Source organism: Heterocephalus glaber, unplaced genomic scaffold, assembly GCF_053883595.1.
Source record: "Heterocephalus glaber isolate CG9 unplaced genomic scaffold, H.glaber_assembly_v1.0 deba00001140, whole genome shotgun sequence".
Taxonomy (NCBI): Eukaryota; Metazoa; Chordata; class Mammalia; order Rodentia; family Bathyergidae; genus Heterocephalus; species Heterocephalus glaber.
The window spans coordinates 1351457-1412166 of record NW_028258200.1 but is presented as its reverse complement, the minus strand read 5'-3'; the positions used below and the strand labels follow the sequence as shown (position 1 = coordinate 1412166).

At 50.0% G+C, this 60710-nt stretch overlaps 2 protein-coding genes across 10 annotated transcripts; one reads left to right on the top strand and one right to left on the bottom strand.

The window, feature by feature from the left end:
- The first annotated feature begins 688 nt into the window (after positions 1-688).
- Positions 689-32120, top strand: Pstpip1 (proline-serine-threonine phosphatase interacting protein 1). 9 transcript variants are annotated; one of them, XM_013068245.3, is made up of 15 exons: positions 689-1133; positions 20070-20170; positions 20407-20481; positions 24816-24850; positions 25047-25153; positions 26627-26689; positions 27245-27352; positions 27983-28028; positions 28539-28618; positions 29009-29107; positions 29572-29668; positions 30029-30119; positions 30897-30952; positions 31134-31261; positions 31919-32120. In XM_013068245.3, exons 1-15 carry the CDS (start codon positions 1098-1100, stop codon positions 32048-32050), a joined length of 1254 nt encoding a protein of 417 aa, XP_012923699.1. In that variant the 5' UTR covers positions 689-1097; the 3' UTR covers positions 32051-32120. The 9 variants fall into 9 exon arrangements, with proteins under 9 accessions (XP_012923699.1, XP_087066399.1, XP_087066401.1 ...); XM_087210273.1 differs by having other exon boundaries at positions 731-1133; positions 25053-25153; XM_087210274.1 differs by lacking the exon at positions 689-1133 and adding an exon at positions 18310-18423.
- Positions 32121-38952: 6832 nt separating this feature from the next.
- On the bottom strand, positions 38953-60445 carry Tspan3 (tetraspanin 3). The gene is made up of 7 exons (XM_004872065.4): positions 60166-60445; positions 48961-49152; positions 48478-48552; positions 46964-47065; positions 45867-46019; positions 45511-45594; positions 38953-39820 (listed from the first exon to the last, which is right to left on the bottom strand). The coding sequence occupies exons 1-7, from the start codon at positions 60226-60228 to the stop codon at positions 39728-39730; spliced, it is 762 nt and encodes a 253-aa protein (XP_004872122.1). The 5' UTR covers positions 60229-60445; the 3' UTR covers positions 38953-39727.
- Positions 60446-60710: the final 265 nt, after the last annotated feature.

Here is a 60710-nt window from a genome sequence, read left to right as displayed (position 1 = left end):
GGGAGCAAGCCCTGTCTCTGCCCTACCAAACCAGAGGGTCTCCAAATGTTCCTGACACTATCTCATTTCCAAAAACCAGGGGTGCCAGCTGGAGAGGCTGAGGCTCAGTGAGCTGGAGGGTCACTTAGGGTCCCTCAGCCACTAAATGAAACCTGGGTCTCAATCTGGACCTCCCAGCTCCTGTCTCTGTACCTTTATGGTCCTGTCTCTTGAACCTGAATCCAGTCATTGAGCTTAAAGGCTCCAGAGGGTCTTGCAGAGGGGCAGGACAGTGCCCAGGAAGCCCAGGCACCTTGGCTCCTGACACCACCCTGGCCCCATCACCTCGTGCTCCAGAGCGCCAGGGCACAGCTGTGTCTGCCCCAGACCATCAGCTCTTTGGAGACAAGACCTGGAACACAGGCAGCAGGGTAGGAGGAAATAGATGCTGCAGGCCTGGGGGAGCCACGAGGATCCTGCCTCTCTAGGCCTGGCCTGGAGTGGGGCTGGGCAAATAAATGGCCGCCCCCGGGATCCTGGTCCCTAGTGTTCACATGATAGGTGGGCTGTGAGCATCCTGCATTTACAGCTCTGATTATAAACCAGGCTGGAGCAGGAGCAGGGGCAGGCAGGGACGTGGCAGGTAGCAGGCGGGGCCACACAGGGGAGCTCAGCAGCTCCACTTCCTGTGGGTGCGGGCCCTGGTGCTGGCCTGGGAAGTTGCACAAGTCTTCCTCACAGTCCCCAGGCTGCCTGCCTGCCTGGCCAGTGCACAGCCTGCCTCACCCAGCTGGCCCTGCCTCCCCTAGGGCTGGCATCCCACTCCCTTCCCTGGGGCCTGGCCTGTGTCCTCATCTCAAGAGCTGAAGGAGCCGCCTCTGCTCTCCCTCCCATCCCTGGGCACAGTTCCTTCCTCATTTGCTGCTGGTTCTAGCCCCAAACAAAACAGGTTGAGCCCTTTCCCTCCCTGCGGCAGTTGTGTCTGGCTTGTGGCTGAGTTCTAAGCACTGCAGACGGCGCCGGCTGGGACAGGAGGGGGCCTGGACAGTGCTCCTGGCGCCTGGCCACGGTCGGCCCTGCCTGGGCAGGAGTGCAAGCTTTGAGCAGCAGACGAAAGGATGATGCCTCAGCTGCAGTTCCGAGATGCTTTCTGGGTGAGTGAAGCCGCCAGGCCGTCTGGGCTGAAGTGTCCCAAGGTAGTGACGGGGAGGGGGTTGGTCTCATAAAATAGAGGCTGATTTTTGGTCCTGTCTTGGAGGTGGCCTAAGCCACCTTCTGAGCAGGAAACAAAGGGAGTCACTGGCTCGGGTACTTGGGTGCGGTATCTGCTCTATGCTCATGTGCTCCCCTCTCCTGCAGCGGGAGTTTCCAGGAGAACTCAACATGGGTAGGGCTTAAGAAGACCATGTTGGCAGGAAATGAAGGACAGGTCAGAGGTCTGGGGACAGACACACGGGTTCAGGTCTTGGCCTTGTGACTTAGAGGCTGGGAAAGTCATTTGATGTCTCTGTTCCTCAGTTTCTCTGTCTGTATAGAGATAAGGACAAATAAACACCCAGTTTCAGGTGCTGTAAGTGAAGACCCCGGCACCTTGCTGCACATCAAATGGTAGCTCTCTTCCCTTGCCCAACTCCTCTCATTCCCTGCAGACCTGAGGAGTCCTCAAAGGAAGCGGCCAGAGTGGGCAAAGCCTTGCTTGCTTTCTTAAATTCAGCACAGGTATAACCATGAAAGGTGCCCATGAAATAGGGCATCTGGCTGGGGTGGAGGTAAAGTGGCTTGTTGGGCCATATAGCCTGCAAGTGGCCATACAGCTGATCACTACCTCACACCATTTTCCACTTGTCCTTGGCCTATCCTCTGCTCCTGGGGACCAGCGGAGACCTCTCTGGAGAGGGAATGTGGTAATGCTGCTAGTTCAGCCTCCAATCTCTGAAGAAGTCTCCCTAGCCCTCTGCTCAGCTGGCTCAGCCCTGCCTGCCCCAGTGCCCTGTCCTGGGTGCAGCCAGGAAGATGGGGCAAAAGAGCCAGGCCTCCTTATCTTCTGAGCTAGCCTTCTGTGAGTGGCTTGCTTCCTCTGTACCACTGCTCAGAGGGCAGAACCCTCTCTTGGGCCTCAGTTTCCCTATCTTTACCCAGAGAGCTAAGACCCAGCCCAGCGAAGCTGACTGGGGCAGAGCCGGCTCCTCCCAGGCATACACCAGGCTCTGGCCCCAGTGGGTATGATGTGTAGGGTCGGGTGTGGCAGCTTCCTGAGTGGCATCCCAGCCACGCCTGTACTTGTTACACTCTGGGCTGTGGCAGCCTCATGGTCCCCAGGTGCCTCCTCATCCCTAGGGCTGGCCCCTGGTCTTGGATGAGGGGACAGCTTCCCTAGGGAGGGCCAGAGCAGGTCACTGTGGGCATCACCTGCCTCAGAGCCCTGGTCCTAGTGTCCTTCTCCTGTGTCCAGATGGCCCAGTGCAGGATAAAAATGCACATTTACCAAGCTCTAAAGATGTGGCAGGCGCGATGCTCAGGGCTAATGTATGTAATCACTCATTTAATCGCCACAGCAACCCATGAATTAGATGCTATTGTTATCCCTATCATCAGATGAGGAAACCAAGGCACAGAGAATGTAAGGGAATTACCCAAGGTCACAGAGCTGGAATTATACCTAGCAGGCTGTCTCCATGCCAGTGTCACCTAGGGTATTTTGTTATCCTCTATGGACCTTGACATACCACTGAGTCTTGAGCCTTGGGATCCACACTGGGGAAATGGAGGGGAATTCTGTCCTCTGACCTCCCAGAGGAGTGAGGAGATCAGGAGAGGTCGAGAGAACAGAATTCTGAAGCTCAGTTCCCAGAAGAATCTGTCCAGCAGCAGAAACTACCCCTTTGGGGCCTCTTCCTGCTTTCCCTCACCTCAGCCAAAGCCCAACCCAGAAGCCCTGCAGCCTGCAGAACCCAGCTGGGAATGACATCCCTACCTAGTGGAAGGAAACCCTGAACCTGAGGTCACCAGCACTCATGCACATTGCTCATGAGAGAAGCCCTGTGGCTCTGGGTCAGGGTATTGAATTATTGTGTTACCCACAATCTGAGCAAGCGGAGTCCAACACATGTAGCAATTAGCTGATGTCCACCTGGGATCTGGATACAGTTGGTGACAGATATATTGGTGGACCTGAGTGGTTAGAAGCAGCCTCAAAGACTGCTAGTAATCCAGTAGTTGAGATGGAGATAGAGATATTATAAAAAGCAGATAGAGTGTCTCAGAAGGGATCAGGTGGTTCAGCTTGGGAAGGGGTGCCCCATGTCTCTTGTTGGGCCTGTCTGCAGAGCTGTCCATGTGGCTGTATGGTGGCTTCAGCAGCCTGATGCAGCTGCAGTGGGGCAGGGATGCAGGCTGCTTGGGAGGAGGCTGAGGTGTGTGGGGGCCACAGAAGGGATAATTTTATTTCTGTTAGGCACACAAGACAAAGAGCATCACTGCTCTGCAGGAAGTTTGTGGCTGAGCCTCAGAGTGGGACCTGTCAGACGTGATTAAGCTGAGATCTCAGCCTCCCTTCAAGGAGGCCTTTGATCTCCTATAGCCTGCGCCTGCACTGAGTCAAAGGGCAGGAAAGCCAGGGAAGGCCAGGTCCTGCCCTGCTCCTCCACATCAAAGTGGATCACAGTAAATGGGGAGTGGGGTGCATGCCAGGTGAATGTTTGAAGAATAAATGAATGGGGAGTGAGCATCCCCAGGGTTCACCTGGTTTCCTGGACCCATCTCATCCTCTGTTTCTGCTTTGTTGGATTCTGCAGAAGTGTTTTGAGTAAGGTTCTTGTCTAGAAGATTCACCTAGACTCCTGAGCTCCATCCCACATCCAATCAGATGCATAGAAGTCTTGTCCCTAAGCAGGTCACAATGCTATGCCATGGGCCAGGGCAGGTGTGTGCAGTGTCCCAGGTCCCTGCACTGCCTGTCTGGCCCACAGCCTTTGCAGAGGATCACTGGGTGTTGCTCTAAGAAGGGAGGTGTAGTTCTGCACCAGGTATTACACAGACCCACACTGCTCCCTTTGGGGATGTTTAAAAGGAAGGTAAGGGCCAGAGAGCCCAGCCTCTCAGGGTGGCCCCCAGGGATCAGGGGCAGCAGGCTTGAGGGCTATTCTCTTTGTCTTTGGGACACAGCTTTACCTGGAAACTCCTTGCCCATAGAGCAGCTGAGGGCTCTGCCACTGGGTGGGGGTGACTCGCCAGGGACCCAGTGGGGCAAAACTGGGCCAGGCCCACCCCTTCCCTCTGTGTCCCTGGGTGTCCCTCGGCTGTGGTGCCTCTTCCTCTTCCTAGTCTCGAGACGCTGAGGTTCCCCATTTAGAGGTGACAGAGGCACTGAGGGCCCCACTTTGGCCTGTCCTGGAGCTGCCTGTCCCCTGCTCCAGGACCTTCCCTGTGCGGCTGAGGCTGACATTTCCTGGGCACCTCTTTTGTCCTAAGCTCTTAAAACTAAATAGATACCTTCTTTTTTTTTTTTCGTACTGGGAATCAATCTCGGGACATTGCACTTGCGCACCAGGCGCTGGAACAACTGAGCGAAATCACTGGCTCCTTCTTTTTTATTTTTATTTTTTATTTTTGGTGCCAAGGATCAAGCTCAGGACCCTGTGCTTTCGAGGCAGATGCACTGCCACTGAGCTAAATCCCCAGCCCTAAATAGATACCTCTTAAAGAAACAAACCAATCAATACAAGAAACTAAAAAGGACAGTGAGAAAATGGAGAAAAACAGAAGGGGGAAACTCTCACCCGTATTAGTTGCTTCTGGGTGATGAGACTATGTGGCTGTGCTTCTGTAAGATTATTCTACACAGGTACAAGAAGATTGTGTGCATAACTTTCTATCCTCTCCTCCTTTCTCTATTTAAATTTTTATTTTAAATTGTAGTAAAATAAACACAACCTAAAATGGATCAATGGAATAACTTATCTCTCAGGTATATTCAGCTGAAAAATTTGTCCCTGGTTATTTGTACTGAGACTTACTAGTCAAAGGGCAAAGCACTCATTAGTTGACAGGAAATTATTCTGGTAAATACAATAAAAGGGAATTAAAAGCATTTCCAAACCCATTGTGCCACATAATTCCACCAAAAGTGAGTCTCACGTATTGTTGTGAGCGCTTTCTCTGGTCTTGTACTTTGCTTTATGTTTGCTTCAATAAGACACGAAGAGGTGGCACTCATGGTGGTGCACAAGTGTAATCCTGGCTGCTTGAGAGGCTGGGGCAGGGAGGTTCATGTGTTTGAAGCCAGCTTGGGAAACATAGCAAAATAATCTCAAAACAAACAAAAAAACCCAGTAGTGACAAGGAGTAGATATTGGGATCACTCTGGTGAACCGGACCACACTGGAAACCAAGGAGAGACTGAATGTTACCCTATGCAGCACGTGAATTGAATGAACCCTTGAGCTAGGCTCAACTGTAAGTGCAAAACATCCCCCAAAGTTTGGGCAGAATGGTGGCCAGGAAGGTCCACATCACCTTGGCTGATTGTGGATTGTACCTAGATTACCAAACACCTTTGAGAATTTGACTGATGGGGCAGGGATGAACTGTTCAACAGTCCCCATAAGATTTCACCATCTTAACCATTTGTAAGTTCCCCAGTGTTCAGTGGCGGGCAACCCTCCTGCTTCTTGGTATGAAGGCTGTGAGTGTAGGTGTGGAGTCCTCATCTTCTGCAGCACCAGGCCTCATGGCTCCACTGCTCTCCAGCCTTAGAATTTGGTGGATGTGCTGTAATGTACTCATCCAATCCCAGGGGAGATCTCTGAACATAGAGTTTTCCCTGAGGATTATTCCCATGGGAAGCTTTTTAGGACAGGAGGCATTTGGGGATGGAAGAGGAGGGCTGCTGTCTTGTGTTCGACATAAACAGCTGATTGGGCCCCTCCTGTGGGCAGTACAGGAGGTAGCAGCCAAAGTCCTGGCAGTCAGGCCTTTGTGCCACCAGCTGCTGAGGTGGCAGGAGGAAGGAAAACATCTCAGAAGCTGTCCATGAGACACAGTGTTAGTGTAAAAGGTGCAGAGCTGAATCACAGGTCTCTCTGCAGCCTGAGGTGAAGGGGGGACAAGCATGGACCCTAGTGTGGGTTCACATCCTTGGGATCTCTGGACAGCCACAGGGACCCTCAGTGAAATGGCTGCTGTCAGGAGAATGAAAAACAGATAGAGGAGGAAAAAGGCTAGGTAGTTCTGAGTATTTTCATGTGAAGACTTCTTCACACTGTATAGTTTTTGAGCCATATTAAAAGTATTTGTTTATTCAAAAATTAAATCGAGATGATAAAGAGGGCATTTATTTCAAGTTTCATAAAGGTTTTCTTCTTTCAATTCCCACTACTTCAGTCAGCCCTAGAGGAGCAGCAACAGTGTCCGTTTGTTGGGTGCCTATCATATAGGAGGCACTGTGACAGCCACGCCACTTGTGTCACGAAACACTCCCTGTGAGGAAGGAGTCTTAGTGTCTTCCCATCTCCATGGCAGGAATGAAGGCACAGGCGGGTCAAGGGTGAGCCAAGGTCACACAGACTTCAACCTTGATCTGCCAGGCTCTTGCAGTGGAAGGAGGCCAGCTGGTTTGCTCTGGGCTCAGTTGTAACTCACGTAGGATGAAAGCCTGGTCCCTGCATGTGAGCACTGGTTTCTGCAGATTTGGAAGCATTTGATTTCCCCCCTTCTCCCACCACCCTGAGTTTCTGCAAGTAAACATAGGTTATGCATGTCTGAAAATATTTTAAAACAAAACCAAGCCATTCTCACCAGTAAGGCCACACTTGTGGTTTAACAGCTTCTTCACATCTTGCACGGGCTCTTTGATAACCTCTGTGCACTGAGCGAGGAGCTCAGGTTTCCCTGCTGCTCCTGCCCTATGCAGAGCTGGGTGGCCCTGGCCAGGAGTGGGGGTCATGCTTGGCCTGCAGATGGTGAGGGAGGACTTGGGAGGTGGCAAGAGGGCAAATGGTATCCAGGTGGAAAGTCTGGTGGGGCAAAGGAGAAGGGGGAATGGACCCAGCAGGTGTTGTGCAAAGTGACTGGTGGTCGGAGGCCCTGCTGGATTGTGAAAGGTCTTTCTGCACAAAGTGGCGGGGGCAGACTCTTTCTTCTGCCTTTTGTATCCTCCCTGGCAGGGGCTATTTCCTCTCATGTAAAAGGGCCTGGGATTCCTCCCTCCCCACCTGACACCTGGGTCAGAAACCAGAACTGCTTTGGCTTCAAGCAGGAGAAAGTGGTACCCATGCTCCTTGGCCGCCCACACCAGGGCTCTGCTCTGCACTGGTTCCACGAGGTCTCTTAGCTGACCCCTGGCCTCCAGGTTGCCAAGGAAACAGGTTGTTGTGAAGCCTCCCCTGGCCCCACTCTTACTTGATGGGTGGCCTGAGGGAGTCATTTCCCTTTCAGAACCTGAGTTTCCTCATTTGGGAGGAAGTGATAAGAGCTCACCTCACCTAGGTAAGGGCTTTGAGGAAGAGGAGGCTAGGGCAGGGCTAAAGGATCACTTTCTGCCCACCACAGTGAAGTGGACCCAGAACGGTCCCTGTGTGACTTCAAACGTGTGACCAAGCTCAAGAACCACTGACTTAACCCAACTTAACTGAGAGTGAATAGTCTGAGGTTTAGTTTTTGGTGGTGAACATGTGTAACAGAATTGACTGATCTTTTTTTTCCCCCCGTGCTGGGGAATGAACCCAAGGCCTCGTGCCTGCCAGGCAAGCATTCTACCACCCCCAGCCCCATTTTAACCATTTTTAAATGCATTCATTACCTATTTTAAATCCGTTCATTGCCCTGAACAGAATTGTCTGCATTACACACAGTTCCATGCCCCTTTCTGAGTCAGTCAGCTTTTCATTGCTGTGACAAAATACCTAAGGAAATCAGCTCAAACGGAAGAAAGATTTATTTTGGTACATGGTTTCAGAGGTTCTAGTCCATGGTCAGTTTGTCCTGTTACTCAGTGCCTATTGGGAGGCAGATCATCATGGTGGGGAGCAGAGCTACTCATTTCTGACCCAGAAGCAGAGAGACAGACAGAGGAAGAGACAGAGACAGAAAGGGAGAGAAAGATAAAAGAGAGCTGGGGTCTCTGCATTCCCTTCCAGGGCATGTTCCTCCCAATGACCCTCCCCCCTTCTACCGGGTCCCACCTCCTGAAGTTCCCCCACCTCTCCATAGTGCCACAGCCTGGCAACCAAGACTTCAACACATGGCATCCAAGCCATATTTAAGATGCAACCGTAGCATTCTCTCCCTATCCCCTATGTGACCTGAATTTTTTTTTGTCCCTGTGAATTTGGCTTTTCTCTGTATCTCATATAAGTAGAACCATACAATATTGATCCTTTTGTGTCTGGCTGAGTTAATTTAGAATAGTGTCTTCATTCATTCTGTAGCATCTATCAGAATTTCCATTCTCTAACACTTGTCAGAATTTCCTCCTTTTTTATAGAAAAATAATACATGTGCACACACACACACGCACACGCACGCACACGGACATTCCTCGGCTATGCGTTCCTCCATGGATGGAGACTTAGGCTATTTCTGCCTTTGAGCTACTGTGAATAATGCTGCTGTGAAAATCGGTGTACTGACATCTGTTTGACTCCCTGCTTTCATTTCTTTTGGGTGTAGACCTAGAAGTGAATTGCTGGATCATATGGTAATCACATGTTTGTTTATTTTTTCAGTGCTGGGAATCAAACCCAGGGCCTTGCACACGATAGGCAAGTACTCTACCACCAAGCTACACCCCAGCGCCACCATATTCAGCTTTTCGAACAGCTACCGAACGCACTTTCATAGTGGTTGCCTTATTTCACATTCTCATCAGTAATGCAAAAGGGTTCCGGTGTCTGCATATCTTTGCTAATGATTATTACTTTCTTTCTCTTACCATCATAGTCATTCTAGTGAGTGTGAAGTGGTGTTTCGCTGTAGCTTTGATGTGCATTTCCCTAATGATTAACTATTTGGGGCACCTTTTCACATGCTTGTTGGGCATTTGGATATCTTCTTTGGAGAACTCTATTGAAGGCCTCTGCCCATTATTTATTGTTGAGTTATAGGAGTTCTTTATGTATTCTGGATACTTATTCCTTATCAGGTATATGGTTTGCAAATATCTTCTCCCATTCTGTGAATTGTCCTTTTATTCTCTTGATGTTGCCTTTTGATGCACAAGTTTTCATTCTGCCGGTTCAATTTATCTAGTTTTTGTTTTGTTGTCTGTGCTTTAATATCATTTTCAAGAAATCACTGCTTTAGGTCTTTTAGGTCAATGATCCATTTTGAATTAATTTCTATGTATGGTATAAGGCAAAGTTTCTTTCTTTTGCCCATGGATATCCAGTTTTTCCACCCCATCCATTGACAAGTCTGATCTTTCCCCCACTGAATGGTCTTGACGCCCTTGTCAAATATTAGCTGATCATTTATGTATTTATTCCTAGGCTCTGTATTCCATGGTCCTATAAGTCTGACTTATGATGGCACACACTATTTTGATTACTGTAGCTTGTAGTAAGCTTTGGAATGAAGAAGAGCAAATCCTCCAACCTTGTTATTCTTTCCCAACATTGTTTTGGCCATTTGGGGTCCTGAATAGAATTACTCTTGTTCTTATTTTATAGGTGAGGAAACTGAGGCTTGGGCCCTCCTAAGGTGGCCAGGACTGGCCACCAGTCCATGACAAACCCCATCATACTCCCTCCTTGGAGCACTTAAGGACCTGCCCCACCATGGCTCCTTCTAGGGTAGTTTGCTCCCCGCTGTGGCTGCCCCACCTCTGGCTCCTCAAGCAGGCCCGAGACCCCCCAGCTCTCACTTTACTTCCTCTAGGAGGGTCTGGAGGGAAGACTGACTGCTGGCATCTCTGCCTTCATGCAGAGGTCTTTAAGGGACTGATGTCTACCCTGGCCTTGGCCTGCCTGGACCTGAGGGGCCTGTGGAAGTCAGGACTCAGGCCCTGCATTTGAGCACCATAGCCTCTGAAGCAACGGGCTCCCTTCTTGGTTCTTCTTGAACATCTGTCCTATAGTCAGGGCCAGCTCCAAGCCCATTCTTTCAGGCATGATGATTCTAGATAACAGGTGGCAGGTGGCCCAGGAGGTTGGCAAGTGACAGTCCAGGCTAGTGGGTTGGGGTGGTGGGCAGGGGAATCAGCAGGGAAGTGTGGCCTGATGTCCCTGGAACTAAAGAATATTAAAGACAGACAAGGGGGATGGGGGTCTGTGCAGCACATGCACGGCAGCTCAGGATGCAGGTGCTGTTCTTGGCTGTGTCGGCAGTGATCCTCACTGTGAGGCAGAATGGGATAGAAATGGACCCTGCAAGGTGACACAGGAATGGTGTGGCTGATGCCAGGGCCAGGGGAAGACCAGGAACCAAGACTGAGCCTCGGAGCGGGGCTGCCAGAGTTTTATCCCAGTCCTCAGATGGCTCCTAACCCTAGATGGAGGGAGCTTTCCCAGAGGCTCTGGAGGTGCTGGCCTGAGTCCTATCAAGAACATTAAACAGTGGGTGGTTCCAGGCACGGCTCCCCCAGGCAGCCCAGCTCCCCAGCCCAGGGGGCAGCTCTTATGCTGTTGGAGCCGTTGTTTCCCAATGGGTGACTCTGCACCTGCCACTGGCTGTGTCGGGCAGGACAAAGCCATTCCCGGGGTCTAAACCATAGAGCACCATCATCATCTCTTTTCTGGCCTTGGAACCCAGTGAATGTCCCCATTTGATTCTATTACCCTCCCACTGTCCCTGGTGAGTCCCTCAACTCTGTGAGCCTCTGGTTTCTTGTCTGCAAATGTAGCACACATTGTCCTCTGGTTAGGAGGTTGGGACTTGGAACCGACGTTAATGGCCTGGCCAGTGGGAGGAACCTTGCAGTTCACCCCACTCCAGGCCAGGAGGGAGCTCAGACAGAGTCCAGATCTACTGAGGCTGGCAGCAGAGGCCACTATGTCCTCCAGAGGCTGTGGGGTCTGTCCTTGCCCTCAAGGAAGGGGCTGGGGCAGGTGTGGGCCCCTGCAGCTCCATCTTGGCCCTGTGAGAAAGCCCCAAACCCTGCACAGGGTGGGCTCCCAGTCCTCACAGCCACAGAGCAGGGCACCCCCGTCAGGGCCCAGGGGACATGCACTCACCCTGGTTTATAGATGGGACCACTGAGGCCCAGAGGCAGGGAGCACCTCTTCAGCTGACTGTCACAGTGAGGACTCAACTGCAGTTCTGCTTTCTCACTTCCTTCCCTGTGGACTCTTGGTTGATGTGTACCCATTCTCATGGCCACCATTTCCAGGGCTCCTTAAGTGTCTAGGCCTTTGCTAGGCCCCTCCTGTCCTCCCTCTCTTCATCCTCAGAACCCGGGAGAGGGTGGCTTGTGCTTTTCTGCAACCCTCTCCAGGCTCCCACCCTGCTGGCTTCCTTGCTCTGAACTTGAACTGGGCCCCTGCTCCCCGCCCCCCGCCCCCATCCCCCATCCTAGCCCTCAGACTCCGCCTCTCTTCCTCCTAGCTGCTGCTGTAAGGGCTCCATCCACCCCTGGCCTCAGCCCCGCTGGGCTTCCCTCCCTGTGCTGTTCCTCATCTCTACCTTCTCTGCACATCTGGGTTTCATGAAGGAAGGAAAAGGTGGCACTAGCTGGGCCTTTGAGACCTCACAGCCTGGGCAGAAGTGTGGGCCTGGGTCCTCCATGTCTTCACAACTCAGGAGGCTGATGTAGAAGAGCAAAGCTTTCCAGGCAGGCAGACCTGGTCGTGCCCACCCTGTGCACGGTTTGTCATCCTGGGGCCAGATAGTCACTGCCCTGTGCCCAGTGTGACTGAGACAAAATGCCAAGTTGTCCCTTTGCCACTCGATGGGACTCTTGAGGACCCTGGAAGCTGCAGGACTCCCTCCGGCAGGGCCCGGGGACTGCAGAGTGACTGCCAGCCACAGGCCTGTGGCTCACAGGTGTGTTGGAGCCCAGCGTGGGCCCTGACATCTCCGGGGCTGGTGGCTTTGGTTGGAGGGATAGGCTGTGAGACTGGGGGAGCCTCAGTCTGGGGTTGGTGGGGGCTGGAGCACTCTAGAAATTCCTCATTCACCTTTCCTCTCTCTTTCTCTTCCCTCTTCTCCCCCTGCCCCCCATACTGGAGGTTGAACCAGGGCTTTCACACTGAGCTGTATCCCCAGCCTCCGCCTCCCTTTTTTAAAATAACTAGGTCTTTCAAAATTGCTGACTTTCCCAGGCTGCGCTCAATCTTATGCTCCTGCTGTCTCAGCCTCCAGAGTGCTGGGATGACAGAGGAGCACCACAATCCCCAGCTTCAAAACTTCTTTCTAACCTCAAGTTCCTGCTAGACCCAGAGTAGCTCATTTAAGTGCACGGATGTGCTGTGTTCTCTACAAAGTCGAGTCCGTCTTTGCACTCATGGCCCTCTCTCCCCAACCTCTAGCCTGGGCTGTCTCAGAACAGTTGCCAGACCCGCATCTGTCTGCTCCAACTGGGGCCCTTGCAGGCCTTGGGTAGGAGGCCCTTAGATACAAGCACCCAATCCCTGGTATCACCTGAGGCTCAGGTCCTCTCCGTGGAGCTCTGACCTGCTCTTGGGCCATAAGCAGCAGCCCAGCAGGTGATGTGGTGCCCTTTGGCCTGCGTCTGTGGCCCCTTGACTCTTGTTCTTCCCTCTCTCCCTTCCCTGCATGGACCTGGAGTTGGTCTCACTGGCTCTGCAGCTTGAGCCCTGGCTTGAGACTCTGGGGACACCAACCCCTCTACTCCTGAGGGCCCCTTGCAGATCTGAAGGTGAGACTTGGCTTTGCAACCTTCTCCCTGTTGTCTCTCCTCCGGGATTCTCTGGGTTACCTGTCCACGCACACACCCCTCCAGGGCACGGCCCCTCAGCCAGTTCTGTGGGGAGGAGCCCGACTGCACCCACTGCCTCAGCAGCCGCCACCCCAGCCTCCTTGTCCATGGCATGGGGACAACCAACCCACCTCAGAGGACTTTCGTCAGGGGAGTGGGGACATGACTGAAAGGCTGATTTAAAGGCACCGGGTAATGTGTCATTGAATCTACAGCAAGTAGTGTGGTCTCCTCGTGGAAGGAAACCTCAGAAAATAGTCAAAAGCCACATCCTCAGGGGCCTCCGTGGATGCTCTGCAGCACTCAGCCCGTGTTCCTGAGCTTGTGGTGCACAGATGCCAGGCCTGGGTCCCCAAGGAGGCCAGCCTCGGGGATCCTCCATCTTCTCATGAGCGTGATCCTTGCTGTCCCCTGACAGTCCCTGTGGTTGGCTTCCTCCATCTATGGGAGACAACAGCAACCGAGGAAGGTGGCAGCCAATGAGTATGGGGTGTGGGGGGGAGCAGGGCGGAAGCAGCCAGTGCCCTGTGCTTTTTGGCAGGTGTGAAGGAGCTGGCTGCAATCTTTAGGTGACAGGGAGAACATCTAGTTGCCCTGTTCTGTCTCTGCTCCTTCCATAAAGTGTGATTTTTAAAAAAAATTTTAAAAAGGTGAAGAGCCCTGAAACAGGTCAGACATTGGAGAAACGTGAAGGAATGTGGTATGGTAGGCGGGAAACTTCCTTTTCCCTTCTACCTTCCTGACCTCACCCCATCGCATCCCTGGGCGTCTCTCCTATAGTTTTCAGGTGTTGCCCAGGTCAGCCCAACCTGATACCCAAACCCCAGGCCTTTAGTACCTGGTCTTCCAGATGCACAAGAGTTCTTGGGTAGGGAGGGGAAGGGGCTGCCCTGTCAGTACCAGTGTCCCCTCTCCACCTTGTCAGCAGGTCTTGTGTCCCCATGTGCTGGACAAGGAGCAGGCAGCGCCTCTGAGGGAGTGAGAGGGCTCAGGTCCCTGGTGATGCTGTGGCTGGTGATGGCACCGCCAGGTGGCAGATTCCACGCCATACATCTGGGCTGGTTCTTCATGTGTTCACTTCCCATACTGTGGCCAAACCTGAGGACAACTTAGGAGAGGCTCCCACTTTCAGAAGTGGCTGGTTCCCTGGGTGTGGGGTGCAGGTGCAGTGAGGCAGACCCAGGGAACTGATACTGTCACCTAGGTCTCATTCCTATGGTCCACTCCCTTCAGCTAGGCCCACTTCTTGTTCCCATCACCACCCACAATGCTCTAAGTTATGGTCTCATAATGGATGAACCCACTGGTGAAGGCAGAGCCCTCACGATCCTGTCACCTTTGAACACAACAGACTTTGAGGGACATTTTAGATCTAAACCATAACATTTGCCCCCAACCCCTAGTGCCCACTGCTCCCTTCCTGCAGCTGTCCACTTCTGGTCCCTCCAGTGGCACCCAACAGTCTACTCCACATGGCTGCTTTTGGGGTTCCTCTCTCCCGGCCAGACAGCTCCCCAGACAGGGCTAGCAGGTGGCTTTCCCGGCTACCCCGAACACCCCCCATGTGGTTCCCAGGAACAACCTCGGTGCTGGTTGCTGTGTGTTATGCCTCCCTCATCCCTCCCTGCAGCAGCTGCAGTTCCCCCACCTGCCTTGCCAGATGAGATGCACCACTGGCCTAGGGCTCCCCAAACCTGCAGGCCCACCCCACCTTCCCCCTCCTTCGAGGAGTCACTTCCTCTCCCTGTGTCCATGGTCTGGAGGCACCGGGGGCACAACCACTTCACCCAGACCCCTGCTTCTTCCTGGCAGATGGGAGCTAGGGCCAAAGCCAAGCAGGCCTGTCCCTCCCTCCCAGGTTGTAGGTTTAGAAGTATTGGAATTGCATCTGAGGGAGCATTTGAAAAGGTTCTGCCCTCTTTAAATGCACCCTGGGGTGGGGACTGTGTCCCAGCAAGGCCTGGGCTGAGGGCAGATTCTGTCTAACCAAGCATAGCCTCCAGTAGGCAGGGCAGGACACAGACCACACTTCCTGCTTGCTCATCCTGAGCCTGGGCCTCTGCAAGGAAACAGGAATGGAGGGTAAGGGCCAAGATCCAAGTCCCAACTGTGCCTTGTAGGTCCCCAGCAGGTTGGGTGACCTTTGGTGGTCCTGTTGTCCTCTGCTGTAAGTGGGCTTGAAGCCCGTCCTGGCTGAGCTCCCTGTTCTCACTTGGCCCATTTTCTCAGGGGAGGAAGTTGATGCTGAGAAAGCCCAGGGTCCAAGTAGGTGTGAAACACATCTAGTGGGTCACACTCCTTCCTCAAACCTGTTCTCTCAAACCCGGTTGGATCTTCTGTGACCTGTATCTCCCACGGGGGCCGGGCCCTAAGGCACAGGCTGTCAGTGCTAGGAGAGGTGGCCTCTATCCTGTGTGCCCATGAGAGGCCAGGAAGGGAAGTGGCTTGCTTGAGGCCTAGTCTCTGTGGCCACCTCACAGCCACCAAGAGTGATACGTGCAGGAGAAGAGGAAGTGGTGGTGAATATGGGGGCGGCTCCACCCCACAGGGAAGGCACAGGAGGGCCAAGGCCTATGCAAAGCCTGGCAAGGGGGCATCCCGGGCCCCCAGGGGCAGGAGCAGTGGCCCCCCACAGGCATGAGAGGGCAGCAGAATTTGGTACCCACCTTTCACACTGAGTCTCTGTGACACGTCCTGGAGCCCTGGGGAGCTTGCTGGCCACACAGAAGGAGTGACAGGCTGGACCCACATCTCCCTTGTGGGGGCCTTCCGAAGGCATGTGGCACCCTTAGCCTAGGGTACCTTGTGTTGGTGCCATAGGGCTGTTTGCTGGTGCTCCTCTTCCAGGCAACGCTCCTGATCCAGCCTGGCACACAGTGAGCCCCTGAGAGCCTGAGCAACTGAAGTATATCCCAGAACACAGCTTTGCTTTGAGGTGGACGGAATCTGAGGAGTCATTTCCAAAGTCACTTTTTCAATCCAGGTGTGGTGGTGCATGCCTGTAATCCCAGCACTCAGCAGAGGCAGGAGGATCACTGAATGAGGCCAGCCTAAACTACATAGCCAGATCCTATCTCAAAAAAAAAATCACTTTTTCATATTTGACAATGAAAATCCCTTACTGAACTGGCTACTGAATGACTGATGTACGCAGATGGCTTGGGGGATGGGCCTCCCTGAGTTCCAATCCTATCTCTGTCCCTGTCCTTTATCAATGGGGTGGCTGTGGGCAGGCACCTCCCCTCTTTGGGCCTCCCTCGTTGCTGTCCCTACTTTCCCAGGTCTGTGGGACTTTCAAAGATAGCGGCCAGGGTGTTCTTGGTGTGGTGTGTGTGTGGCACAGGGATCTGGGCAGTGGGATTTTGTTACCAAGCCAGGGCTGTTTTGTACCCCCCACCCCTGCCCATCACTGAGATTAAGCCATGTGTTCCAGGATGGCCGAGCATAGAGCAAGAGCCCTGAGCCTCAAATCTGCCTCACAAGGGTGGAGTTCAGGACGGCTTATGGGGTGCAGATGCAGGGCTGCTAGGGTGAGAAACATGTCAAGTCACACTATTTCTATTCTCTCACACCTGGCTGGACATGCATAAATCTGTCTTCATGGCTCCTCACAGAGTGCATGTCCCAAAAATGGCCTTGAATGATCTGGGGATGGAGCTCCTGGGTCTTGATGTCAAACCCAAGGTTTGACCTGATCCAAATCCAGGTTGATTGGACACCTGCATTGGCCCGTAAGAACTGGTGGTTTTGGCAAAACTTCTGTCAAGTCCCTGAAAAATGACCTAGGCAACCATAATCATAAACCAGGCGTCAGAGGCGTTGTCTACAGCAGGGCTTGTGGGAGACTAATAATATGAGGTACAATGATGAGCTCTGCTGCTGAGTGCCACCCAACAGAAAGGCAAGATCCTCACTATGAAAGCCTGTGGAATAGTAGGGACACGGTATGACAAGTTCCAGCTTGTTCAGCACAGTCACTGGGTTGTGAGCTATGGCTGAGAGAGGGATATTTTACAGTGTGCCAAAAATCATGCATTAATGTGCAATTTTGTCCATTTCATTGGAATTGCTTGATCCACCTGCTTCAGAATCCAGCTTTTAAAGAAACGCCATCACAGGAGATGACAGTCAGGTCTATGGTTTAGATCTTGGGACCAAGTTCAGAGTTCCCAATGGAAATCACCCAGTTCTTGTGTGAAAAAGCACATCAATCAAGATCCAACATCAGGGTGATGTTGTGTGTGTGTGTTTTTTTACCCTTGGTAGAATTTTGTGAGCTGAGTTTGTAGCAGAAACACCACTATGAACTCTGAATATTATAAGGACTTATTAGAGCATTTAAGAAATGATGTGTGTAGAAAACAGCCTGGGACATGGGAAAATGGTTTTCTATTCCATCATTATGATGTGCCATGTCACATAGCTTCCGGTACAGCAATTTCCACCAAATAAAAACATGATGCCATGATGGTGTGTCCTCTCCCACCTTATGCACCAGATCTGGCACCATGTGACTTCTAGCGCTTTCCGAAAGTCAAAATAACCACAAAAGGGAAATGTTTTGAGTCAATTCAGGACATTCAGGCAGCCATGACAGCACAACTAATGACACTCATGAACAGGACTTCCAGAGCTGCTTCTGCAAGTGGCAAGAACAATGGGATGAGTGTGTTCAAAGTAAGGGGGAGGATTATGGGGGAATTGATGTAATGGGTCTTTTACTGTAATATATTGTTTAAAAATTTAAACATTCACCGCATTATTTCATGGCATGTATTGTCTGCAGCTCAGCTGTGTGACCTACACAATTAAGGGTTTTTAAAGCCAATTACAAGCAAGTAACAAGGGGAAGCAGGGGCTTGGCACAAGAGAGGTAAAACAGGAAGGGGTGTGACTCTGGGCTGGAGGTTATCAGAACTGGGACTTTGTCCTCCCATGGAGCCTCGGAGACTGAGGTCTTGTTCTTTTGATGGCTTCATTCTTAAGAATGGGTCTGGGGTCCCAGGGAGAAGCTTTAGCTGTGAAAGGCACATATCAACAACCTTAGACCTTTCTGTGGTCTGTACCCAGGAGACAATGTGACCCATGGAGCAAGGGCTCAGTTTTGAATTCACAGAAGGCAAGGCTATGGACAGGACACAGGGCTGAGGCCAGATGGAGGAAGTGGGGTGTGTAGGCTGGGGTTAGGACTCTGGGGGCGATTCTGGCACTGGGCCTTGGATGGGAGGTCTGCAATGGTGACTTTTTGGGTAGAAATGGTGGTTCCTTCTTTCCTCGACAACATATTGAGCCTCGCTCTTAGGCACTAAGCAGAACCCAGCCCTTGAGCAGGATCTAGCTGGTGGATAGAGGAGGAGGTACAGCACGGAAGAGGGCAGAGCTAGGAGGCAGCTGGGCAGCCCCAGGTCAGCCGCTTCTTCGGAACAGCCTAGTCACCAGTCACGGTGCCTGTGGCTCATGGTGCCGTGTGTGCTGGGGACAGAAGTCACCAGCCTCAGTACTGTGGGTACTGCGCTTCTGAGGACTCAGCCTGTGGGCCGGTGCTGCTTTCCTGTGCTTCTGGGATGGCCAATGTAGGTCTGCATGGCTTCTCTCCCACTCAGGGGCCTCAGGGAGGGCAGGCGAAGGGACCCCTGGGGAGGCCAGGACCTCTTCTCACCCTGATCCTGTCCTAACTGTGGCTCTAGCTGCTCCTTCCTTTCTCTCTGCATCTGGGGAACTGGGGACAGGATGCTTCCCAGCTAGGCCTGTGGTTTCCTGGCCTAAATGTGGTGCCCACTCAGAACAACCCCTCCTAGGGAGGGCAGGGGCAGAGGCTTCTGTTTTCCTCCCCTTCTGCCCAGGCTTCCGACCTAGGGTCCAGAAGGAGGGCAGAGGTGCAGGGAGGGGCAGCTGGATCTGCTGACAAGCCGGGGGCCTGGGCCACCAGACTAGGCCTGGGGCAGATGCCATGCCCATGACAGGCCCCCACAGGAGCTCCCAGGGCCACCTATGAACGGGGACAGGAGTGTGGGGACTTCCATGTACCCCAGTTGGCTGAGGCTGGGCAGAATTGCAGTGGGGCCCCGTCTACCTCTGTCCATGTCTGATTTTCTTTAGACCTTAAAGACCTCATGTCTCCTTAGAGCCTGGTTCAAATACCTCTTCCTGGGAGAAGTTCCCCCTGATTTTCACTCTGGTCTCTCCCCTCACGCCCATAATTTGAGGGGAGGCTGGGGAAGGAGGCTGGGCTTTGCCTGGAAGACAGGTTGTGTTGACCTTGGGTGGGGCCCGGGGACCTCTGAGCTCTGTGGGATGGGTCTGTGATGTGTGTGGTCCTTTCCCAGGCTCATGGGTGCCAGACTCCTGGAGATTGGCAGAGTCCCTGCCTTACGCCAGGACTCATCTCCTCCCGAGTCAGGAGGCCTGGGAGCAGGTGCCTGGCCCTGGACTGGGGGACGCTGTAGGAGCCCTGATCCCTGCACCCCTCCCCCCAGCTGCTGCACAGCAGCTCAGCCACATACCTGGAACCCAAGACACCCCAAGGTGCCCCTCGAACACTTGGGAGCCAGGGCTGGGATGGCTCAGAGGTTGGTGATGGCCTTGTGTGTGAGGCCCTGGGCTCCTTTCCCAGCACCAAAAGAAAAGGAACAAGAAGGGCCACGGAGGTGCTGGCCATGTCCTGGTGCCCACCTTGCAAGACAGGGGCTCTCCAGAGGACTGTCCCATCTGTGCAGGGGGCCAGCACCATAGTTGTCACAGAGGCCACTTGGGGGGTGATGCCAGCTGGACGGCCCGTGCTCAGTGCCACCCCACTACACCAAGCTGGGTCACCCCGCAGCCGTTCTCCCTTTAGACAGTGAGATGACAGGGTTACAGGCCGGGGGCACAGTAGCACCAGGCACCCGAGTGGATGTGAAGTGTAGGGCTGGCAGTGGTCCCAGAACTTCAGGGGCCCTGTCACCCACTGTCCTGTGTTGGTGTAGATGGGTCCTGGACTGTGAGCTCTGACACCAGGCACAGTAGCCCTGCCCAGTTGCCTGTCACCCCTGCCAGTGTGGGGCACCTCCTGGGTACAGTGGGAAGTCACAGCCAAATCCCGAGGAGCTCAACCTCGAGTGGGGAGGGGGTACAGGGCAGAGGCCATGCCAGGAGTGGCTGAGGGGCCCCCACTGGAACATGACCCACAGCCTGCACTGCCCCCACCCTGAGTCAAGTGTCTCTGTGCCCTGTGTTCCAGTGCAGGGACTTCACAGCCCACACAGGCTATGAGGCGCTGCTGCAGCGGCTGCTGGATGGCAGGAAGATGTGCAAGGATGTGGAAGACTTGCTGCGGCAGAGGTACGAGGTAGCCTGGGTGGACAGAGTGGGGCCCCATCTCTCTGGGCTGCTGCTGGGGCAACCTGCTCCAGGAAGCCAGAAGCCAACCCTGGTCCCCCAACCTGGAGCACCCAGGGCAGCTGTGGGGGGTCCCTGCAGATAGAGGGGCCGGGCCCCAACTTCTCCCAACAGCTGTCCTGCACCGAGGTTGGCAGAGTAGCCCTGGAGGAGACAGCAGTGCCCACTGTGCCTTGCAGGGCCCAGGCAGAGGAGCGGTACGGGAAGGAGCTGGTGCAGATTGCGAGGAAGGCAGGCGGGCAGACGGAGATCAAGTAAGCACCAGGCACAGCTCCAGGCCCTCCTTGGCTGGGGCTTTGGGACTTTATCTCTTGGGTGTCCTGTCACGGGGTAGCCAGGCAGGGCTGGGGCATCCGGACTGGTCATGGCACGGGCCCTGTGTGGTAACTGGTGATCGAGTTTGGGTGCTGCTGGGCAGGACAGGCCAAAACTCTGGGTCCCTAGCTGCTCATACCCACGCCAGTGCCAGCCCAGGTGGCCCCCATCCAGTCTTGGAGGCCAGCAGTGGCCCGTCTGCCTGTCCCAGCTCCTGTAGTGACGTCTCAGCCTGGGCTTCTAGGATGGAGAGAGATCTGGGTGGGGACACATCTCGGGCCCAGGGCCTGCTCCTCTCCCACCAGATTGGGACCTAGGATGGCCGCTGTCTCCATCAGTGGCAGGATAAGAACATCCCCTTCCACAGCAGGTTAAATGGTCCAGGGATTGGTACAGGCCTGGCTAGGAGGGTGCCCTGGGGAATAGCCATGGTGGAGTCTGTGCCTGCCCAGGCAGGGGACAGAGAGGGTGGCTGAGGCTGGGCATTGGAGCCTGGGACACTCCCATATGGGGACAGAGGAGGCTGGGGTTCAGTGCTGTACTAAGTCCTGAACAGAGGCCCAAGGCCTGAGCCTACAGAGACACCTTGCCCTCTCCCTGAGCCAATTCCTGGAGGTGACACACGCTGCTCTGCCTGGGACAGTCCTTGAATGAACCATGCTTTCTAGGGTACCTGGCCCTTCCTGCCAGAGAAACCCTGGGGAGGCCAGAGGAAGCTTTAGGAGTGGCAGAGCTGGGGAGGCCCTGCTGGGGGTGGGGGGGTGGAGTGCCCAGCATGCACGGTCCCCTCACAGTTCCGTGATCTCTCTGAGCTCGTTTTCCATCTGCCACTGCTCTGGGCTGGGGTGCAGTGGCACTGAAGGGACAGCTGGGCAGCAGATGTGGGCTGTGCCCAGGGAGAGCTGAATTTTCCAAGAGATGACTGGGGCCCGGCCAAGAGGGCAGGAGGTGGCCGTGGCAAGTGGGTCCTGTGAGCCATGCTCAGGGAGCCGTGAGTCACTGGGACTGACAGCAGGAGAGGAGCTGATCCCTGGTAGCAGGGGTAAGCTGAACTGCGGCGTGGGAAGGCTGAGTGGGGTAGGTCTTAACTGACTTAGTTTCCCTTTCTGAGTCATGGGTCCCTGCAGAAGGTGGCAGTTGCCCCTGAGAAGTGCTCTGGGCCCTCATGATGACACAGGGTGTGCTCATGACACAGCAATGTCTACACTCTCCCTGGCCCCACTGCCTGCCCCTCCACCCAGCAGGTAGATTGAAGCACCTGCTTGGTTTGGCATGCAGAGGCCCTGCTGGGGGGCTTGAGTGTCTAAGGCCCCCCACACCCACACCCCTGCCAAGGCCCTGGGGACAGCACGAGAGCTGGAGGCCAGTGTGTGTGGGGGTGACCCAGAGTGGGGAGCAGAGGCCGAGGCTGCCCCTGTGGGAGCCAGTGCTGGGCTGGCAATGCCTAGGCAGAAGGAACCCTAGGCAGGGTGTGCTGGTGCACACCTGGGATCTCAGCACTCAGGAGACTGAGGCAAGAGGACTTCTGTAAGTTCCGGGCTAGCCTGGGCTACATAGCGACACCCTGCCTCAACCCCACCCCCCAAAAAAGAAGGAACCTCAGGGCCTGCTGCCCAGAACCTGGCCCCCAGGGCAGGCTGGGAGGGGAGTGGAAGAAGACAGCAGTGGCTGGGTGGGGCAGGGTGTGCAGTGGATGGGTATCGCCTATACATGGGGCTCCCTGGCAGGGTATATCCCACCAACCCCTCCCCCAGGGCCACCATGCAGTCCTGACATCTGCACACAGCTCACTCAGTGGTCCTGAGCACACGAGGGGGGTGAGGCCGCCTGTCACTCCTTTAATGCGCCAAGCAGCCATCACTGACCTGTTTGTCCTGCAAGCATTTATAGAGCACCTATTGTGTGCCACAGGCTGAGGCAGGTGAACTCAGGAATTAGAATAAGACAAAGCCCCCAGATCCCAGATCAAGGAGAGAGCACCTCCTCCTCCTCACTTCCGGGTGCCTCCTTCAGGAAGCCCTCCCATGATTGGGGCCTGGCATCCGCAGGCCAACCTCTCTGCACTAGCCTGGAACATCCTTGTAGGAGATGTGAGTAGGCACCATGGCACCTTGCTGGTCCCTGGCAAGGACACGTGTGAGGGAGGCCTGGCCCCAGGTGGGGGAAGCCCAGGTCTGTGGGGTGCCTCTCTTAGCCCCTGGACAGTAGCAAGCAGAGGGGGATGGGAAGGAAACCAGGGATCCCACAACCCCACCAGTGGCTAGAGAGCTGTGGCCCAGCACCAAAACATCCCTCAGCCTCAGGTGGGAGCCGCCACTAGACCCAGGGAGTGGAGGGTTGGAGACACCTCTGCCATCTAAGCGTGACTGTGGCACGAGCCTCTTTTGCAGGGTGTTAACTGAGGGACAACAGGGGACACAGCCAAGACCTGGTCCCTAAGCCCGCGGTGCCCAGCCCAACAGGAAGCTCACTCACCCACCTAGAGGGGGCCACCCTTTCCCCTCCACCCTCCATGTACCCCATAAGCTCAGGTATCTCCCCCTTGCCCTCTCTGGCCCTGACAAGAGGTGGGTGTCCCTGCTCCAGGAAGCTCTTTGGCTGGGGCCAGAGCACTGAGGCTGGAGACCTTCCTGTGAGCAAGGACAGCCCCCCAAAGGGTGGGGCTTGAACCCTCACCTTCTTTTGCAATAGACCTGAAGCACTGGTTTTTCTGCAAAATACTTTGTGATTGCTGTTCCCCTGAGCTCAGAGAGAATAAAGCTGTCCCTGAGGAGCTGGTGGGCAGCATGCCTGCCCCGATGCTAACTCACTGGGGGCACAGCCCTCTCTGCAGGGAGGTGCTGGTTGCGCTGTGTGAGCCAACAGGCTGTCAGGTAGAAGAGGGACAGGGATGCCAAAGCAGGGTTCTGAAGTGGCATAGCCTGCGTTGGGGGAGAGTATGTGAAGAGCCATTTACACTGGGACACTGGACTGTGTTTGAGGGCAGAATTTCAGGCTGAGCTTCCTGAGAGTCAAGAAGAAAGGGGCAATAGGATGAGCTGTACCTGTGAGCACTGGTGATGGCTGGCAGGAGGCAGAGGCTTGCACGGCGTCACAGCCCAGGAGTCATGGGAAGTGGGGTTGTCACAGCAACCACCCCTCCCTCCTCTGGCTGCAGGCTCTGCCTCCTCCCAGGCCAGCCTCATTTCCTGTTTGTGAGGTGTGGAGCGGAAAGGCCTCCTCTCCTCGGAGTTGAAGGTGAATCCTCTGGACTGGATGGAGCCACAGCAGCTCCTGAGTAGTGTGAGAGCAGAGGCTGGGCCCCACTTCATTTAGCTCATGGCCTAGGACTCTGCATTCCCACTCTTGCCAAAGGAGGCTCAGCTGCTGTCAGGGACCCCTGCGTGCAGGGCAGGGGCTGGGTGGCTGCTGGGACCCATAGTCTCCCTCAGACCTGGCCCCTGGGATCCTGCCAGGTCCCTGCAGCTCCTTGGCTGGGTTTCCCCATCTGTCCTAGAACTGGAAGCCAAGCTTCTTCCCAGAGAAAGCTGAGTCCTGGGTGTCATGTGGCCACCAGGGGGCAGGCGCGTCCCCACTCCTCGCTGTAGCCGTTTCCCAGGCTGGGGTTTGCAGGGGGCTCAGGCTGAGGCTGACCAGTGGGCACTTCTGTAGAGCCGACTGCACTGGGTCCTGCTGGGCGTGCTGTTTTCGCCTGTTTATCTGACGCCCAAGCAAATGGGCACCCTGTTTTCACCTGCTCACCCCAGCACTGTCCCTGCCCCCCAGGCCTGGCACCCCTCCTCCCCTCCGCCCCAGTGCCCACCTTGCCCCTCCCCGCAGCTGGCAGCACCCACAGCCATCCCCTCTTGCCACCTGGGGGCCCCAGCCTCTCACCAAGATCCCTCTGAGCACCCCCTGGCTGGGGAGGCCAGATCTAACCTTGGCCCTCTCCTGTTTCGGCCTCATCCTGGGTGCACCGGATGCTGAGAGGAGAGGATTTGAGGAGGGGGGACCCGGAGAGGTGCAGATGAGGGGCAGAGGTGAGGGGATCCCTGCTTCCCTCCTCTGCCACAGCGGACAGGTTGGATTACTCTGGAATTCCCACAGAGGGTTTCTCCTTCCAGAAATTCCAGGATGGGCTTTGTGTAGACAGCCATGATTCAGCTACTACCTAGGTCCCTTGCTTCCAAGGTGGCCCAGGGCCCCCCACCAAAATAAAAGTGCTCGGGGCCAGCCAGGATTTCAGGTTTGTACACATGGTCTTCCTGCCAACCCGGTCCTTTCTGTCTTACAGCACCCTGAGGGCCTCCTTTGACTCCCTGAAGCAGCGTAAGTCCCCACCATCCCCGCCTGGGCTGCAGGGTAATGGAGCGGGTGGATGCCGGTGAGGAGAGTGAGGCAGGCTGTCACTGGCTTTGTGCTAGGTTGCAAAGCTGAGGGAGGATGTAGGGGCAAAGAAGAGGAGAGGGTGCCAAGCAGGGATGGGCAGGGGAGCGGTGGTGGTCTGAGGCAGGCTTGCCCCCAGAGACAGAGAACGTGGGCAGCGCGCACCTCCAGCTGGCCCTGGCCCTGCGAGAAGAGCTGCGGAGCCTGGAGGAGTTCCGAGAGCGGCAGAAGGAGCAGAGGCGCAAGGTGAGGAGGGTGCGCCTCAGGCTTTGCACGGGGGCACTGGAGGAGGGCGGGGGCATGGCTAGGCAGGAGAGGAAGGCACTGGTTTCCAATTGTCCTGCCATAGGGACCGCAGGACTTGAGGACAGCGTGGCACGCCAGAGCCAGTCTGATTGAGGTGTCCCTGGACACCAGCCCTGAGCCCCAGGGTCAGAGTGGAGCAGACTGTGGGCGGGGACTGTGGGTCAGCTGAGTGTTCGGAGCCACTTCTCACCTGTGCAGGGATGGCTGGCCCTTGGGGTGACCACAAGGCAGGAGAGAGGCCCCCATGGTGGGAGGTGTGTGAGCTAAAGGCTGCAGGGCCAGGCGGGTTCAGAGCCTAGGCCATGAGCAGGGCAGAATGGAGGTACAGGGGCTCCGCCCGTGGGAAGGGGCTTGGGTGGGCAGGGTGATAGATGCTCATGGCACGGAGCAAAAGCGTCATTTACAGACTTATAACTGACATGCAAAAACTTGGATGCGGATGGAGGAAAGCTGCTTTCCCAGGCAGACCAGGCTGGGCCACTTCCCCACCCTCTGCCTCAGTTTCCCTTTGTAGCATGGGACTTTGCTCCAGCTGCCCCGAGTGTTGAGAACTCTGTTCAGACAGAGCCATGGCTCCAAGGGCAGGAATTCAGTGCAGCCACGTGTCTGCCCGCCAGGGGGTAGACAGTGTCCCCAGAGCTGCCAGCCCTGATGCCGGGCAGTGATCTGAGTGGGGACTTGAAGAGTACTTGCTGCTACTAGGAGCCGGGGCTGTCCGGTCACAGCTGGCTTTGTGTCCTGTGTCTGCACGGCAGGGGAGGGTGGCTGCACTGTGTCCTCACCTGGCCCTGGGCCCATGCGTGTCTCAGTGTGTGTGTGCACACGAGTGAGCCTGTGCCTCTGGAACCAGGCCACCTGACCAGATCTCCCAGCTGGCCCTACCCTGAGACCTGGGCACTGTGGCACCCAGGTGTCATTTCTAATCCCCCTCATTCCTGCCTCCTCCACCTGAACAGGGACTGCTGTGCTGCACGTAGACCAAGTACTGTGGTGCTTGCTGTGTGCAGGGTTTGGTCCGTGCTTGTGAGTTTGTGTGCAAGCATAAGCAGTTGAGTGTGGATGTGGCCCAGGTAGGGGTACCAGGGCATGTAGGCTGTGAGCGACTGTGATAAGAACAGAGGTTGTGAATGAGGAAACTAGGACTCTGTCTTGGTGTGTGTGCTTGTGCATTTCTGCAAGTCTTGGTGTGTGTCTGTGTGTGCATCCTTGTGTCTGTGTCTGTGTGTGTGTGTCCCTGTGCAGGGAGAACTCTGGTGGAGCCCAAGTCCTGACCACGAAGGAAGTGGCCCTCGGTGCCTGTCCCCTCCCAGAGCCAGCAGGCTGTCGTGCCTCATGGCAGAGATAGCCATCCTGTCAGTCTAGGGGAGCATCCGAGGCCATGGCCCCTGATCAGAGCCCCATGCCCCCCTCCAGTATGAGGCCGTAATGGACCGCATCCAGAAGAGCAAGCTGTCGCTCTACAAGAAGGCCATGGAGGTGAGGGGCTCTGGGGACACCAGGCCACACTTGCCTCCACCCAGAATCCAGCTCCATGCCCAGCTGGACACCAGGGTCCCTACTGCATTGATGGTGAACCTTTTAGGGCTTTCAATGACACGAACAGCTCACTGTAGCACATGTGTCACCACTGCCCTAGTGGATCAGCAAAGGGATATGGGGATCCTGAGGGAAGGACAGGGGCAGGTCCTACAGAGTGGCCACAGGGTGACCACACTGTTGGCTGGGGACCCTAGGACTGGTGGGGGAAGAGTCCCTGGGTGGTGTCCACAGGATCCCAGGTGGGAAGGCGAGAAGGGTTCCCCAGGTGTCTCCTTGGAGACTACACCCTGAAGTGGATGCACCACGGTCCCTGTGGGAAGGATCCTGCCCCTGCCTCCGCATCTCTGCCTCTGACTCCCAGATCTCTGTCACTGACGGAGATGCCCCATCACCACAGCCCTGCCAGGGACAGGGAGTCTGGGCTTGGGGCACGTGGCTCTGGGGGACCACAGCAGAACTGCCTAGCCCACTGTCCCCACCTCCACACCCCAGTCCAAGAGAACATATGAGCAGAAGTGCCGGGACGCGGATGATGCCGAGCAGGCCTGCGAGCGCATCAGTGCCAGTGGGAGCAGTGCCAGCCAGAAGCAAGTGGAGAAGGTGCTGGGGTTTGGGGGCTGTGCAGGTTGGGGGGGGGGTGCCAACAATCACCCCTCTCGGACCCCCAGTCTCCATCTGTGGAGTGGGTTTCTTAGAATCTTAGGGCCTGGAAAGAGGGTGACCTGGGTCCCCTCTGCCACCTCCAGCTCTACCCAGCATCCAGTCCTCAGGGCAGGCCCTGAGAACAGGGCCGAGAAAAATCCCAAACCTAGGCTGTTCAGGCCCAGCTCTTGACCACTTGGGATTTGGGGCCAGGGTGGAGGTGTCAGAGGCACCCAGGCCCCAAAACAATGTCACCTGGTGCACAGGCACACATGCCAAGGCCCCAAGGAGTAGGGCCTGTGAGTGGGTTGGGGCAAGACAGGCACCAGAGCCTGGGTCCCGCCACAGGCTCAGGGGCCACCACTCCACCATGAGTCTCAACGTCCATTGTGCACTGAGCCTGCGGGCTGCAGTCCTGGCTTGTTCCCTTTCCATGAACGTTCCACCACTGTTGGGGAGGCCCCAGCAAAGGATGGAAGGCAGTTTGCCCTGAGCATCCTCTGGGTGGCAGCAGTGTGAGAGTCACTCCTGAGTGGCTCGAGAGAGGGGGCTGGGCAGGAACTCAGCACAGCTCTCCTTGACCCCCAGAGCCAGAACAAGGCCAAACAGTGCAAGGATGCAGCCACCGAAGCAGGTAAGTAAGCTGGCCCCCCCACCCCACTAATCCCCCCTTTAACAGATGAGGAAACTGAGGCACAAGGAGGGTAAGCAACATACCCAAGTGACATCCTTCTGTCCTCCACCTGATGCCGGTCCCCACTAGCAAACCTCCTAGACACATGGCTCTCGCTTCCCAGGACAGTCCCCCATCTGCCCGCTCTCCCTGGCTGGGGACAGGGGACCACAGAGACCCAAGCCTGCCAGGCTCCCCACCCAGCAGCTCCAATCCCTCCCCACCCCAGGCATGGATGCCCTCCCTGAGACTCAGTCTCCCATTTGGAGAGGGAGTAGGATGCAGGAACAGCCAGCAGCCTGGACTCTGTGCTTGTGTCTGGGGCCCCAGGCCAGCCCTCGCACAGAGCTGGGGGTCCCCCTGAGCCCTGTGTCACACATGGGGCCCTGCAGGCAGGGAGCTCCTCTGGGGCTCTGAGGGATGGGGGATAGGGCCCGGGCGGCAGCCTCCCTGAGCTGCCTGTGCTTGCAGAGAGGGCCTACAGGCAGAGCATTGAGCAGCTGGAGAAGGTGCGGGCTGAGTGGGAGCAGGAGCACCGGACCACCTGTGAGGTGAGGCTGGGGTGAAGCCTCCGTTTCCCCACTGCATCCCTGACATAGTAGCTGTCTGGGGCCGGGCTATTACCATCCCGGGTGCCTGGCTCCTTATCTCGCACCCTTCACCCGGGTGCTGAAGCCAAAGCCTCGGTTCAGGCAAAGCCTAGGCTCCCCGGCCCTGCCACGGCCACCTGGGACCAGGGCTCAGGGCCAGGTCCTGTGTCCTCTTGCTGGCCTCCCTGGGAGCCCCCCAGGGCTCACACCCCTCCTGGCAGCCTGTAGGGGCACAGTAGTGGGCTGGGGACCCCAAGTCTCATCTTCAGTCTTGTCAGACTGTCGGGGCCGGTGCCTGGCTGGTCAGCCTCAACTGGCCCAGCCCACAGCCCCTCCTCCTGCCACCCACAGGCCTTCCAGCTTCAAGAGTTCGACCGGCTGGTCATCCTGCGCAATGCCCTGTGGGTGCACTGCAACCAGCTCTCCATGCAGTGTGTCAAGGACGACGAGGTGGGCAGGGGCAGGCGAGTGGGAGGGGTGTCCAGGGCTGGTCAGCAGCTTCCTGGCCCTCTGTGCTCCAGTCAGGAGTCTTAGACGCCAACCTTGCTCCCAGCATCCTAAGCATGGGGAGTCAGAATAGTGCTTGGTGCTGCCTGAGCTCTAGAGGAACCTGGACTCCTCTTACCTGTGGGCTCTGGGTTATTTTTTCTCAAATGACTTGAGGCCAGCTGCTGATGGCCTCCTGGGTCCCTGGACCCACTCAGCCTGCAGCACTGCTTGATTATGAGCTCATCCCTGCCCCTGAGCTTCCTACAAAACAAGGCAGACAGGGCCCCTGCACAGAAGTGCTCAGGAAGTAGGAAGAAGTCGGCTGGGGCTCTGACCCCATGAGGTCCCTCACTTCAGGCCCCTGGGTGGGGGCCTAGACACCAGGGTACAGCCTGGTCCACAGCCTCTGGTCTCTTCTACCCTAGCTCTACGAGGAGGTGCGGCTGACGTTGGAAGGCTGCAACGTGGATGCTGACATCAACAGCTTCATCCATGCCAAGGGCACAGGCTCTGAGCCCCCAGGTAAGGCCGGCCTGGCCTAGGAAGCCGAAGGGCTGTCTGAGCCTCGGGCTGGGGAAGACTGGGTGGCTCACAGATCTTCCAGAAGGATGGGCTGCTGACAGCACATTTCCCCAGCTGGTGGGTCCCTGGCCTGCTGCCTCCCGGAGGCGAAAGTCCCAGGGTGCTCAGAGAATGGGTGTGAGGCTGGGGCCCTCAGCCCCAGCCCAACCTGCTTGGTCCCAGCAAATCCATCTAGCACTGTCATGCCTGAAGTGTGGTCCCTCAGGCAAGCAGCAGGGGAAATAGGCCCAGGCTGGGGTGTTGGGTAGAGGTCCAGGTCTTGCTGCCCCCTCGGGGCTCACAGGCATGCCATCATCCCAGCCCCAGTGCCCTACCAGAACTACTATGACCGTGAGGTTACCCAGTCGACTGGCAGCCCTGGTGTGCAGCCCTCCTGTGGCATGATAAAGAGGTGAGCACTGGTAGGTGTCAGCAGGTGGGGATGGGGGCTCTGCCACTCTTTCCTGTCTCTGGACCAGTGAGTGCTGGACACTGGGGACAGGCTCAGGCCAGCTTTAGGGGGCCCATGGTCCAGGGGTCCAGGCACTGCACAATCACACCCCATTACTCACCCTGAGATCTCGTGCCAGCTTCTTGTCCCTTGGGTGCCACTGTGAGCCTGGTTGGGTCCTGGACATCAGGGTGCAGTGGCAGCACCCTCTGTACACAGGAGCCGGGGGGATGGGGGGATCAGAACCCGCATCCTTGGGAATTCCTCAGGTTTCCCCCAGCCCTTCCGGGGCAGGGCAGGCTTTGGCGAAGCACCATGGTCCTTGTGCTGTGCCTCTGTGGGACCACAGGAGGAGGGGGCGGGGGAGGGGGAGGGAGAGGGAGGGGACGGGGAGGGGACGGGGAGGGGGAGGAGGGCTGGCTTGGCCCAGGCTGGTGACAGCCCTGGCAGAGTGTTACAGCAGGTGCTCCTGCCCCACAGGAGAGGCCATAGCAGGAATGGGGACCTGAATGTTTTCAGATCCCACAGCGGCCAGCAGGGCACAGGGTTAGTTTGGGGTGTTGGAGAAGAGGCACAGGAAATACCCTTGGGGAGCCCTCTTGCCTTCAGGATACCCCATGTCACGTCCATGCGAGAGGCTGGGGCCAGCCCTGGCAGATGTCTCAGTGTTCTGCGCTTCCCCTGCCTCACCCCCTCCCTCCCAAGCAAAGGGACTCACCCTCTTCTGTCCCTGCCCAGGTTCTCTGGGCTGCTGCATGGAAGTCCAAAGACCGTATCATTGCAAGCTCCTGCTGGTAATGGGATGATTTGGGAGATGGGGGATGTCCCCAAACTCTGACTCCAGGGGGAAGGATACCCACGTGGCATTGGTACAACCCTGAGGGAAAGGTCTCCCAGCAGCAAGGGGATAGACAGGACCACGAGGGATGGTCCTGAGAAAGGGCCAGGCACAACCTTACCTCTGAGCTTCCACAGAGACCCTGATACCCACCCCCGAGCAAAAGGAGTGTGTCTACGCAGACATTGCCGTCCCTGTGCAGGAGGCACCTGCCCAGGACTGCCTGGCCCAGAACTACCGAGCACTGTACGACTACACAGCACAGGTGAGAGCCAGGCCTTCTCTGCACAGTCTGGTTTGAGGGTCAGGCTTTGCCCCTTGGCTCAGGGCCCCATCCTATGGCCATTGGCCAGAATGGGTTCTTTGGCCTTACTGGGACTGGTTTTCTAGGTCCCTAAGGACTGCTTGAGGCAGCTGAGGGTGGCTGGGCTGAGATTCAGGGTCCAGTCTGCTCCCTGGATGGAGGGGAGGGCTGCAGGACCCAGCAGGGCTCTAGCTATTGTCCCTGCGGCCAGAGGCTGGGTGTGGGCTTCGTTGACTAAGGCCATGCAAGGACACGGACCTCACGCCTGGTCTGTGGCAGGGCGCTAAGCTAGGACAATGACCAGATGCCCTTGTATCCGTGGCCAGCCAGGGACATCTGGGCCCCGCAGCAGAGGTGGCTGTGGTGAGCCTTAAGGAAGAGGGTGTCCTTGACTTGCGGGGCTGAGCACCCCTGACTCCCTTGTGCTCCAGTGGCTGCCACAGGTTGGGGAGGCTGCTGATGACACAGACAAGAAATACCCACGTCCTGTCTGTCTCCGCCTGGGCATGGCGCGGCTCAGCCAACTGCACCCCCAGCATGTACTTCCTGCTGAGGTGGGGTGCCAGGCCTGAGCCCCCACAGGTCCTCCAATCTCATACACTCACCATCTCTACCCAGAGTTCCGAGGAACTGGACATCTCTGCGGGGGACATCCTGACAGTCATCCTGGAGGGGGAGGATGGCTGGTGGACAGTGGAGCGGAATGGGCAGCGAGGCTTTGTCCCTGGGTCCTACCTAGAGAAGCTCTGATCAACCCACCTGCCTGTGGCCAGGACGGTGCTGGCCGCTCCCCAGGAATAAAGGCGTGCCTTCTTGTCGTCCTCGTCTTCTGGGTCCCTTCCTTCATCAGAGGCAGAGGAGGAGTGGGAACAGATCCCCCCGGGTCCCAATTCCACTGGGGACAGAGAAGAGCCGGTCCCAGCTGCTGGAAACTTCCAGACTGCCACAAAGATACCTCTACCTTGGGGACATGAAGGCTGGGATGGGAGGCCAGGATTCCTGGGACAAGAAGGGGTGGTCTTGGGGGGCAGCAGTCAGGACAGGCAGGTGCAAGCACCAGCAAGGAGGGGGCACACTTAGCCTGGCACAGGAAGTAGGTGGCAGATCTGCTGGAGCCTGTAATAATATCATGCCAGAGTCCACCGTGGGCCTGTGGCCTCCCCATGGCCCTGGCTCTGCCTAGCCCCTCATCTGGAGGTCCAGCATCCAGAGCCTGTCCTACACGGCCAGGCAAAAATCAAATTTTTGCCAGGGCAAGAATGTTTTACAGATACCTACCACTATGCCCACATCATCGTCTGAGCAAAAAGGCAGGCTTAGTTATGTAAATGTCAGAGTGAAGGATAAGATGGGCAGGTGCCTTTGGTCAGGCGTGGGCACCTCACAGGCCTCTGGGTATAGGGAGGGCTCTGGGGTGGGCCAGGCAGAGGTGCAGAGGTGCAGAGGTGCGACAGCCTCCAATGAGGACTGAGGACCAGACTGGTGTGTGCTGGGTGTCAACCATCCCTGCTGCCTGCCAGAGGATGTCACAGGAAAGAAGGTGGAAAAGAGCTTCAGGCCAAGACCTCCATCCTTCCCGAAACATCAGGGACATGTTTTGGGAGCTGTCAAGCCTACCCTGTCCCTAGGTCTAAGTATGCAGACAGGGACGCCAGGAGAGAACAGCGTGGGCCTTAAAGCCTGCCTGGGGCAAAAAAGGCCCAGCACTTGGAAGGCTGAGTTCAAGGCCAGCACGGGCTACACAGTGAATTCAGGACCAGCCTGAGGTACACAGTAAGACATTGTTTCAACCACCCCACCCTCAGAAGGCTGCCGGGAACCACCCCTCAGTCCTGCCAGATCCCAGGCCTGCCACCAGAACAATGCAATCAAAGAGACTGAGGACTCCAGCGTGATCTCCCGGCAGTGACTGCTAAAATAAGGACTCAGGACTCCTGTGTGATCACAGGCTGGGTGGGGCCTGCTAAACTAGAACAGCGGCCGGAAGAGCCCTCTCCCTCACAGGGGCAGTCAGGCACTTCTAGGCCCTCCCTAAGTGGGCTGACTGGGGCCTGGTGGCTCACGGGAAGTGGCACTTGGCTGGAGACCCTCCTGGAAGAGAGCAGCTGGACAGGACTGGTAACTTCTGGGATGGGAGATGAAAGGAGGCTGAAGAGGAGAAGTCAGGAGTGGATTCTGAGCTGAGCCTTAGAGATGGGAGGGTCTGCCCCAACCCTACATGGAATAGGAGATGGTGCAGGGACAGGGCTTGCACAAGAGGACAGGACTGACCAGGGACTCAGGCTGTACATGGGCAGAAAGGAGAAAATAGGAGCACAGTCAGGCACCAGGGCGTTACTTATTCCCCACAAACACCTGTCGTCTTGATGGAGCATCCCATTCCACTGCAACCATTCTTCAGAAACCTTTGGCCTAGATATTCATCATCAGCTCTGGCAGGTGCACGGTGCCTGACGGGTAACAAGTGTTAGCTAATGGTGCAGTTTTCCAGTGTTCAGGCAGCCAGAGAATGAGAAGCAACTTTTGTCTACAATTTATACCAGGAAAAAAAAAAATCAAAAAATGAATTCAAGTCAGACCCATCCCTTCTGCAGCATCATCCACTGTCTTCGTGTTTAACTAGGTCACAGCCTCAGCTGTAGAAGGCAACTGCATGGGGGGGTCCAGCAAGGGACATAGGGCCAGGTAACAGGAGCTGTTATGCAGCCTCTTCCTGACACAGTGTGGGACAGGGAGAGAGCACAGCCTCTGAGGTCAGAATGTCACCATCTGAAGCCAGCTGACCTGTCTTTGGGTGGTCCTAGAAGTCGTGATTTTTCTAGGCCCCCATTTCATCACAATAAGATGGGTTTAATACAGCTATGCAAGTTGTTATCCCCCTACTCTTCAAATGAGATAACAGTCATACACTAACTAAAGGCAAGGGACTACCACTTAGGGAAGTGGAGGCAGGAGGATCCCAAGTTTGAGTCCTGTCTGGGCAACTTGGTGAGATCTTGTCTCAAAATTAACAGAAAGGGTTGGGGAAATCCAGCTCAATGGCAGACTGCCCCTAGGTTTGATCTTCAGTAATGGAAAAGAATTAAAAAAAAAAAAAAAAGGGACTGCCACTTTTAACAAGGCCCACATCCTCCAAATCTTAGCCATTCTCAACAGTAGCTCTGAGCTTGGGACACCTCACTCAGCAAATCCTCTGGGACAGTGATGGCTGTGTCACTGTGCCCTGACAGTGATGAGACTAAATCAACAGTGGTGTCCACACTGAATTCCCACGTTCTACAACATCTTAGGCCAAGCGGCCCTGGCAGAAAGACATGTCTGGCCTGGTCAGGCAGAACCTGGGTGTCTATCTGTTTCCCACCCTGGCATGGGAAGGCAGCACAGGCCCAGAACAGGTCTCCGTAAGGGCACCAAGTAATACCCTCAGGAGAACCTAGAGGCATGCGATAAAAAGCCACAGAGAACAAATATTTTGAAGAACTACTGAGTGTGGTGGATACAAGACCCTACACACCATAGCACACTAGGAAATGCAGCAGAAGAATTATTCCACTCACAGTAGCAACAGACTGAGTTTTACAGAGAAGTTTCCCAAGCGAACCCTGTAAAGATCTGTAGAAAATAAGACAACAGCCTGTAACACTGGGCAGAGGAGAGGCAGGCATAATGGCCCATGCCTATAATCCCAGCACTTGGGAAGCTGAGACGACAGAATCACGGCGAGTTCAAGGACAGCCTGAGTTACACAGCGAGATCCTGTCTCAAAAAAACAAAAAGAAAAAGAAAACCAAACCAAAACAAAATCTGGGCAAAGGATAGAAAGTGAAAACTGAGGAGATACAAACAGCAGAAACTTTTTAGGCTTGGCTCACACTTAAATACATATTTTCATCTGCAAGAAAAGATAAAGGATGGTAACACCCCAAGTGTCAGCGAGGGTCAGGAAATGCACCTTTTCGTGCAGACAGTGGGAAGATGAGTTGGTTCTCTTCCTGGAGAGCAACTGGCCAGATCTATGAAAAATTTATATACAGCTTTTGGTACAGAGTAAATTCATTACATACTAAAAATCTCTTTGTAAGTCCATGTAAAAATAAATAACACGGAGTGATCAAGAGGCTTTGAACTAGCACAGGTGGTGGCTGCACAACACCGTCAGGCACTGGAACTTGGCTGTTTACATGGTTACTCTATACCAATATGCTTCGGCTCAAGTTGCCTGCCTGTAGTTCTCATCAACAGACTCCATATGTACAAAGGAGGTCCCATGTGATTACAAGGGACCTGAAAAATCCCTACTGCCTAGTGAGGTCACAGCTGTCCTAGCAACTTTGGCATTCCTTGGGTATGGGGTAAACAAACACACTGTGTGCAGTCAAGGGACCATACAGCACATAATTACATACAGTGCGGGTATGGTAAAACACCATTACTGGTTTATGGATTTAATACACTAGATTTTAATCACTACTCTGGAGCAGGTATGTTCCATGTCCAGCCCATGGGCCACTTGCACTCGTTTTTTTAAATGCCACAATAAAAACATTTTTAAAAGTTTTGTTACACACATTAGCTTTATTATGCATTTCACATGCAGCCAAGGACAACTCGGCATCACCTGATGTGGCCTAGGTGAGCAAAAGGCTGGTCACTGACACCTGAGAGAGCACTCCTGTGTCCTCAAACAAGTGCATGTGCAGCAGGTGCAGTCATGCCGCAGTGCCTTCGATGTCCATGTTCATCAGGTGTCCTGACTGCGGCAGGGCCACGCAGAGTGACCGACTCTACCATCCAGGCTTGCTATGTACACTGTATGATCTTCGCACCATGACAGAAGCGACTAACCACAAGCTCTCAGGATGCATTCCTGCCATGAAGTGACATGTGACTGTGCACATGGTGCTTTTCCAGCAGCAAAGCTGAAGCAACCTCAAGATCCATCCACTGTGCGTTGGGTAACTGTGGTAGTGATGTATCTGTACAGCCGACAGAAGGCAATGACAAGGCTTACTAGTCCAACCCAGCAAGATAACCATGCTGTGTTGTGAAGAGACACCATACAGAATAAACTTTAATAGGAAAAGCAAAACCAAAGCCAACCACCAAGCCTGTTTCTGTATACGCAGAGAAGTTGGAAAGTCATATACCACTTCTAACTGGCTCACTTGTGGTTTGTTCTTTATAGATATCCCCACTAATTTCTAAATACTGTATGTATGTATGTGTGTATATAGTATTGGGTAGGAATTGAATTTAGGGCCTTCACAATGAGCTAAATTCCCAGCCCTTTTTATTTTTTATCTTGAGACAAGGTCTTGTTGAGTTGCTGGGCTCAAGCTTGTCATCTTCCTCCTTGGCTCTATTATCAGTTTTTAAAGCACCAATTAGTTTTGCTAAAAAATTTTTCTTTTCCTGAAAATGATGCAAGACAAAAATCTATCAACTGACAAGATGAAAACCAGATATGATCTGAGCCACAAAAGGGAGGTGGATCTGGACATCTTTTAGTGTCTGTAACAACAGAAGTGCTTCAAACAATGTGGGGTCATGGGGGAACTTGAAGGGGCCCACTGGTCCATCTGGAAGCATTTCAGGAGGCCCCTCTCTTCTCAGACAGTGACAATTACAGGAACAGGACTCATCATCCTCAGTGGGTGGAAGTGGACATACAGAAATAAGTGATAGGGAAGGGAGAGTGGGCGGCCTGGCAAACGAGGACAGAGTGAGGGATTGGAAAAGCCCCCTTTAGCACTCGACCTGGGGAAGATGGAATAGGGTGAGGGCAGTACTGTTTGCCAGCTCTGGGGAGAAGTGATGGAGAGCAGGGTATTTACATCAACTGTGGTTATGTCTACAGAGGTACTTAAAGGTTGGGAGGGAAAGTAGTAACTCTTTCACTGCAGGCATCCACTGTCTCACAGCTCCGAATCCACCAGGCCTTGTCACACTGATGGGTGAACTTTCCTCTGTGGCTGGCCACAGGGCGCTGAAGGGGCTGGAAGGACTCTCATCTTCCGGTACTAGCAGATTCCGCAGCATCCTCCACAGCAGGTTCTGTCCCTGTGGCTTTCCCTGTAGCAGGCACCTCCAGTGATTTATTCTTCTAAGCAGGGCAGTGTCCCTGTGGCAGGCTCTCCTTCGAGGGCTCTCAGCATTGGGGGGGCTCTGAGATTCTGAGCTCCTTCTTCTCTTCCTTTGGCCCTATGGCTGACAGCTGGTTTTGCTAAGCTGTTTCAGAGCTTTTTTCCTCCTCTTACTAGTTAACTACCTTTTACACAGTAAACACTTATGAACACTTTCCTGTTCATACTTTCATTAGATCAGGTGATCAGATTAACATCATCGGGGGTGGGGCATGCAGACACTGTGGACCTCACAACACAGTGCTCAAGAGCACACAGGATGTGGGCTGTATTCCAGCCACTTGGAATGCAAAACCTAACCCACTCTACAGGAAACACAGATAAACCCAAAACAGGCAGCAGCATTTAAAAGAACAGACTGTATTCTTCCTGAACATCAATGCTGTAAGAGACAAAACTATGGAAACGCTCCAGATTAAAGATAACCAAAGAGACCTAGTCTTAGACAGATCCGAGACTGCAGGGGAAACTCCGAAGGGTACCTCGAGATCAGCTGGGATGTGAGTGGTAGACTGCTGTGTCGGTGCTGGATGCACTGACTTTGGTAATGATACTGTAATCTGGGAGACATCTTTTTCGTAGGAAATACCCACCGAAGCACCACGGACAACGGGCTAGGCCTTACGTGGCCAACAAATAAGCACATATGAGACAACAGGATTACAAGTTGAATGGGACAAACATTAATAGGTATGGCTGGGTAAAGGACACTTGGGCTTCTTATATACAGTTTTTTTCCTTGTAACTTTTCTATGGGTTTGAAATTATTTCCAAATAACGCTAGTTTTTAAATGGCAACAGGTAGTAGCAGTGATTCTCAGTCACACTGTCCCTAGTAGCACTTGGACTATATCAGCAGCCTGGCACCTGCTCCATGCCCTTCAGCTCTCCTGAACTGCATGGATCTCACTGAGGCCTTGTCACGCTCCCTCCCATCCATGCTCCAAATCTGGGCTGGCAACCAGCTAGGGCAGATCAGCTTGTGGCATGGCTGCCTTTGCCTGCATGTCCAGTCTGCACAGATGACCCTAGAGGATCTGGGCTTTGTTTCATCTCCAGCTTCTTTCCTCAGCCTTGCAGTTAGGCTCCAGGCACATGAGTCTATTCCACTTCATGCCCTTGGGTACCCTCCTCCCACAAAGCTTGTGCAGCCTCCAGGCCCAGGGTCTCCTCCAGGAAATTGCCTTGAAGGCTCCAGGCACCCTGCTCCCTTTCTCCCCCTACCACTGCACTGTATGAAAATCACCTGCTTCTGCACATCTCCTGGGTCAGGGTTCCAAACTCCCTGAAGGAAGGACAGCTTCTCATGGTGTCCCCTGGCCTGGCACAGAGCAGTTCCATTATTTGTAATTATGCTAGACTGGAAAACATCAGGGGTGTTTTGAATACCAAGGCCTTTAGAATTTGGCAACAGATGTAATAAAAACATAGGCAAATCAGACAGCACTAACATTTGAAACATTATACTGCAGCTCTGGAACTGAAATATCCCCCAAATAATTAAAACTGTTGAGGGCTGATACAGAGTTTATTGAATTAGGATTTTCTATTTACAACTGAGATCACGTCTACATACTATTCTGCTAGTCTACATGGGTACATTACCTCTAACAAGCTGAAGACTTATGATGGCGGGCTCAGTCACACACACACTCACTCACTGTTTTAAAACAGTAGCGCATATGTTATACCCCTCCTATAAAGCCAGCTTTGATTAAAAACCACTAGTTTCAAAGACCAGTCTGATTCTGAAGATAAAGGAAGATACACGCTATGTGATCTAAAATCTATCTTAGCCGTTTTATACAGCTGGTATCTTATCGGACTACAGGATATATTTGTAAAGGACACCAATGAGGGGCACCATCTGATCATTTTACCAGACAGCTGGCTTCCTCTCCTCCCCGCCTTAGCCTCTGGGCAAGAGTTCTCCATTGTGAAGACAGAAAGAACCCAGTGATCCCACAGGAGAGTCCTATCATTACTCGGAGGTGACTGAAGCAGGCCTCCACCTGCCTTTATCCTACCGTACTATGCAACTTGCAAATGGCTCTGAAATGAGAACATTGACCACCAAACTTAAAACCCAGGGGCATGGAGAGTCGGCTACAACCAGGAAAGAAAGCCATGGGAGGGAAGGTAAGTGAGTGGGTATGAAAAGCCAAGCTGCTCTGCCCAACACCAGCATTCATGCGCTTCAACCAGAGAACTCAGAGCCAGTGCAGCAGACCTGCTCAGTCCACCTCCAAGCCATGCGAGACTGAGGACTCAGGCTGGGCCTCTGCTAGGCGTAGGTGCCCCCGGTGATGAGGAGCTCGTAGGCAGGGTCTCTACTCCTCCTGCACAGCACGATGCAGGCGCACAGCATGCCCAGTAGCTGCAGGGAGAGAACAATGAGAAATGCTGAAAAGTCCCTTTAGGACAAGTGTCCTGAAATCATCAAAAAACAGTAAGAGTGAAAGGAAGAGTTTCTGAGGAATACATCATTTTTGAAGAAACTAAGTACTAAACATCAGCTTCCTTGTTTCATACCCAGGAACTCGGTGAGGCTGAAACAGAGTCAAGGCCCTTACCACATCCCACCAACCCAGTGCCATCTAAAGAAGCATCTACAGCGATGGGACCTTCTCTGTATGGCCTGTCCCTCAGCATGGCAGCCAGCAGCCACCAGCCACAAGGCACAACTCAACATCTGAAGCCACCTAGCACCACTAAGGAGTTAGGTTTACATTTTCATTTAAATTAGACACGTGTAAGCAGGGGGCTCCCAAGCTGGACAGCAAAGGCTGGGGAGGGAATGACCAAGATGAGGTGTGCAGTCTCCATCTGGGGGGACAACAGGCTTTGTGACCATCACACCACTCAGTACCCCAACAGCCCCGTGCTGGAAGACCACTCCTGATGCCAAAAATGTAATCTGGCAGTTTTTACTTCTTTTACATTTCCTGTTTTTGAAATCTGGGTTTGATTCTGTGGCATTAGATACATATTATGTATTTTTAAAGGTCACTCCTCTTCCTTCTTCATTTTATTTTCATAAACCCTAATCTTTCTGTGGTAGCATAACTGAAGCAACAATACAGTCATGTCTTGCTACTTTACATAAGCAAGAGGGTTAAGCTGGATTAAGGAGAAAACAATTCTAGAATTTTTGACCCAGCTTCTCACAAAATACTATAAACACTAATCAAAGGACTAAATAAATGTGACCTTGCTGTTCCCGCCCCTCACTGACAGGGAAGACCTGAGTTACCCGATTTTAAACACAGGGCCCCCTACATACACGGGGTCAATGTAATCTCAGAGAAATGTACCTGGCCCATCAGACTCTTTAAGCCCAAGCTGGGAGGTTACCAACTAAGGAGCGAAGAGAAGGCAGGCATCCTCGTCCACCACAGATCACAGCTGCGTACTTGGGTCCAGCCGTTCTCTGAGCCTGGACTCTACTGCTCAGGAATGGACCTGCTTGCTATCAACTCCATGGCTTCACTGCACCAGGATCTGCTGTTGCTTCCCTGTGTGAGCCCATTAAGAGACACGTGGGAGAGCAGATACTGTGGAGAGCTGACCCAGCAGCTTAAGCTGATACTAGAGCCAGACACAGTTAATGTCTTAATTCCTGGTATGTTTCTGTTCACCATCCATCACAACAGTCTTACAGCTATAGAATCAAACACAATTGGCTCCCAGGCAATAGTAAATGGGGCAACAAAAAAAATGCTAAACTCAGAAATTACTGATTTGCTAGGAAAAAAATTTCTCACACTCCCTCCCTACAGTCTTTTCAGCAAGTTTACTTCTGATGGACAGACAGCACTCTCAGAAGGAAGTGTGAAGGAAGTTTCACTTCTTCTCTCATTCATTTCAATTAAATCAACTTGTGTTGATCTAAAAACATTTTAAAAAGCATGATAAAACTCTTTATGCCAGGCCTGGTTGGCCCATGCCTGCAGTCATGGCATTCTGGGAGGCTGAGACAAAAGGATCCCAAGCTTCAGCCCAGACTGGGCAACACAGTGAGACTCTATCTCAAAGTAAAAATAAAAATAAAAAAATAAAGCAAGCAGGCTGGGGATGTAGCTCAGTGTGAACTCCTGTGTTCAATCTCCAGTCTGTCTCTGTCCTCTCTCTCTCTCTCCTTCTCTCTGTCTCTCACACACACACACACACACACACAAACACACATATACATATGTTTGGGAATAAGTCTAACAGCAATCTCTGCATAACTTGTTATTCTCACTATTAAGATCACAGGCCTGTTTCCAAAGCCTTGCTATACTGAAATTTCATTGATTATTGAAAATTTCCAACAATAGACTTGGAAAATACTATATGAATATTTTAGCACCAAAGTTATTTCTCCCAGTGATAACTTCCTTGCAATATTTAAGTCCTGGGAACTAATCTACCTAACCACATATAATGCCATCAACTGCACAAACTGCAAAAAAACCCCAAAACCTTACTAAATAGAGATGAATGGAAATTTTTAAAACTGACTGCCAAAGTAAAATGTCCTGTGACATTCTATGCAGGTGGGGGTGAGAGGATATAGGTATTCTTATACAAGAACAAGAATGTTCCAACACTTGGTTCACGGCATATAAACCATGAACATGCAGAAGAGAGGATATTCACTACTTGCTTTTTTGCAACAGCAAGACTTACGTAAGTGCCTATTATATCCAAAAAGCAGAATATGCATCCCTGAGATAAAGTAGATCTATATCCAAAAGATACTGATTTTTTTTAAGAAGCAAAGTATAAATGATATGATCCTATTTACACAACACTTTGAAATGACAAATTTTTAGCACTAGAGGTGTGATTATCAGTTGTCAGGGTGAGGGGAAGGTGGTACAGCTGTGAAGATCAATGGGAGAACCCCACTGGGTGGGAAGCGCTCAGTACCTGCACAGCAGTGCATTCAGGAGCGCACACCAGCCACAAGTTGTACAGAAGCGAGCACGCGTGTGCAGACTTGTGGATGACCAATGGCTCACACTATACCCTTGCTAAAGTGCCACTGGGGGAGAGCAGGCAAAGCACATGAGGGCGCTCTATTATTTCTTTCGACTGCACTCTACAATCTTCTCTGCTTAAAAAAAATCTATGTATGTTTGCATTAAGTACAGACTGCTTCTGGCAAGATACATGGAAACTGACACACTGCCTCTATAGAGGGAGACTGGGGTCTAGACAGAGGGAGGCCTGGAACCTTTAAATATAAAACATCTAACTGGTCATTTGATAATCTAAGAGGCTGGCTTTTTGCAGAGAAGTGAAACATCTTGTTTAACAATGCAGCTAAAATGTAAAAACCTCATTCCCTTGTATTCAAAAATCCTGTTGTAATAGTTAACTAGTATTTTTCAGGTTTTTCTTTATCATTTTGGTCCTACCCAAACCTAAACTGTTTAATTAGACTAAAGCAAGGGTCAGTCAATGTTTTCTGAAAAGGTCTTGCTCCTAAATATTTTAGGCTTTGCAAACCAGGAGACAAGAATCAGTCTCTGCTTCAACCACTCTGCCATTTTATCCCATTTTGCCCAGCTCAAGTGTCAACTGTGAGGATTCCTAAGAGAATTTAGGAATCCAATCTTCTGAGAACCTGAATTCTTAAGATCTGGAGACAGAGTTGGAGACAGAGTACAATGGAATTGAAGGCTCAAGCTTTAGTTTTGCCACTCTATGTGATGGTCATAGTCACAATGTCCTTGCTCCTAATTTTTGTGGCAAAATAAAGGGGGAAAGGACTGGGAAATCTCTAAGTGTTCTTTCTAGCTCTAAATTCTGTATTGGGATTGGTGTGCAAGCACAAAAACTCACTAATATTTGAGTTATCTCTGCTTTTGTTCTGTTTTTCCATACCCAGGGCATAATTTGTATCAGATTTTGAATATCAAAAGCTTAGAACATTTACAGGCACTCTTAAGATATAAAATTCTTTTACCATTTTAAATGCATTTTTTTCCCTTAAAAATCAAAGTTTTTCACTTTCAAAACCACTAGGTTTTGAGCCTGTGAAAGCTCTGAATCCCTGCCTTAGCCTCACTAAACTGAAAATATCTAATCTTTACCAGCTATTACTTAAATCTGGGTGATTTAAGCATAAAACATACATGGCAAATACACGTAAATTAGGAAACTAGTTAAAATATTTATTAGTTCCCACTGAAAAATATTTACTGAAGAAATATCTGGGTGGCTAATAAGCTTAATGAGATGAGGGATGTAGCTAAAGTGGTGCTTTTCATCGGTCTTCTACATACATACTGCATATTTCACGAGCATAAGCACCAGACAGCCCCAAAGCTTTTTTGCTGCATGCTAATATGTGTAGTTTTCTTACCAAACACAGTCATTAAGACTGCTCCCCACACCATGATTCTACTTGGAAAAAGAGACCTCCCTCTTATTTCATTATTTGTAGCTAAATGAATGTGTTTGCACAGACAATCAAAATATGAAATATATCCCTGCTGATCACCAGGTTACTGCTACATTGAGCCACAAAGTGAATGCTTAGAAGGGGAGAGACCATACTAACTCTACAGGGTGAGGCCTTTTAATGAGTCATTTCTGGGCTGTTTGAATACCAGCAAAGAAAACACGCACCCCTTTGCCATTTCATAGACACTTCCCATTAAATATACTAGCTTCTGTTCATGTTTACAAAGAGCAAGCAATGAAAGCAATTTTTAACTTACCTTTATACCAGCAATTACATTAGTTTTAATCTAACAACTAAAAATCTGCACTTTCTTAAAATACATTATCTATCCCTGAAGCCTATTTCAGGAACTACAAGAATATTCTGAAAACTAGATTTGATGCCAAAGATTTTCAATCATTTTCAAGCATTTAGCTATTCTCAGCTGTAAGACTCGTCTAAGACATTCCCCTAACAAAATCCCTAAGAGATATGGTATGTACCTGAGAAGCTAGGAGTGTGGGTAGATGTGCTGGTTGGGAAAGTGTCTGCCTATTATCTTTTTTTTTTGGTACCGGAGAACAAACTCAGGACCTTGTGCTTTTGAGGAACCACTGAGCTAAATCCTCTGCTGGCTGCCTATTATCTATCTTTATGTGGGGTGAGGGAAATGTATGTGGTTTTGCAGGCAGGGCGGGGTGGGTGCGCCTGGGAGCAGATAAAGTCAGAGGTAATTAAAAAATTACCAGTTAATTTGCAGTAACTATTCTTAGGGTAGAAAAAGACTGTTTCCAATGGTAGGAGTTGGGAAAACAGGTTTCCTCAGGTACCAACAGTGGCAATGTGCCAAATGATGTCAAGGACTTCTGGGTGGGTGTCAGTCTGAAAGAACTATGTCTATAAATACAGAAGAGGCTAGAACTTGTTTTAATGAGAAATCTTTTCTGTAAAGCAATGCAGTTGTTTCTTTTAGAATGAGAGAACAGTGTTCTTGATTTAGGCAAATGTATACCAAAACTCTCAAGCAGCTGGGCGCAGTGGTGGGCATCCACTGACTGTCTCAGCTACTGAGGAGGCTGAGGCAGGCAGCTGACTTGAGCCCAGGAGTTTTAGACGAGCCTAGGCAATATAGCAAGATATTGTCTCCCTCAACCAAGCAATCAACCAACCAATCAATAAACTCTCAATGACTAGAAAAAGTGGTATACTACCCTGGACAACATCGTATCTCAGACTCTCAAGAGCTAAAAATTGTATACTAAAAGGCAGAAATAAACCTTTCCATTTCCAAACTGAAATAAAGCAGTTTTAAAACTTCTGTGACGTTCTATTAAGATACCTCTCAAGAAGAGACTACAACAACAGTTTATATTTTGAACGGTTCACTCACTTCTCAAGACAAGAAAGTAAGGCAAAGAAAGACCCTTCTCACATGTAGTCCCTCCCCACGCCACATCTCTGGATTCTTTAGACCATTCTGGTTCTAGGCCTAAGTCAAGAGGCTGGTACCACAATCACTTCTAAGTTATTGATACACACCAAGATTCACCCTCCTTAGTGACTGGACCCATTCAGGCTGACACCTGAAACTAGCTAACAGTGACGCCAGCTCCCAGGTCAGCTGTGCTTACCTGGATGGCTGCAAAGGCCAGCGCCGCCCAGATGACATGCATCATGATCTCCTGCAGCTTCTTTACAACCAGAGCCTCACATCCCTGCAATACAGTCAAGTCACCCTCATCAGGAGTCGTTTTTGAAAGTGAAAGCTGAAGTAACAGATTACCATCCACTGGCAGAAATGGAAACAAAAGAAACTCAAACAGGGAAAAAGAAAGTATGTGATTAGAGCAACTTACAGAAATACAATTAAAGTAAAAGATGTTAAAATGAAGTGGCACTAAAGAAGAGCAAGGAGGTAGAAAAAAGTTTCAGTTAGGAAGGAGACAGTGAACATTGAGGTAGGTCTCCAGTCTCCGACATGGCTCACCTCGGCGTAGAGGTCGGAGGGGTTGGCCAGGCTGCCGTTACAATTGCTCACAGTCTCTCTGCAGCAGCTAAGAGGGACACTCTGGTTTTTCGTTTCTTTGAACCAATCTGTGTTTTCCCAGTCTGAGTAGTTATGAATTCCACAACAGTGCAGCTAGAGGAAAAAGCAGACATTACTCCTTACCAAACATATATGCTTGGCTTAAGCTTTAGGCTTCCATGCACAACAGAGCTTTAAAATTGATGAGCTACTAGAGACTGGTGTTGTCCAGCATACTTTCTGTAGTGAAGGAAATGCTGTGTCTACAAGGTTCCACATGGTAGCCATACCTACAGGGGCTAACTTGAGCACTCATAGTGTGGGTGGTGTGACTAAGGGACCCAAGGTTTTTGTTTTAATTTAAATAATCACATAAGCTCCATATGAAAAGTACACTCCCTACAAGAGGCACTTTCTAGCTAAGGAAAATCTTCCTATCTTGTACTTGGAACATCTATCTGGTTCTGAGTTAAATATTTCCAGTGACAAAGTATTTAATATATTTTATCTGAAATGTCTGAAAGTTGCTTTAAGATAGACAAAAACATGCACAGGTAACAGAAGAAATAAGGCTGATAAAAAGCTGGCAATTTTTGAGGCAGGGTTATTGTACAAAAATCTATCATAAGTATAAAAGTCTACTTTTGTGTGTTTCAAAATATATATATACACACACAGATGTATCTTTTTACATTTTTGTGTCCTTTCTGACCTTGTTTTCTACAGGTACATGTGATCCTCTCAGCTCCCTTAGAATCCACTTGGACTCCCACTTTCCTGTGATGCATACTTCTCTCCCACCATCACCTGTCTAGTTAAGTACTTTGGTGGGGAGTCAGATAATTTTAAAAAGTCTAAGATGCTTCCTCCTTGCCTTGACTAGGTGACGAAAAGTAGAACAAACTTTAAGAGTGCAGATGGGGGCAAAAGATCAGACACATCCTGAGGTTCCTCAAAGCTGTGAAGGCACACAGCCCAGTGGCACAGTAACAGTAGAGTTCATTTCATGCTCCCCCAAGTGAGTGGCCCTCACACACCCTGACCTCAAGCAGACTTACCTGCCTCTGCACATAGTCAATAGCCCGGCTGGCGGCGTCGGGGTTGGTTCCATTGTAAGTCTTATACACTTTCTGAATGCTGCGGTCAACTTCATTTTCCACCTGAACCAAAACAAACAATTCAGTCCTTCCAAAATACAGTTAAAAGGAGCGTGAGTCAAAATTAATGCCTATATGGGTGTTTCAAGTTGCCAGAGCTCTCTGGATTTTTTTTTAAAGGGGATGGGGGCTGTTTCCCCTCCTACCTCTGTATAGATTCAAACAGGAGAAAGTTCAGACAGTCTATCATAGAGATTAAAAATATTCAAAGATGGCATGCAAGCTGGCAGGCTAATAATCTGTTCAGGAGAGAAAGCAACTGAGCACTAGGATGGATCTTCTAAATTGTAGAAGGATGCCTTCCTTGTGCAAATAAATTTTCAGTGTGTCCCAGAAGACTCACTTACTTTCTTTTCCTAAGGGATATAAAAGTCAAATAACTTTGAAGCTTATTTTCAGAACAAATACCAACAGCATTTTTATTTTACTTAATGTTTAGACTTGGTCAAATACACAAAGGTAATTAGCAGATAAAAATACGTCCTTAGAAGCGGCCCTTTATGTGAAAGCAGCTGCTCAATATGTGTCAAACAGAAGGCAGGAAACAAACTTCCTACTGCCCATTACAAGAGTGGCGAGCAAGCATCATTTACTAAAGTCGGCTTGTATCAGGTTTTCCTACTGGTCTCTAAACCAACCGATTAGATCTATTTGGTAATTAAAACAGTGATATGATGGGACTACTTGTCTGATAACCAAGTCATTGGTAGAGATATTTTTGGGGGGCACAGTGGCACAGTCCCTTCCTTCTCTAGCAACTTTATCCACTTGGCATAGCATGCCTTTGACTTTAAATTCTAAATTACCAGAATTAATTTAAAATAGCCTGTTTAGTCGTAGGTACTGGACATGTAAAGCAAAGGCAAAATACAAAAGGAAGGAAAAGGAAGAGGGAATGACTAAGGAAAGGCAAAGAGAAGCAGTGAGGAAGTGCTGACAGTAGCTGCCTCGGTACTCTAGTCAGCAGAGCCTGGTCCTCAGAAGGGGTGGTGGGGAGAATCCCAACTCAACACATCTTTCCTATATCCAGGACCAAGGCATTTTTTAAAAAGTAGCAGTGTAAAATGAAATTCTCTGAAAACAAAGTCTATATCCCCTCCTCTCAATGCAGAGACTCCACTGACAGGAAATCTGAATAAACTTCTCAGCTGATCATTTATTTGCAGCTCATTGTGAGACAAATGAAAGAAAATTACCTATAATCAAGAACAATAGAATTTACACTCTGCTATATTAAATGAGATTAGCAGTCTTGATATGTAAATACTTTCTAATTAACTTTAGACATTTTGAAACATCACAACAGAAATAGGCAAAAGAAAATGCTGGCTCTGATTAAATGAGCTTGTTCTATTTTACCTGAAAAACTTACATCACCTTTTAAACCATTATGTGAATCACAATAGACAACATACCTTTGCTCTGTAAACGTATCCCAAAACCACTACGACAACTTCTGTGACAAACACCAGGAGCAGGATGATGACAAACTGTAAGGAAATATTGTCAAAAATTAAACAAGAGTGAAAAAAATAGCTCTAAATACTCTTGCTAAAAAAGCAATTATCAGGTCTTTTGCAAAAGAGGAGATTAACAAAAAGAATGAAGATGTGTTAAGTGCAAGTACCAACTCCACATGAGGAATGTAATCATTATTTACTGCAAACATGTACTAATAAAACAGAAAAAAAAAGTCATTTTAATGTCCTTAAAGACTTTAAATTTTTTTTAAAAAGCAATTATCAGAGAACTGGTAGAGGCTTATTAGCACAAGTGTTAATTTTGTTCCATTATAAGAGCTTTGGAGTTAATGGTGTTTCGTGCTTAGTTCCACAAGTCAGTGACAGAGATGAAACAGCTGCATGGGGCTCGTAAGTGGTCAGGAAGTGCCGGCTTACCGTGGCAAGTCCACAGCGGCTTTCTCGGATTGTGGCACAGCAGCCAATGAGCCCGATGATGAAAAGCAGGGCTCCAACAGCAATGATCACCACAGCAGGGATGAGCGTGTACACATCCTCGAAGAAGTGGTCATAGTCGTCATAGGTGATGAAGACATACGCACCCACATAGCACAAAATGCCAGCTGCCCCCTGTTGAAAACCAAAGTCTGAGCACTGTATAATATTAACAATATGAAACCGTCATACCCACAGGGGCACATAATCTCTTACTTGTCTATTCCAAGCACCTAGCAAGTACCAGTCAAAATTGACTGAGTTCACCTCACCTTATCTCTTCCCTTAAAACTGTTCTGCCATCTCTATCACATGTACCTTCTCTTCAGTCCAAAGTTCACACACACACACACACACACACACACACACACACACCCCCAATGTGGTTTCACTGTGCTTCCTGGCCTCGAACTCTTAGGCTCAGGCTAGGACTACAGGTGTGTACCACTGCTAACAGCCCTACGGTTGTTTGTTCACTCTTCAAACTCGACTTGGCAGCTTACTCTAGCTTACTGAATTTTGATGGCTATCACATCTAGGGTGCATCAATTTATAAATGTTACTCAACCATAAAAATAAATGCTGCACTTACAGCAACTCTTATCTGTTCCATGACCTTGACACACTGGCTTTTGGGACATGTTACTACAGGGGGAAGGTGACCCAGGAAGGGAAAGGAGAATAAACAGGCTAGTTTTGATGCATTTATTACAAATGTATATGAACATTGAAATAAATGCCCTTTTACTAAAATACTACTTTTTCTTGACTAGTATGCATATCCTTATAAACATAATACACTTTGCTAAAGTTATCAGTCCTCGGGCTGAATTAGAAGAAATCTTAAATATGAGTTAATCAAATTGTGCCCAGTCTGTTTTCCCTGATTATTCATCCTTTAGATTCTTAACATCTTTTATTACTCCAAAGGTGATCATTTCTTAAAAGGCACAAATTAAAATCAATTCTATTTTTAAGATTCTTGCAAATGAAGTTTGTTAGGTTGGCTCCTAACTTCTGGGTTCAAGCAATTCTCCTGCATCAGCTTCCTGAGTAGCTGGCAGTAAAGGTGCACACCACTATGCCCAACTAGTAAATGAAGCCTACAAAATCTAAATGAAAAAAAGATAAAGGGCTGGGGATTTAGCTCAGTGGGTCCACTGCCTGCCTCACAAGTGAAAGGTACCAGGTTCAATCCTCAGTACCAAAAAAAAAAAGATTAAACTGGGGAATACATGTACTCAACAATTAACCCATTTATGCTGAAGATTGAAATTTTTTAAATTTTTGCATAAAATTCATGTTTCCTAGAAAAATTCAAGGAACAAGAATCTGAAGAGAAAACATGTCATTATGTTCCATTGTTATGGGTGTTCCAAAAATGGATCACTAGGTATTGAAGGGTTATTCTGAAGCACAGGGCCTGGAAGAACTCCTAGCATTATAGACATCAAATGAGTTTTCAACCTAGAGAAATTCCTGAGACTCTCTGCTGCTTGGGAATAGGCCAGGTGAAACGTTTCCTCTGCCGTCCTCCACTCCGTCCTCCACTCCGACAGAGGCCCGCATCTCAAATGGAGACTGCAGGGAAGCAGAAAACTAACAACAGGTATAGCCAGACTCCAACAAATGCCAAGGAAGGCTACGAGGAGGTGCTATTTTTGAGACTGCTTATTTTCACCTAATAGATATGAGGATGGTTTCTTTTCCCAGGCTGCAAACCAGTTAACATTTACTTCCCACAGCAGAGATGAGAATCTAAGAGTTCTATTTTGGCAACATTTAGGAGGAAACTATGCACCAGTTACAGGTGCCAAAGTGCAAACTGCTGATATGAGACTATAAACAAAATTACTTGTAAATACAGCCTGTTTCCTAAATTGAAGACAACTTCTAAATGTTCTTTTAATGAAATCTGTATATGGTGCTTTTATCTTCAGTTGTGTAGTATTTATGAAATTACACCAGTCCCTCTGAAAATACAGAGCAGGCGTCCTAACAGCTGAAGACCTAAAAGCAGCTCAAAGCAACTGCCTTAATGACATCCAGCCGATGGTATGAGAACCACCCTAGGAACAGGAACAGTGCAGTGGACAGAAGGGAGGCTAGAAGCAATTCTCAGCTAGTGTGCACAGGGCTGCTTCAGCCACTCAGAGTTTTTAAGTAGAACTTGTGGCTACTGGAAAAGCTGAACAGAAGGTGAAAGTGTTAAATCCTCCTGTTGAAGGGCTGTGATGGGACTGGAATCTATCAAAGGATCTGGGCTTTGCCAGCCACACAGCTGCAGAGAATCGGAGAGGGGAGACAGAGGGCAACAGGAGAGGAGACAGAATGAGAACCTGGGTGAAGCTGAATGCTGCAGTCACTGCCAGGAATCTGAGCCTGTAAGGAGAAGCCAAGGCAGGATGGCGGACTAAAAATATTCATCCATTTCACAAAGAGCTGAAAGGAGCTCTAGGGGAAAGGCTGACAGCTGAAACTACAGAAAGAGTAATTTTAAAAATCATTTCCCTTTACCTTTTACTATGCCAATGCCTTCAATTAAGTCACAGGATTTTAAAACTTGAGGAGAGCTAGTGCTTTTCCATGAACCAAGCTGTTCCTCAGAAGCTATTTTATGAATTCCCAAAGTATCCCATTTCACTTTATTCTTTTAGCTTTCTACATATACACAAATGTGAAATCTCTTGGAGTAAGATATTTCAATCTTATATAATTGCTTTTTTGATGTTTAGAAACTAGTCTGGGGGAGTAATTCAAATCTTTTTAAAAAATAACAGGAGCTAATGAAATGCTGCAATTCACAAAACTTCTAAATTCCCTCACTTTCAACAAACACAGTAAAGCTAGCCACGGGAATGTGGCAATAATAAACTTGTCACGAAGTAGGAGATAGAACAGTTCTGCTGTCAAAAGTGTATCTACAGGGAAATTCAGAAGTGTGAAGGTGGAAGCATCCCACAGAGCTCGTGGTGAAGGTGAAGAAAGAAAAACAAGTGATTTCTTGAGTGACAGAATGGACACACACGGATGGACGATCGTGTCTAGAGCTGGCAAGAATGAGGATGACAGGAAGACTGGGCACCAACCTGGACCTTGTTCACCTAAACGCAGGTGGCTGACAAGCTTGCCTGCCTGTGTGAACTGTCCCTTTGGGGTCATTTTTCCTCAAACAGCCAACTCATGAAGCAGAAGTGTTTGGAATTTGGGAGGGAAAAACAGTTGAGAAAGACTGGGCACAAGTGGTACATCCTAGACTTTATGCAAAGCAGATTTTCAAAGCAGAGGCACAAAATGCACTGAAATCCATCATATATATGCATCTTTCTACATTTAATTCTGAGTTTTCTGTATGTAAGAAGTAATCAAAATATACAGTGAACTGCCGCCTGCCTCACAAGCATAAGGTCCCAAGTTCGATCCCTGGTACCAAAAAGAAATACACACACATATATATATATGTATATACACACACATATATACATATATATATACATGTATAGTGAATACTTCAACTTTAAAAATGTATTACAGTAAAAGGCACACTGCCATTGATTCCCTCTCAAAACCCTTCCGCTAGCTCAGAACACATCCCTTTGTAGTTGCCACTCTGAAGCAGGTCTGGAAGTCCTCTCTTGTCTTTACAAGGTGTGATCAAAAACACAATGAATGCTGCTGCAGAGTGTCATCCAATGGAAAGGCAGGCTCATAAAAACATTACAGTACATCCTCATCCACCTTATCCACTACATCTGGCACTGTGTGACCTCTAGCTCTTCCCCAAAGTCAAAAGAGTATGAAAGGGAAATATTTTAAATTGATTCAGGACATTGAAGCAGCCACAACAGCACAAATAAAGATACTCATGAAAGAGAATCTCCAGAACTGCTGCAAAAAGTGGCTTGAATGATGGGTGTGTTTGAAGTGAAGGGGAAGATTTTTTTTTTTTTTTGGTACCGGGGATCAAACTTGGGTCCTTGTGCTTGTGCAGCAGGTGACGAAACAACTGAGCTAAATCCCCGGCCTGAAGGGGAAGATTTTGATAGGGATTATGGCAATATGTCTTTCACTGTAATAAATTTTTAAAGTAGCCAGGCTTCATGGTGCATGCCTGTGATCCCAGCATTCAGGAGGCTGAAGCAGGAGGTTTGCCAAAAGTTCGAGGATGGCCTAAACTACATAGCAAGACCATGACTCAAATTTTTAAAATTTAAATATTCACTATTTTTGGATCATGCCTGGTAGTCTGACTAGTTTATATATCTAATTTCTTTCCAAGGAATCACTGATAATGCTACACAGTGCATTTCTGAAAACTCCCCCAAATTCTATCCCTGTACTACTGCAAGTATCTTGAAAATCTTAAATCCTTTACACGCTTCTTTAATAGTGTCTAGTCCAGTTGTGTCTTGTTTCAACTCTGATAAAATAGTTTGTGCCACTAAACACAGTCACTCCTTTTACTTAGCTACCACCTGCACATTTCATTTACTCTATTAACTTTGAAGAAAAATTTTGAGAAATTAAAGCTACTCTTTATCAAAAACTTCTGAAGCTATTAAAATAATGACACCATTTTTCACCTAAAAACTAGTCAATAATAGCCAGGCAGTATTCAAAGAAATATGAGGGTGGAGAGAGAAGGACCTCAGACTGGAGGGAGCAGGTTAACAGAGAATTGCCTCTGGGGAACCAATCCATATTGGCCCTAGATTACATTTTTAAGCTTATTAATTCCACCCCCACAAATCTATCCTTGGATTCCTAGAAATAAGTCAGTTGGAAACAAGAGAGTTGTGCAGAGTGTATGTCCAATCATACCAAAATTATAACAGCAAACACAAAAGAAAGTCCTAGAGAGAGGTATGCCTGCATTATAGCTCTGAAATATTCTGATAAAGCATTACTTAATACAGAATGTTTGTGGTAAGCTAAGGGAAAAACACATGTATATACAAAGAAATTTTTAAAAACCCAAAATGCTAATACTGGTTTCTCTAGGTGGTGGAATTATGGGTATTAAGTTTTTTAAAAAATACCTTTTAGTATCTTCCTAAATATATGTGTGCATATATATCATACAATAGAAAAATATTTTCAATTGTTTGAAACTGAGATTGCTTTTTTCAAATGAATGACTTTCCTAGATCTGTCCTTGATTACTTACATAAAATAGGCACCTCTTAGATCCCAAATATTTTAGGCACCTGTCAGTCTACCATTTACCACTTTTCCTCAGTCTATGTGGCCTTGATTCATTGATTTTTCTGATTATCTAACATAATTCTGATTCTTTCAGCACGTATTATCTTTCTTCATAAACATCAACCAAAGAGACAGTTTTAAAAATCTTACTTGGACCGGGTATAAAGCTTAGCCAATAAGCCACTTTCGCCATCATGTCACTGCCATCATTGTCCTTACTCTTAAATAAGAAATATTTTAATCCTTTTAAACTGCTATTACTCAAATTGTATTCTAAAGGTCATGATCCTCAACTCAGCTCTATTTTCACTTTTTTCTTTATTTAGATGTTTGTCGTCATTGTTTAGCTTAACTCTGCACATGTCAGGGGTCAGGTGTTAGGGCCTTAACAATATGTAAGAAGAGCTTCTGAAGGGTTAACAAAGTTGTTCTGTTTAATTCATAGCCATAAGCTGAAAGAATCAAGAGCTCAGGTGGCAGTGAAACTGGAGCTCAACCAATTGCCAGAGCCAAATTATTTTAACATCTAAACTGGCTACTTTCAGACTTCCAGTGTTTCGGGATCATGCGAAAAGTATGAATGTAAACATAATCTTCTTTGAGACTCTCGGTTGTCCCACCCTACTTGAACCTTTGTTACCCTATCCTACTCAACTGCAGAGTCAGCCATTATTGCAGGATCCTGGGATGCCTAAGTTTTCTATCAGAGTTTGTCCTCGCATTGCTATGTGTTTAATCAGTAGCAGCAGCAATATAAAATATAGTATGTCAACATTTGCTCCCATAGGGCCGGGGATTTAGCTCAGTGGTTTCGCCGCCTGCTGCCAAGCGCAAGGACCCGAGTTCGATTCTCAGTACCAAAAAAAAAAGAAAAGAAGAGAACATTTGCTCCCATAGATTAAAGACAAATACATAAATGCAAGTAATTTTTCTTATCTATTGATTGTGCCAAACTATTGAAAAGAATGGGGTGAAGAGAAGGAGGAAGAGATGTAATATTTTTAAAGGAAGACGTGAGACCATTTGTGAGTACTGGGGGACAGTTACAACTAGAGACATTCAATAAGGAGTTTGCTCCCTCTCCTGATTAGCTGTCGGAGAGTGGGAACTGTATCTTTTTATTCTACTGCTCCACAATGGGTATTCAATGCCCATTTATTAAGCCAATGATTCTTAGGGTCCACTTGTTTGGTGCCAAATACAAACTTTATGGAATAATTTTTTTGAAAAAAAAACAAAAACCCTAATCTGAATTGGATTTTATGGAATGTAATGCACTAACATATTTCAAAGAATGATAATTATCCTAAAAAGCAAATAAGCAATCTCTTTAACTGCAACCAAAGAGCACTTCTGCTGATTCTAAGTTCCAGATAATTACTCAGGGTCACAGGACAGTTGGTCAGGAGACACATGACCAAGACTGGAAATGCTCATTTTCTTAACTGTCAAAGACAAATTAAGAAATCTATGTCCAATACATACTATGACTGGCTCTTGACAAAGTCAGCTTTTCTCCTAGAACATGCAAAAACAACTACAGAAAAAAATGAGTCAGCTTAGGTGTTTTCCAATGATATAACTTGTCACAACACATACAAAACAGGAGAAATTACGTAGAAAAGCAACTTCCATAGTTGGGCAAGGTGGCACATGCCTGAGATTCCAGCACGCTGGAAGGCTGAGGCAAAAGAATGTCAAGTTCCAGGCCTGCCTGGGCAACTTAGAGAGACCATGTTTCAGAAACAAGTCCCCTCCCCAAAAAACCAACTTCCAGGATGTAAAACTACTGTATTACCAACTCAAATGTGTAAGATGTGCTAGAAAATACAATTTATAGACAAGATTTGTGAAAAGACTGGAAAACATTTGAAATATTTCATTATAATTCTATTTCCTAAACAAAAGCATGAAAATATAGGCCTTCTCTTGGTAAGCTGAACATGCCAAGTGTATCCTGGCTTCAGGGCCCACAGGCTGCCCTTTCAGTCTTGAATCCCCACCTCTTCCAATTCCCCCCACACTGGCCCCTTCTTCTGTACCAGATTAAATGTCATCTCCCTGGAGAAGCCTTCCCTGCCAACCTAAAGAAGCCAATCTCTGTCACATCACCCTGCTTTAGTTCTCTGCACAACCCACTGAATTGTCTGTCTTGCTCTGCTTCAAAGTTTAGCAAGAACAGGGATTTTCCTTGTCTTTCACCATTTTATATACAACACAATCACAACTACTATAGGTGCTCAAATACACTACACCTCTCAGAACAGATGAAACACAACAGCCTAAACAAACATGACAAACACAGACAAAGCTTTCTTATAGCCCTTGTAATGCCTAGGATAAACGTGCAAAATACTAGGCAACTGGTTTTTCTAACAGGGTAGAAAAAGTAAAGGTAACCTGAATAACAGAGGTCTTCACTACTGAATTAACTTGCTGGAATAAAATGTGGTGTTACAAAATACCGATGTATACTTATTTTAGATGAAGCCTTCTGGGTCAGATCAAATGAACTACCAAATTAAGAATCCTGCCTTACCAGGAGAGATTACGTAAAGGTGCAAATTTCCAGTGATGAATGTCATTATACTGTATACCTAAAATGTACCAATAAAGTTAAATTAAAAAAAAAAAATCCTGCCTGACCTTGGTACAGAAGCACAGATTACAGAACAGGCTAATGACTATTTATTACAGTACTTTCAAAATTTACCCAGTTACCTCCAAACACTACTAACCTTCTTTAGTAAGTGATCATGCGTTTAGCACAAATACACTTAAAGTTACACTACTGCGATGCTGGGTGTGGTGGCGCACACCTGTGATCCTGTGATCTCAACACTCAGGAGGCCAAGGCAGGAGGATCGTCATGAGCTGAAGGCCAGCCTGAACTACACAGGGAGACTGTCCCAAAACAAAAACAAAGTCACACCACTCCATAAAAAAAGGGATCCAAGCTGTACATCCTTTTACTTGTCTAAAATTTTCTTTCAAGCTACCAGCCCTAACAGTCTGGAATTTGGTGAAGAATCCTTTACACCTATTAAGACAATTTTCAAATTTTTAAAAATGATGTTTCCTGTTCTAATTACTGCCTTTGCACAGTACCATTCTTTAACACTCCACTGTTCAAAACTATACCAAATAAACATTAACAATGTTGGCTATCAGATTTAGAGTATTTCTGGTACACTGCCAACGGAACCAGCTTATCAAGATGTAAGGTGTGAGCAAAGATCTTCCCAAAGCAATTACATTTAACACCTGTAAACAATCAGCCACTACCACTGGTAGTGAAAAATCAGTGTAACAAAGTCTTTTTTAAAGCTGTACAAGGAAACCTAAATGTCTGAAATGCTCTATGTAGGGAACACGTATTCTTCCACTTACTACATTCAAGGCATCAAAAGGAAGGTCGGGCCATTATATAAGAATTCATCAGGCTGGGGATTTAGCTCAGTGGTTCCGCCGCCTGCCTCGCAAGTGCAAGGTCCAGAGTTCGATCCCCAGTACCAAAAAAAAAAAAAAATTCTCATCGTGTGTTTTGGGCTGGGGATTTAGCTCAGTGGTTTCACCACCTGCTGCGCAAGCGCAAGGACCTGAGTTCGATCCCCGGTACCAAAAAAAAAAAAAAAGAATTCATCAGAACTGAATGTATCACAACTTCCCAGAAAGAACTGGTCAACTTTTTAAAAAAAATGTACTTCCTTGTTGATGACTTAATTTTTTACACAAATTATATAGTGTAATTTAAATGCTTGTACAATTGGTTCTAACACCATGGGCTCTAGACAATGGGACAACTTGGGTTCAAACACAAGCTCTGCCACACCTTGGGTGTGCTACAGTTAACTTAGTAAACTTTAATGTCCTCATCTGTAAAATAAGCATGATGATATTCCCTGACTGGCACGCAACACTCAAATGTTAGTTATTGGGCCAGGAAATTAGCTCAGTGGTTCCAGCGCCTGCCTCACTAGCACAAGGTCCCATTTGAGTCCTCATACCAAAAAAAAAGTTAGTTACTACCATCATCAGATTCCAAGTTGTCCATAACACTAATAACATATTAGGTGACACACCTAATATGGTTTCCTCATTGATTATGTTGCACTATGCCACAGTTTTTCTCCCTTCATGTCTGTCTAACTTCCTCACCACAGAACACAAATTTTACATTTCTAATGAAGGATATATTTTATTAAAACCTATGACTTTAGATCCCCAGTACCAGAAAATAATAAAATAAAATAAAACCTATGACTTTAGTTTTAGCAATACCCACTATTGGCCCACGGATTTAGCTCAGTGGTTCTGCCACCTGCCTTGCAAGAGCAAGGTCTTGAGTTTGATCCCTGGTACCAAAAAAAAAAAAAAAAAAAAAGCAATAACCCCCTATGAGGTCCAACAACACAACTGACTTAATTGCAGTAAATGATAACAGTACATATAAATACAATTCAGAAGATTCCTAAGGAATCCTTTAGAATAAAGTAATCCTGTAGAATAAAAATTTGATGATTTAAAGTAAAACATTCCTGTATTTCCAATATTTTCTCATATTAACACCTCCAGTTCAGAGCTTGAATAGCCTAGAATTCACCTAATACATGTTCTTCAAAACCAAAATATACACCCATAAAATCAAGTTATGCCCACAAATCCAAGTTTCTGCCTCTTAATCACTCAACAGAGTGTTTCTCATTTGGAGATCCTTGAAAATTACTTTTTCTGTTAAAAGGGCCTGAAACTCAGTTATGAGAAATATTGCTCTACTTGGAAAAGAAGAAACCATGGAACTCCCTACCAAGGCCATGCAGTAATTCTGAACAGGGACTTTTTAAAGCAGGACTTTTCCCTTCGCACCATAAATTCCCCCTAAGTAAGTGCCTTATGTATTAACTATCCTTTTCTGCTACAGCAGTCAGGAAATAGAAGGCTTCATTCTTTGTTAGGGAGTAGGAGGAATGAACTACATTTGTGGGACTGAGGACCTGAATGCAAGCCCGACACAAAAGTTCGGTTAGTGGGAATGTTTAAGCAATGTTCTGGGGTCTGTGGATAGAGACTGTGTAGGGCAAGCAAGTATTTATGACAAAGCTCATGACGGTCGGGCCCCAAACTTCAGCTGCAATACAGGTGAAGTAGTTGAACTTTATTCTTTTGCTAAATCTGTTTTATTTTTCAGTAAAAGAAATCAATGTGATAGAGGGCGTGTTTAAAGAGTCATCCGGGTGCAAGGTCCAGATGGCCTGGAGGGTGGAGATGCTGACAAGAACACAAGGTTATCACAAAAGCGGCCGGCGAGGCAAAGACCTGGACTAAGATGGGATAGTTACAAACGCTTTCTCTAAGAGCAGTTCCAAATAAAATTCACAAGCCACCTTTTATGAAAACGAACTCGTCGTCTTCAAATTCTTGACATCTGAATTATACTCAACCAGTTTGATAACCTCAGGTTATACACCCCTCAGGACCAAAGCAAAGACGATTTTCCTGGCCCTGCTCTTTGGCTTCTCAAGTTGACCCAATCTGTTTCTGGGCTGGTGAGATGCCAACGAACCAGGTCTCGGTGGACAAAGAAGTCTGAGCCCTGGCCAGGCTCGACAGCGTCCTGCTGATCTGCATGGATGGCCCGCCCAGGCTCGGCAGGGCTCACGGAGAGCGGAACTAGGCCTGTAGAGGATCCGGGTCGAGCCTGGTGCCCCCACTGTCTGCGGAAACAGCCCGGTCCAGCGGGTGGCTGGGACTGGAGCACCGCACTGAGCCAGTAGGCCCCAAAGTGGGACGCGGGAGGCCCCGCTGCCTACTCCGTCTCGGCCTCCGACTGGACCTCCGTCCGGCGGGAGCGACCCCGCGACGCAGCCCCAGGCTGAGTCCTCCCGCTTCCGGCCGCAGGCCCCACCGAAGCCTCCCGGCCCGCCCGGCCACGGCCCCGCTCACCCAGAAGATGAGGTTCAGGAAGACCAGCACGGTCTTCGAGGAGGTGATGCCGCACTGGCCCATGGCGCTAACGGCCGCCGACCCCCACCGGCCAGCGGGGCGGCGCTCCCCGAGCGCGGCGGCAATGGCGGCGGCGCCTCCCCGCCGGAAGCTGCTAGGCGTGCGCCGCACCCCCAATAGACCCCGGCTCAGCCCGGCCTAGCAAGCGCCTCTCGCCTCAGCGCAGCCTCCACAGCAAACCCCTCTCTCTGCCGTTCCCTGGCAACCGGGAGCCGCCCCCGCGGCCGCGACAGCCTCTTCAGCCAATCACTCTCGCGGAGCTGAGGCTAGGCCTTGCCTCTTAAAGGATCCGAAGCCTCTGCACCTTTGCTTGGCCTCTGGCCGCCCTTGGGTACTGATAGCCTTTTCGGGGCGTTCTAGACCAGCCTTGTAGACAATTGAGACCCCACAGTGCGCTGTCTTTCTAGCCCATTCTCCCTTCGGAAGGCCAGAGACTACTAGCACCTTGGGAGAAAGGCAGTGAACATCGTGTTAATGAAGAATTT

What these genes read in the sequence shown, in the direction of transcription:
- Pstpip1 (XM_013068245.3), top strand. Translation starts at nt 1,098, where the DNA reads ATGATGCCTCAGCTGCAGTTCCGAGATGCTTTCTGG. An exon ending in AGTGTGTCAAGGACGACGAG is followed by an intron (nt 29,108 to 29,571) that starts GTGGGCAGGGGC and finishes CTTCTACCCTAG; the next exon opens with CTCTACGAGGAGGTGCGGCT. An exon ending in TCCTGTGGCATGATAAAGAG is followed by an intron (nt 30,120 to 30,896) that starts GTGAGCACTGGT and finishes GTCCCTGCCCAG; the next exon opens with GTTCTCTGGGCTGCTGCATG.
- Tspan3 (XM_004872065.4), bottom strand. Translation starts at nt 60,228, where the DNA reads ATGGGCCAGTGCGGCATCACCTCCTCGAAGACCGTGCTGGTCTTCCTG. An exon ending in GATACGTTTACAGAGCAAAG is followed by an intron (nt 47,066 to 48,477) that starts GTATGTTGTCTA and finishes GTTTTGGTTCAG; the next exon opens with GTGGAAAATGAAGTTGACCG. An exon ending in TGGCCTTTGCAGCCATCCAG is followed by an intron (nt 39,821 to 45,510) that starts GTAAGCACAGCT and finishes CTCTCCCTGCAG; the next exon opens with CTACTGGGCATGCTGTGCGC.